Genomic DNA, 72,089 nt, shown 5'->3' with positions numbered 1-72,089 from the left:
AATAGTGTCTGGCAGGAACCTTAGGCTCTGTATGGGTGAGCAGCATAGTTGAAGCAGTAAGTTTTATAGAATCAGTTTGGCATGTTGTCCTGGTTTCGGCTGGGACAGAGTTAACTCTCTTCTTAGTAGCTGGTACAGTGCTGTGTTTTGGATTTAGTGTGAGAATGATGTTGATGACACACTGATGTTTTAGTTGTTGCTAAGTAGCACTTATCTTAAGCCAAGGACTTTTCAGTTTCCCATGCTCTGCCAGCAAGCAGGTGTGCAAGAAGCTGGGAGGGAGCATAGCCAGGACAGCTGACCTGAACTAGCCAAAGGGGTATTCCATACCATGGAACGTCATGCCCAGTATATAAACAGGGGGAGTTGGCCGGGAGGGGCAGATCGCGGCTCTGGCATCGGTCAGCGGGTGGTGAGCAATTGCATTGTGCATCACTGGTTTTTTTCCTTCCCCCCCCTCCTTTTTTTTTGTTGTATTCCTTTTCATTACTATTATTATTATATTTCATTATTATTATTGTTAGTATTATATTTTACTTTAGTTATTAAACTGTTCTTATTTCAACCCACGAGTTTTACTTTTTTTTTTCCTTTCCTCCTCCTCACCCCACTGGGAGGGGGAGGGGGAAACGGCTGCGTGGTGCTTAGTTGCTGACTGGGGTTAAACAATGACAGCCTTTTTGGCGCCCAACGTGGGGCAGGAAGGGTTGAGATAACGACAGATCTGATCAGAGTGTGTTAAAACAAACTTGTTTATCACCCAGAGATCAGCTCCCATGACTGCAGCTACTCAAACTCTGGCGACAGGCACTGCAGCTACTCTAATCCCTATGACACATGTTTACTCTGAAAGGCAGTGGACGAGTCTTAGTCCTGTCTTGCAAGGACATGGGGGGGTCTATTTTCAGTTATTCCTGAATGAAATTGGTGCAAAGTATTAGTTTCCTTATTTGTGGAAGAAATGTCAATTTCTTGTCTCTTGGACTTCTGTGAAAATTTTGTCAGTGAAATAGGAATAGTGAACTGCACAATGATTTTAACATTGCCCAGTAGGAGAGATGAAACCAGAATTCCTGAGTTGCAAAGCAAGCGGCAACTGTGTTGTAAGTATATGGATTTGAGATGCAGGTACCTTGGTATTTTTACCATTGCAGCATTTTCCTTTAACTTGTTTATTTGGAAGGCAAAGAGGAAACTACTGTTTTTTTCATAGCTTGATTAAAACGATCCTGCTTAGATCTGCTAGACTGTCAGATCAGGCTTGTCTCTGACTCTTTTCCTGCTTTGTTTTTCCATCCATCATTCCTGAGAGCACAGAAGGAGGAATAGATATAGTGTTCTGTGCTTGCTTAGGCCTCTGCAAATAACAATTCATCAACATTCTAGCTTTAAAAATGACCATTCTTTGACTTGGTAGAGCATTACAATTTACCCAGTGTTCCCTGGTGTCAGGAAAATCACATGACTGGTCTCTGAAAAGAGAATTCCACAATATATTCTTGGAGTTATTAATAAAAATAACCACTGTGTTGAAGGGAAAGTGCATGAAAGTCTTTGTTGTGTGACCTTGATATTTCACGGATATTTCTTGGAGAAAAATGTTCAAAATAATAACCCCCCCAAAAGCAAGAGCAAAAAAAACCAACCCACAAAATGTTGTTAGAGGACTTTCTGTCTATAGAGGGTCTTTTATTATTGTTGTTTAAGAGCTGTTGTTACACTTGGGAAGAGTGATGCAATCAAAGCAACTGGCTGCTGGAGATCTTTTTTAATGCATTGCTTTGACATGGTACATATGCTCTGCAAATAAATACAGAATTAGTGTTCCTGTTGGAAGGATTTTGTGAGAATGAGTGATTTGTCTTCCTTATGAAAGGTCCATATATTTTCTTCTATTAGCTGTTTATCAGGCTGCTGTTTTTCTGCTTGTGGATTCTGAGATGGAATTCAGCTTGTAAGCAGATATTCTGTAGACAACTAAATTGATCACGAGGATGAACTGAACAGCAGCACCAGTGTTGGAGGGTAGCCTTTACAAACTGTCTCTCTGTCCTGTTCTGGCCCCTCCATCCTCTTGTTATTTTTCAGTCATAGTTGTTTGCCATTAACTGTCCTCCAGAAAGTTACAGGAGGAATGGAAAACCTATCCGCTCTGTGTGTGTGTGTGTATGAGTTTGCTTTTATTCGGAGAGAACCTCTCCGGTACAACAGAAAAAGAAGGCAAACACTGAGTCTGCACTGAATTGTTGCAAACCAATCTATAATGCCATCAGAGAATGCAACACTTAGTATTGCTTGTCTTTTTTTAAAAACAAAATGACAACCAAATCCCCAGCACACAAAATCCAGGATACTTGCTTAGGAAGTATTGCTTGCTGTTTTATCAAGCTGCTGCTATCATGATTTATTTTAATTGTTTGCATTGCATACATATAAATGTTTGAGAAGTTGATGGGAAGTGAGAGATAACATGTTACTTGACAAAACTGACTTTCAAAAGTTTGATTTGCTCTTAGCTAGTGTAGAAAAGAACTGCTGGAGCTGGGTTGGTTACACAGCTATTGAAGGCCTTTCATGCCAAAAAACCCCTTTTGTACTTCTGTGCTGTTGAAAATTGTGAACTGATGCCAGAGGACTGAAGAGCTAAACACGTGCTGCTGAAGGGGTATTTTGAAATGTCCTGGTCAGAATGGTGGAGAGGAGAGCACATTGTATTTGGTGCTCTACAAAGAAGATTGATATAAGAAACATGCTTAGAAATGGGAAAATCTATACATACTTGTGTATTTTATACAGGTTTTAATGTTTTCTACAGCATGGACTTTTTATTTCATCTTACAATAGCTACATTTTATTATATGATAATAAGCTATTTTATCCACAGGGCCTAATTCTTATCTAGTGCTCGGAATGTGCTAGACATAGAATCTGATTTATTTAGTGAAGTAAACTTTTTTTAAAGAGGTTCTGTGTGATTTTAGGTAAATTGCTTAACCTAGACTTTTCACAGATGGTTGCTAACTGCATGTTTCTCATTTTCTGGGTGACTGACTTGAAATTACAGGATCTGATTTGCAAAAGTGCTGAACTTTCACAGGTGCAATTATAGTCAATGGGAACTATGCTTTGATCATAGAAAGAGTGACATAGTGCTAAAAACCCTGAACCATCACAAATTGGGGACCCGAAATTGTTGGTTACTCTTTACATTAACCTTTTTCTGCCTCAATTTCACCTCTGTACAGTAAGGTTAATAATACCCTTCAGTATAATGAAAGGTTTGTCAATATTTGCAACCTAAGTAGATACTGGAGTAAGTGGCAACCAGAAGCTTCTGACATTTTATTTTGCAAGACTTTTTTAAATAGGAAAAAAACCCCAAACCCTCAGTTAATTCAAATGTTTTCTATTCAACAAAATTAACTGTTCCTTGTATAGGCACTCCTCAGTCTGTTGACTGAATGAGGCATGGGTCCCATAGGAGAAATATTATTGTGATCATGTAGTTAAAGACTCTATTGTAATAGATGCAAACTGGGACCAAGGTAAAATGTTAACTTGTCATGGTTTAACCCCAGCCGGCAACTAAGCACCACGCAGCCACTCGCTCATTCCCCCCACCCAGTGGGATGGGGGAGAGAATCGGAAAAAAGTAAAACTCGTGGGTTGAGATAAAGACAGTTTAATAGGACAGAAAGGAAGAAAATAATAATAATTATAATAATAATATGACAATGATAATACTAAAAGAATTAGAATATACAGAACAAGTGATGCACAATGCAATTGCTCACCACTCGCCGACCGATGCCCAGTTAGTTCCTGAGCAGCGATCCGCCCCTCCCAGCCAACTCCCCCCAGTTTATATACTGGGCATGATGTCATATGGTATGGAATATCCCTTTGGCCAGTTTGGATCAGCTGTCCTGGCTGTGTCCCCTCCCAACTTCTTGTGCCCCCTCCAGCCTTCTTGCTGGCTGGGCATGAGAAGCTGAAAAATCCTTGACTTAGTACAAACACTACTTAGCAACAACTAAAAACATCAGTGTGTTATCAGCATTATTTTCCTACTAAATCCAAAGCATAACACTATACCAGCTACTAGGAAGAAAACTAACTCTATCCCAGCCGAAACCAGGACATAACTTTGCAGGCATTTTCTAAGTTTGAAATGCTTGATTTTGCAACCTGACAAATGTTTTAACACTTTTCTGAGTGCGCAAGTGCCTCTTTTTTCATAACAAATCAAACTGTGGGGGATCATTGTGAATGCCAGAATTTGGAATTCACTCCATAGTTAGCTATTTGAGCTAAGTGAATAAACGGTAACAACAGCAGGTTGTCATCTTTTGTGGAGCAACACTGTGCAGGGAGAGATTTGCTGATGGGCTTTGATATTTGCTGATAGCAGAGTAGTGGTGGGAGTTGGGAATCTTCATGCCAGGCTCTGTAGGGAAGGAATTTCTAACGGGCACGGATTCTTATTCCTTCTGCCTTCTCATCTGTACTGTCCTATCTCAATCTTTTACCTGTTTAAAATGCCCTACAGAAATATTCCAATTGTGGGAAGTTTGGCAACATTAGAAGGAAATAAAAGTTGTGTTTTATAATGGGAAATATTGGATTATCTTAATAAGAGATGCTGCTACGAGTAAATGCCTTTGCTGAAAGATCTGATATATTTTTCAGTATTTTTCAGTTGCAATTAGTTCTATAATTCATTGTTCAGTCCTGATACCATGACTATAGTAATGATAATTAGGAACAAATGAATAAAGAAATTAATGGAAATCCCAGATGTCATGCTCCCATGTCCAGAATAGTATCTGACTTCCCGTTATGAAAGTGAATGTATCACCCATGATATTTAGCTGCTTGTTCTGGGGTTTGAATTACTCAGAAGAATATGCTCAAAAGTGTATGGTCCTAAATTTGAAGAAAACTAGGCATAGCCCTTAGCAATTAATATACCTGAAGACCGTGTACATTTTCCAAAGAACATCCTCTACATAGCTGTTAAAAATCTTATTCTTCCCCCTCCGCACACCTGTTTAGATGCAAAGATAAGGTGCAGTATAGCATGATAATATTTTTTAGTAGAAAGTGTTCAATATTGTCACTTAAATTCACATGACAGATTAAAATAAGAGTTGCTGATACTACTTGCTTCTTCCCCTCTTGGGCCTGGTAAAATGATGCGTACTTGAATTGGATCAAAAAAATCATTAATGACATGAAATTGAGAAATGGATCTGTTAGGTATTTTCTAAGATGCTGCACTGAGTTTCTGATTGTTGCTGCATTAATATGTCAAGTGTTTTTGATTCACACTGTCTGGTAACCATGAGAACACAGGCTTGGATTCTGTTTCTTTTTTTTCTTCTTTTCTTTGTAGAGAAGGCATGTCCTTTTGTATGTGCCCTGCATGGTGCCATTTGAGTTTAGCATTCCTGTCTTCACTGGACCAGGTCCTGAAATCTGCATCTTCCTTTTTCCTCTCTTCTGGACATGGAGACTCACAGACATCTGCACAAGTTCTTGATGTGCCTATAAGACTATGTCAAAAAGAATATTTTCTATTCTATTCTCTTCATCAGTATCAGGATACTACTCTGTTAGGGTATTTTTCTACTTATTTCCTGATGCCCTTTACCACTGATTTCATTGCTTCCCACAAGTCTTTTCAGGGCATAAACCAGAAACATAGATCAGACAAAACTGCTCTTGGGAAAAGGAAGTGATTAAGAAAATGGAAGAATTAAGGTATAAAATACACTTTTCTACTGTGTTTCTTCCTCCTTCCCTTTTCACTGAGGCTTTGTAGTCCAGGGCCTCAGACTAATACCTAGTTGAGGCCATATCCTGTGAAGATGCAGACAAAAGAGTAGAGGACAAGGAGGATTGTTAACAAAAGTGAAAAGTTTAACATGACTATGGTGAAGTAAAATTAGCTCATAGTCCTGATTACTGGACATCATTTACACTGCTCTTTGCATGCCTGATATTGTACTGTAATTTGTATAATGAATACCTAAAAGGGAATGGCACTTGGACTTAACCTCGAGCTGAGGGACATACGACTTTGTTTTCTTCAAACTTACAAAGGTAATAATTGCATTATTGCAATTATATTAAGAAAGAACCAGAAAGAAAAGAAAATGGAGTCAGAGACTCCATTCTACTTTTTAATTCTGGTATTGTCAGTCCATTTTTATATGGAGAGCTTTCAGGTTAAACAGAGATCAGTAGCACTACAAAATCATATATGGATAAATTTTAGGGTTTTTTTTACTGTTCAGGTCATATGAAATGGTGAGCTTTTCTAATGACATCTCAATTCTGAATATCTAACTGAATTTTGAGAAAAAATGTGAAAAACAAGGTGTTTTAAGCAACACCATGTTGCATGGTGCTGTTTTAGCCTTTCTTTGGTTACTGTTGAAATTTTATTTCTTAATGTCCATGATTCATTTAACCAGACTCTCCTTATTAAGACTAGTTCCTAACAGTCAATTATGGTTTTGCTTTATGGGATCCATTAGTTTGATTTGATCTCAACCCTCCCATTTTGCTTTCTTTCTGTGTTCCTGCCTTTTCCTGCCAAATTAAAAACATTTTATATGCATACTAAGAAATTCTTATTCATTGTTCCTTTTATGTGCAACATCTTCACTGTATTCCTTAGTTGTTGAGTGTGTAAAAATATCTCAAAAATTTAAAGCTTGCAGCTTCATCTGAGGGTTTTGGCAGTAACACTGGGAGATAAAATCATGAAGTAGATTAGTGTATGAACAATACCAGACAGAGATGCTAGTGGAATTGCATAAACTGAAAAGCAAAGAAGTCACTCAGATGTGAGGCAAAAGAAAAATATGTGCACTGCAGTTCTGTTGGAATATTCATGCTGATGACTGAAACTGTAAACATCATCCTAAATTTAAAACAAATCCCCCTGTGTTTTTGGTATCAGCATTTGCAATCGAGCAGTATTTATAAAAGTCATTAACGACTCCTGTGTTTAATCCTGAATATGCAGCATTTTCTTTCTTTCACTCACAAACACTGCCATTCCCTCAGCTATGCATATGCCTCCTTCAAACGTAGAAGAGTTAGGTCCTAGGCAGTGTTCTTAACATAGCAGAGAGAGCACAATACCTCTTCCCACTTATGCATGTTAAAATGCATTTATGGTGAAAGTCAGGGTCTTGATATGTTCACTGTTCCCCATTTTAATTTGTTTTATCTGCTGCTATCATAACAGCCTTATCTCTGCAGACAACTGCATGGATAATATTTGGAGATCAGAATTCAAGCCCAGCCATGCAGTGTCATCCATCAATTAAATGTTATTTGATAGTTCTGTCTGTGGCTCAGGTGCCAAGGAGCTCCTGTCTCTGGTTGACAGTCTTTATAGCATCATAAAACATTTCTCAGGGGAAATCTGGATATGGAAGACTTTCCAAATGGAAATGGCTAGAAAAGCCTGGACAAAGTGCAGTTCAGGTTCTAGTGGTGATTCAAAACATTGACTATTAGCTAATGCCTCTGCAGTTCAGAGCTGAAAGATATTTAATTATTTCTGTTATTGCCTTCAACGAAGGAATAAAAAAGCCTCTGTCTCCATCATATGGATGCTTATATGTACTGTGAAGGAGAATATTAAATGTTTCAGTATTGCTTTTCTCATGGATAATTTAATCTTTCATCTGAGAACCATGTAAAACATACTATGTGTATGGGGATACTGTCATCTAACTGCATAAATCTAATTAATTGCAGTTGGCTTTCTCCAAGTGATTCACTGGTTGATTAGTTAGTCTTTCTGTTGTTTTCTTGGGGTTTTGGCTTTTTTCCCTACTATATTTTGAGAGAAACAAAAACATTTCATAAAGAAACTGTGACAGGAATGTGACTCTTGACATAACTAGAGTTTGCAGTTACTGTAGGATCTTTTTGGCTCCTATATATATGGATACTAAGGCTGTCTCTCAATTCTCTCTGCCTGTCATAAGGAAAAATTGTGGTAGATGTGCTAAGGGTTCTGTGCATTAGGTGTTTCAATTGCACAGTTGTGCCTTATGGGTGGATTAATTATTGTAGCACTTGATTAATTTCCTTCTTTTTATCTAGTGCAGATGAGGACAAAGACAAAAGGATGACAAAGGGGATTGCTAAGTGGAGCACTGATCAATAGAGAGTGCTATCCATTTGGGTAATGGACATATACAAGTCCATGGGACTTGATGAGATGCATCCCAGGGTCATGAGGGAACTGGAAGATGTAGTCGCTAAGCCACTTTCCATCATATTTGAAAAGTCATGGCAGTCAGGTGAAGTCCCTGGTGACTGGAAAAAGGGAAACATCACGCCCATTTTTTAAAACGGTAAAAAGGAGGGCCCTTGGAACTACCGACCAGTCAGCCTCACCTCCGTGCCTGGTAAGATCATGGAACAGATCCTCCTGGAAGACATGTCAAGGCATATGGAAGACAGGGAGGTGATTAGAGACAACCAACATGGCTTCACCAAGGGCAAATCGTGCCTAACTAATCTAGTGGCCTTGTACGATGGAGGGACTGTATCAGTGGACAAGGGAAGAGCTACAGACGCCATCTATCTGGACTTCTGTAAGGCCTTTGATGCGTTCTCCCACAACATTCTTACTTCTAAATCGGAAAGATATGGGTTTGATGGAAGGACTATTCGATGGATAAGGAATTGGCTGGATGGCCGCATCCAAAGAGTTACAGCCAATGGCTCAATGTCCAAGTGGAAACCAGTAATGATTGGTGTCCCTCAAGGGTCCATACTGGGACCAATACTACTTAATATCCTCATCAATGACATAGACAGCAGGACTGAGTGCACCCTCAGTAAATTTGCAGATGACACCAAGCTGAGTGGTGCAGTTGATGCCCTAGAGGGAAGGGATGCCATCCAGAGGGACCTTGAGAGGCTTGAGGAGTGGGCCCATGCGAACCTCATGAGGTTCAACAAGGCCAAGTGCGAGGTCCTGCACCTGGGTCGGGGCAATCCCCAGTATCAGTACAGACTGGGGGATGAATGGATTGAGAGCAGCCCTGTGGAGAAGGACTTGGGGATATACTGGTGCATGAAAAATTAGATATGAACCGTCAATGTGCGCTTGCAGCCCAGAAAGCCAACTGTATCCTGGGCTGCATCAAAAGAAGCATGGCCAGCAGGTCGAGGGAGGTGATATCCCCCCTCTACTCCACTCTCGTGAGACCCCACCTGGGATCCAGCTCTGGGGTCCCCAGTACAAGAAAGACATGGACCTGTTGGAGTGGGTCCAGAGGAGGGCCACAAAAATGATCAGAGGGCTGGAACACCTCTCCCATGAGGAAAGGCTGAGAGAGTTGGGATTATTCAGCCTGGAGAAGAGAAGGCTCCGGGGAGACCTTATTGCAGCCTTTCAATATATAAAGGGGGCTTATAAGAAAGACGGAGAGAGACTTTTTACCAAGGCCTGTAGTGACAGGACAAGGGGCCATGGTTTTAAACTGAAAGAGGGTAGATTTAGATTGGACATAAGGAAGAAATTTTTTACGATGAGGGTGGTGAGACACTGGAGCAGGTTTCCCAGAGAACTGTGGATGCCCCATCCCTGGAAGTGTTCAAGGTCAGGCTGGATGGGGCTTTGAGCAACCTGATCTAGTGAAAGATGTCCCTGCCCATGGCAGGGGGGTTGGACTTAGATGATATTTGAAGGTCCCTTCCAACCCAAACCATTCTACGATTCTATGATCTCTGTCATATCACCTGTTAAAGAATTCAGTTGAGATGGGTCCCCTTAGATCTAGTAACCATAAACCACCCAGTACAAGAGCCATTACTCTGTAGCCCTAATATATAGAGGTAAATCTCAGGAGCTCAGTCTTTGAGATATTCGCATGGTTGTTATGAAGATCACTGTGCTTGTTTTATTTAATAGAAGTGATAGCTCTCTACTTCAAACCATTCCCCTGTAGCCACAGAAAAGTAATAGTTTCCTTTCTAGTCATTGTTCAGGAGTTCTATTCAGTCCAAATATGGCTACATTCCTACTAAGTCTTGCCAATTAGGCTATCATGGTCACTTTTATGAATTATGCAATCCAGTGACATTGAGATTGGCTCTAAATGAATCTTTTCTGATGATCATCACATAAATACTTCCTTATCCATACAGGCCCAGTTTTTCTGGAACTGCACTTGCCATGGACCCTTTGGACTCCACAAGGTCCAGGTAGAAGGCCTGTGTATTGGGTTTACGTGGCAAGGTTTTGGTAGTGGGGGGGCTGCAGGGGTGGCTTTTGTGAGAAGACACCAGGAGCTTCCCCCATGTCGGACAGAGCCAGTTTCAGCCAGCTCCAAAACAGACCCACCACTGGTCAAAGCTGAGCCAATAAGTGAAGCTGGTGGCACCTCTTTGATAACATATTTAGCAAAGGGTAAAAAACGCTGTGCTGCAGCTGTGAGAGAGAGGAGTGAGAATATGTGAGAGAAACAACCCTGCAGACACAAAGGTCAGTGAAGAAGGAGGGGGAGGAGATGCTCCAGGCACTGGAGATTCCCCTGCAGCCCATGGAGGAGACTATGGTAAAGTAGGTTGTCCCCCTGCAGCCCATGGAGACCCCATGTTGCAACAGTCTGTTCCTGATGGACTGTACCCTGTGGGAAGGACTCATGCTGGAACAGTTCATGAAGCACTGCAGCCCGTGGGCGGGACCCCACGCTGGAGCAGGGGAAAAGTGTGAGGAGGAAGGAGCGGCAGAGATAAACTGTTATGGACTGACCACAACCCCATTCCCCATCCCCCCTGTGCCGCTCGCAGGGGAAGGGGTGGAGGTAGAAGAGTCGGGAATGACGGAGTGAAGTTGAGCCTGGGAAGAAGGGGGTGTGGGGACAAGGTGTTTTTAGTTTTGTCTTTGCTTCTCACCATCCTACTCAATTTAATTTAATACCAATTAAAAATAAATCTTCCCCAAGCTGAGTCTTTTTTGTCTGTGACAGTAATTGTTGAGCAATCTGCCTGTCCTTATCTCAACCCACGAGCTTTTTTCATCTTATTTCCTCCCTCTGTCTTGCTGAGGAGGGAGAATGAGAGAGCATTGGATGGGCACCTGGCAGCCAGTCAAGTTTAACCCACCACAGCCTGATAACATAGTTCTGGCCTGATGCTCCCCATCTATGGGAGCTATTCTAAAAGCACATGCTCCAGCATGGTTAAATCAGCTTGTGAAGATCATGCAGGAGAAAGATTTCCCTGGCAGACAACTGAAAGTTTCTGAGGTGAGAAAAAATCTCTGTATCGCTCCATTCTGAGTCACTTTTTTAGACTTTTGTATGATGGGCTTTTCTCATTGTCTGCTCCTTTTTACAAGGTTTTTATCTTTCAATGTGCCTTTGCTTCTTCAAGCCAGTAGGGCCCTCCTGCTTAATAGGAGCTCTCCTGCTGTTCACTTTCCTTTACTCCCCTTCTCCTTCAGAGTACAATATTACCTTTGGCCCCTGATCCTTTCCCATATGTCCCATATGTTTCCATTCAACTCATTCCTGCTTCTCTCCTCTTTTGTCATTCAGTTCTCAGGTCAATATATTCCATCAACAGCTTTCCTATAATTGCTCTCCCACAATAGAGAAGGGAAGAACTAGGAATATTCTCCTTTCCAGATCTTATTAAGCATAACAAGTGGAAGAATTCCCTTCCGCTTCACCTCCCTTCAGAAAGTATGACATCTGGCTGTGGTTTTTTGTTTCTAAATTTGACAATCCAAAAGATCTGCCAAGAAAGGGTCCTGTAGTATGTAAGATAAGAACTAAAGTTCTCAGAAATTCTGAAAGTGGCTACAATGTATAGGTAATAGTTTAAATATACCTACATTTTAAAATGAAATAGTTTTAGCATTTAATTTCAGTGGGAGTGAACTTGGATTAATGTTACCAGACTCTATCATGCCATTTTGAAGAGGCTTCCTGTTGGACGTAGTAACTGTTTTCCGTACTGATTATTTTTTCAAGTTCAAATCTTTATATGAAATAAGCTCTGAGGCCAAAACCATAAGGTTTTTATTAGGAAGTTATTACTTAGCTATTGGGGAACTCCTTGTTTTTAGGATACTGTTGTTCTAAGGAGCTGTTGTTTAATTCTCAGATGATAAATGGAGAAGAAAGTCAAATAAAATGGGACATGTAACACTGAAGAACCAAAATTGTACTTTATTTAAAACCTTTGTTGTCCCTTCTTTTCCTCTCACTTCTCCATTTTTCCTATTTCTTTTCTTTCAGCCTTCACTATTACCATCCATCTTTATCTGACACAGTCACTGTTAGCCCCAGACTACTGTTTTCATATATAAAAAACTGTTTCAGAAATGACCCTAGAGGCAGAGGTGACACCTCACAATGTTGTAAAAATGATGTTGGCACAAATTAAGGAAAATGGGAGGGAAGAGGATCAAGGAAAAGGACTGAGCCATTCCTACTCCTTTTTGAAGCTAGGAGCTCAACCTTTGTGTTTCCCTAATTTAATTCAGTGGGATAAACTTTTAGTTTGAATCAGAGAAAATAGCTGAAAAATTAGATGTATTTTATTTTATTTTTACCAGGTTTTTTGCTACCAGTATCTACTTTTTTTCCTTTCTCTAGTTTATTTGCATCAACTGATTGTCCTGGTTTTGGCTGGGATAGAGTTAATTTTCTTCCTAGTAGCTGGTATAGTGCTGTGTTTTGGATTTAGTATGAGAATAATGTTGATAACGCACTGATGTTTTCAGTTGTTGCTAAGTAGTGTTTATACTAAGTCAAGGATTTTTTCAGCTTCTCATGGCCAGCCAGCAAGAAGGCTGGAGGGGGCACAAGAAGCTGGGAGGGGACACAGCCAGGACAGCTGACCTAAACTGGCCAAAGGGATATTCCATACCATATGACATCATGCCCAGTATATAAACTGGGGGGAGTTGGCTGGGAGGGGCAGATCGCGGCTCGGGAACTAACTGGGCATCAGTCAGCAAGTGGTAAGCAATTGCCTTGTGCATCACTTGTTCTGTATAGTCTAATTCTTTTAGTATTAATATTGTCATATTATTATTATTATTATTATTATTTTCTTCCTTTCTGTCCTATTAAACTGTCTTTATCTCAACCCACGAGTTTTACTTTTCTTCAATTCTCTCCCCCATCCCACTGGGTGGGGGGAGTGAGCGAGTGGCTGTGTGGTGCTTAGTTGCCGGCTGGGGTTAAACCATGACTCTGATGCAAATAGAAACTTTGGTGACATTTCTGCTGCTATTCATTAGCTTGAAAACTCAGGTTAGAGGGATCAACTGAAGCAAAGGCAGGTTAGTAGTCTGAGTACACAGGTTATGGTTAGTGAAAAATAATTTACTGTGATTGTATATTTATCTGAATGAATTACTTTAAGATTAAATAAAATATGCTTAGCTGTAGGTTGATAATTATGTGGCACCCTTGAACCTTAAGCAGCTTAAATAATTCAGTGTCAGCATAATAAGAAAAAAAAGTGTTCTGTATTTTTGTTTTTAATGTAATATATTGGTCTCATTTCACTCATGCTTTCTGATACATTGTGATGGAAAGAATCCAGTTTGCTGTGTACTTTAGCACTGATATCCTGCAAAGACCTCTGGATTGCTGTTTAAAGTTTAGCTAGTGTGTGTGCGGTGTATGAGGCACTGAACATTATATGTGGTTTTCTGTGTTCTGCACTGAGGAATTTAGTCTAAGAAATCTTTCATGGGCTTTACTCTTTCATCTTGTCCTGGTTTCGGCTAGGACAGAGTTAATTTTCTTCCTAGTAGCTGGTATAGTGCTGTGTTTTGGGTTTAGTAGGAAAATAATGTTGATAACACACTGATGTTTTTAGTTGTTGCTAAGTAGTGTTTATACTAAGTCAAGGATTTCTCAGCTTCTTGTGCCCAGCCAGCAAGAAGGCTGGAGGGGCACAAGAAGCTGGGAGGGGACACCATCAAGACAGCTGACCCAAACTGGCCAAAGAGCTATTCCATACCATATGACATCATGCCCAGTATATAAACTGGGGAGAGTTAACTGGGAGGGCGGATCGTGGCTCGGGAGCTAACTGGGCATCGGTCAGCGGGTGGTGAGCAATTGCATTGCGCATTGTGCATCACTGGTGGTTTTTTTTTCTTTTGTTGTTGTTTGGTTTTTTTCCCTTCCTCCCCCTCCTTTTTGTTATATTCCTTTTCATTACTATTATTATTATTATATTTCATTATTACTATTGTTAGTATTATATTTTACTTTAGTTATTAAACTGTTCTTATCTCAACCCACGAGTTTTACTTTTTTTTCCCTCTTTCCTCCTCCTCACCCCACTGGGAGGGGGAAGGGGGAAGCGGCTGCGTGGTGCTTAGTTGCTGGCTGGGGTTAAACCACGACAGCTTTTTTGGCGCCCAACGTGGGGCGTAAAGGGTTGAGATAACAACAGATCTGACCAGAGCGTGTTAAAACGACTTTGTTATTTGTTGTATTGTATTAGTTTAGTGGTCGCCGGTCACAATGTTGGGTTATTGGCTCTTAGAGTTGTGGCGTTCGTTCTTAGAGTTTTGTTATGTATCACCTCACTTGCCGTATATAGTCCCTGTGCTGCTGCTTATCACCCATAAGGTGAGGTGGATTAAGGTTTTCGCTTTGCTTTACTATGTAACACTGATTTATGGTACGATAAAATTATCAGTTGTGGGACTAATCCGGTATTTGTACTCAGCATTGCCGTTATCTCCGTACTTCGGGAGCTATCTAGCGGAAACTGTTAATAATTACACCCTTTACCTTTTCTCCTCGGAGAGCCAATCTATGGGGGAGACACCTTCCTTCACCTTCCCCTCCTCCTCCTCCAGGCTAATTACAGTAGTGTTTGAGAATTTTGAAAATTTTGAATATCCTTGGAATGTTGAAACTAACATGGTTCTATTGCTAGGAACTAGCTTGTTCCTGAATGTGGTTCAGGTCTTGTTCAGGGTTAAACACCTATTTAAGAGGATCACCCAGAGATCTGCCCCAAGGCTGGAGAGTTATGAGTGGCAGGGTGTGTGGGGTAGCATGAGTAAATGCCTAGGACGGTGGGCACCTCCAGTGTTTTGGAACTTCACCCTTGAACAAGTGCAGAATCCTGAAAAACTAGTAGAACATTTGGAAAAAGTATGCTGTCACCCCGACAATTCCAGGGAGACACAAATCACTGCAATGTGCTGGGGCCTGGCTCATGCCTACCGAGCTCTGTTTAACATTATTCAAGGGGAAGCGAAGGTCTCTGGATCTGACAACAAGATGACAGCCACTGCAGCCCCTCCAGCCCCGGCGACAGGCACTGCAGCCACTCCGACCCCAGCAACAGACGCTGCAGCCACTTCGACCCCCATGACAGACACTGCAGCCTCTCCGGCCCCCGTGACAGACACTGCAGCCACTTCGACCCCATGACAGACACTGCAGTCTCTCCGGCCCCGGCAACAGGTACTACGGTTACTGCAACGCCTGTGACGGGCACTGCAGCTGAACCGGAGAACCAACCTGTGCCAGTATCAGTCGCTCCTATACAGAAGAAGAAATATACAAAAAAATCAGCTCGTTTAGCGAAGGATGAAGATGAACCAGGGCCATCACGAGAACAGGAGGAAGAGGCAGAACCAGAAGTAATCACCTGATCTCTATCCCTGAGTGAGCTGCGGGATATGCAAAAAGATTTCAGCCTTCGTCCAGGTGAGCACATTATCACCTGGCTGCTCCGATGCTGGGACAATGGGGCTAGTAGCCTGGAATTAGAGGGTAAGGAAGCCAAGCAGCTGGGATCACTTGCTAGGGAAGGTGGCATTGACAAGGCGATTGGAAAAGGGACACAAGCCCTCAGCCTCTGGAGGCAACTCCTGTCAAGTGTGAAGGAAAGGTATCCCTTCAAGGAAGATGTTATATGTCAACCAAGCAAGTGGACTACCATGGAAAGAGGTATTCAGTACCTGAGGGAATTAGCTGTGCTAGAGATGATTTTTTATGACCCGGACAGTTTACAATTACCCAGAAATCCAGATGAAGTTCAATGCACACGACCCATGTGGCGGAAGTTTGTACGGAGCGCACCATCATCGTATGCCAACCCATTGGCAGTACTAACTTGGAAAGACGAAGAGGCACCGACAGTGGATGAAATGGCTCGCCAACTCCGGCAATATGAAGAAAATCTCTCTTCATCCCTACGAGCCTGCATCTTGGCTGTGGAAAAACTGTCCGAAAAGTCCGAAAAACTGATCGAACTGATCAAAAAGTCCTACTCCCCACCTGTACAGACCAATATCTCAGCTATTAGGAGTGAGCATTCCTCTGATCAAGAGAGAGAATGTAGAAGGTATACACCATGGGGTACCCTGTGGTTTTACCTGCGTGACCACGGAGAGGACATGAGGAAGTGGGATGGAAAACCTACCTCGGTCCTAGATGCACGGGTACGTGAATTGAAAGGAAAAACAACCAGAAAAGGGGATTCTTCCAGGAAAGATGCCGCTCCAGTTTCCAGACAAAGTAGAAGGGCTTCTGACCCTCTTGAAGGGACCTCTAAGTCATTTTTACAAGAAGTGAGTAACAAATACTCTGACCAGGATTAGAGGGGCCCTGCCTCCAGCCAGGTGGAGGAAAGGGACAACCGGGTTTATTGGACTGTGTGGATTCGATGGCCTGGCACATCACACCCACAGGAGTATAAGGCTCTAGTGGACACCGGTGCACAGTGTACTCTAATGCCATCAAGTTATAAAGGGGCAGAACCCATCTGTATCTCTGGGGTGACAGGGGGATCCCAACAGCTAACTGTATTGGAGGCTGAAATAAGCCTAACTGGGAATGAGTGGCAGAAACACCCCATTGTGACTGGCCCAGAGTCCCCATGCATCCTTGGCATAGACTATCTCAGGAGAGGGTATTTTAAAGACCCAAAGGGGTACCGGTGGGCTTTTGGTATAGCTGCCTTGGAGACAGAGGGAATTGAACAATTGTCCACCTTGCCTGGTCTCTCTGAGGACCCTTCGGTTGTGGGTTGCTGAGGGTTGAAGAACAACAGGTGCCAATTGCTACCACAATGGTGCACCGGCGGCAATATCGCACCAACCGAGACTCCCTGATTCCCATCCATATGCTGATTCATCGACTGGAGAGCCAAGGAGTGATCAGCAGGACTCGCTCACCCTTTAACAGCCCCATATGGACAGTGCGAAAGTCTAATGGAGAATGGAGACTAACAGTGGACTATCGTGGCCTGAATGAAGTCACGCCACCACTGAGTGCTGCTGTGCCAGACATGCTAGAAATTCAACATGAACTGGAGTCAAAGGCAGCCAAGTGGTATGCCACAAGTGATATCGCTAATGCATTTTTCTCAATCCCTTTGGCAGCAGAGTGCCAGCCACAGTTTGCTTTCACTTGGAGGGGCGTCCAGTACACCTGGAATCGACTGCCCCAGGGGTGGAAACACAGCCCCACCATTTGCCATGGACTAATCCAGAATGCACTGGAAAAAGGTGGAGCTCCAGAACACCTGCAGTACATTGATGACATCATCATATGGGGCAGCACAGCAGAAGAAGTTTTTGCGAAAGGGGAGAAAATAATCCAAATCCTTCTGAAGGCCGGTTTTGCCATAAAACAGAGTAAGGTGAAGGGACCTGCACAGGAGATTCAGTTTTTAGGAATTAAATGGCAAGATGGACGTCGTCACATCCCAATGGATGTGATCAACAAAATAGCAGCTATGTCCCCACCGACTAGTAAACAGGAAACACAAGCTTTCTTAGGTGTTGTAGGTTTTTGGAGAATGCATATTCCAAATTATAGTCTGATTGTAAGCCCTCTCTACCAAGTGACCCGGAAGAGGAACGATTTCAAATGGGGCCCTGAGCAACAACAAGCCTTTGAACAGATTAAATGGGAGATAGTTCATGCAGTAGCCCTTGGGCCAGTCCAGGCAGGACCAGATGTTAAAAATGTGCTCTACACCGCAGCCGGGGAGAATAGCCCTACCTGGAGCTTCTGGCAGAAAGCACCTGGGGAGACCCGAGGTCGACCTCTAGGGTTTTGGAGTCGGGGATATCGAGGATCTGAGGCCCGCTATACTCCAACTGAAAGGGAGATATTAGCAGCATATGAAGGAGTTCGAGCTGCTTCAGAAGTGGTTGGTACTGAAACACAGCTCCTGTTGGCACCCCGACTGCCAGTGCTAGGCTGGATGTTCAAAGGGAAGGTCCCTTCTACACATCATGCAACTGATGCTACATGGAGTAAGTGGGTTGAACTGATCACACAATGAAGTCTAATAGGAAACCCCAGTCGCCCAGGAATTCTGGAAGTGATCACAGACTGGCCAGAAGGCAAAGATGTTGGAATATCACCAGAGGAGGAGGTAACGCGTGCTGAAGAGGCCCCACTGTATAATAAACTGCCAGAAAAGGAGAGGCAATATGCCCTGTTCACTGATGGGTCCTGTCGCATTGTAGGAAAGCATCGGAGGTGGAAGGCGGCTGTATGGAGTCCTATACGACAAGTTGCAGAAACTGCAGAGGGAGAAGGTGAATCGAGTCAGTTTGCAGAGGTGAAAGCCATCCAGCTGGCTTTAGACATTGCTGAATGAGGAAAATGGCCAATACTTTATCCCTATACTGACTCATGGATGGTGGCAAATGCTCTGTGGGGGTGGTTGCAGCAATGGAAGCAGAGTAACAGGCAACACAGCGGTAAACCCATCTGGGCTGCTGCATTGTGGCAAGATATTGCTGCCCGGCTAGAGAACCTGGTTGTGAAAGTACGTCATGTAGATGCCCATGTACCCAAGAGTCGGGCCACTGAGGAACATCAAAACAATCAACAGGTAGACAAGGCTGCTAGGATTGAAGTAGCTCAGGTGGATCTGGATTGGCAACATAAGGGTGAATTATTTTTGGCTAGGTGGGCCCATGACACCTCAGGTCATCAGGGAAGAGATGCAACATATAGATGGGCTCGTGATCGAGGGGTGGATTTGACCATGGACACTATCGCACAGGTTATCCATGAATGTGAAACATGCGCTGCAATTAAGCAAGCCAAGCGGTTAAAGCCTCTTTGGTATGGAGGACGATGGCTGAAATATAAATATGGGGAGGCCTGGCAGATTGACTACATCACACTCCCACAAACCCGCCAAGGCAAGCGCCATGTGCTTACAATGGTGGAAGCAACCACCGGCTGGCTGGAAACATATCCCGTGCCCCATGCCACCGCCCGGAACACTATCCTGGGCCTTGAGAAGCAAATCTTATGGCGACACGGTACCCCAGAAAGAATTGAGTCAGACAATGGGACTCATTTCCGGAACAATCTCATAGACACCTGGGCCAAAGAGCACGGCATTGAGTGGGTGTATCACATCCCCTATCATGCACCAGCCTCCGGGAAAATCGAGCGATACAATGGACTGTTAAAGACTACATTGAGAGCAATGGGTGGTGGGACCTTTAAACATTGGGATACACATCTAGCAAAGGCCACCTGGTTAGTCAACACTAGAGGATCTGTCAATCGAGCTGGCCCTGCCCAATCAGAACTTTTATGTACTGTAGAAGGGGATAAAGTCCCTGTAGTGCACATAAAAAATATGCTAGGGAAGACAGTCTGGGTTACTCCTGCCTCAGGCAAAGGCAAACCCATTCATGGGATTGCTTTTGCTCAAGGGCCTGGGTGCACTTGGTGGGTGATGCAGAAGGATGGGGAAGTCCGATGTGTGCCTCAAGGGGATTTGATTTTAGGTGAGAACAGCCAATAGATTAAATTGTATGATATTAATTGCTATATAATCCTGCCACTGTATGTCATCATTATTATAATTGTTTTATGCTATATTAATGGTATTACAGTAAGAATTACTTAGATTAATGAAGAATGAACTTTGACAAAACTGAGTGAAGTGCAGTAGTGATGGATCCAGGACTGACTTCAGCATGCAACCATCCGACACCACACACCATCCCTCCTGCTGCGCCCAATGTCACCTGCCTGCCACATCACACCGAAGCCCAATCCTGTTCTGCTGCCTGAGCAGACTTTGCATCATCCCTCCTGCCCAGACAGACTGTTATGACAGATGGAGCCCAAAGTCATGGACTGAATGAACTCAACAGACATTTGGTAGAGACGGCCCATAGACCGTGGGAATGATATCTATATGTATATATTAAAAGACTGGAAAGGTGATGGTGATTAATTGGAAATGTATCGGAAAGTGTGGGATCTGGGCATGATGTAGATGGTATAGAATAAGGGGTGGATATTGTCCTGGTTTCGGCTGGGACAGAGTTAACTTTCTTTTTAGTAGCTGGTACAGTGCTGTGTTTTGGATTTAGTGTGAGAATGATGTTGATGACACACTGATGTTTTAGTTGTTGCTAAGTAGCGCTTATCTTAAGCCAAGGACTTTTCAGTGTCCCATGCTCTGCCAGCAAGCAGGTGTGCAAGAAGCTGGGAGGGAGCATAGCCAGGGCAGCTGACCTGAACTAGCCAAAGGGATATTCCATACCATGGAACGTCATGCCCAGTATATAAACAGGGGGGAGTTGGCTGGGAGGCGCGGATCGCGGTCGGGAACTAACTGGGCATTGGTCAGCGGGTGGTGAGCAATTGCATTGTGCATCACTGTTTTTTTTCCTTCCCCCCCCCTCCTTTTTTTGTTGTATTCCTTTTCATTACTCTTATTATTATATTTCATTATTACTATTGTTAGTATTATATTTTAATTTAGTTATTAAACTGTTCTTATCTCAACCCACGAGTTTTACTTTTTTTTCCTTTCCTTTCCTCCTCCTCACCCCACTGGGAGGGGAGGGGGAAACGGCTGCGTGGTGCTGAGTTGCTGACTGGGGTTAAACCACGACAATTTGGCTCCTTTATTACACTCTCTTCATATTTCCTGCAAGCACCTATTTCATACAAGTTGCTACTGACAGCCATTTGTTAACTCATTGTCATGGTTTAACCCCAGCCAGCAACTAAGCACCACGCAGCCGCTTCCCTCTCCCCGCTCCCAGTGCGGTGGGGAGGAGGAAAAAAAAAGGTAAAACTCATGGGTTGAGATAAGAACAGTTTAATAACTAAAGTAAAATAAAATACACTACTAACTAATAATAATAATAACAATAATGAAAAGGAATATAACAAAAAAAAGAAATAACACCCAAGAAAAGACAAGTGATGCACAATGCAATTGCTCACTACCCACTGACTGATGCCCGAGCAGGGATCCACCCCTCCTGGCCAACTCCCCCCTGTTTAGATACTGGGCATGACGTTCCATGGTATGGAATATCCCTTTGGCTAGTTCAGGTCAGCTGCCCCGGCTATGCTCCCTCCCAGCTTCTTGCACACCTGCTTGCTGGCAGAGCATGGGAAACTGAAAAGTCCTTGGCTTAGGATAAGTGCTACTTAGCAACAACTAAAACATCAGTGTGTCATCAACATCATTCTCACACTAAATCCAAAACACAGCACTGTACCAGCTACTAAGAAGAGAGTTAACTCTGTCCCAGCTGAAACCAGAACACTCGTTTACATCCGTGGCCAAAAATTTTGCTGCTTCCTGTTTAAAGATGACCTGTCCAGGCAGGAAGGTTAGGTTGCTTTAGAGGAGCAGGGCAGTTTTTAGGAATGCAGTGGGCAGATTTGCATTGAAATTGTCCAAGAATGATTAGATAACATCTCAGTGAAAGTCCTCTATGTGCTACAATACTGAAGTTTTCCTATCCAAATGGAAAGGGTAAACCCAATGTTTATGTTTGCTGGATTGTCTTCCCCAGTATTCCTCTTTCTACCAGACAGTACTGGAAGCAGCATTATTTCACCTGCTTTTATTCCAGGAAACAGCCGTAAGGCAGGCAAGTTAAAAATCAGAAAGCATCTGTGCCAATGAACAGTATCAAGCCAAATACATATATACCATAATTAGGTTCTATGTGAGTGGATGAGCTACAAACTCAGTGTGTCAAACATGCTAAAGAAATGTCTTCATGCTTTTAGGTGACAACACATGGAAGTTCTTCTGAGTGGAGGATAGAGCAGGATTTTATGCTCCCCTGAGGGATTGAACAAATCCAACAGACTTATCAATCTTTCATTTAAACTCTTTTAATGTACTTCAGATTTCACTGAGGGCCTCGTCACAGATGTTACAGAAAAGAGATTTTCATTTAGGCATCAAATAAGTGTCCTGGCTTCCCCCTCTTATTGAGCTGTGATATAGATGTGTATAGATTACAGCTGTGATTGAGCTGTGCTGGCTCTATATCATTAGAAAAATATGTAATCTCTAATGAGTTCCCGGATGATACTCTCAACTTCATCAAAACACATCTGCTGATGGATGAGGCAGTACTTTCCATCATCAATCGACCTTGGTTCCTGAGAACAATGGTCAGGTAAATACCTCCAAATGGACTCTTTTCCTCAACTTAGCATTCTGTCAAGTTGTGCTAATAACCATGCTTAGAATACTTTTAAATTCTGTAAACATCCCTGGTGTGCTGGGCATGAATCCAACTAGGAATGATGACAGTGCTGAGTAGATGCCACAGAACAGCAGCTTTCAAGATTGGAAAAAAACTCAGTCCTTTCTGACCATGCTGTGCTGAAACTGGATCTTGGAGGAAATGAAGAGTAGGTTGCCCTGTCTGTTGGCTTATGGATTACTGTTTGAGACAGCTCTGTAGAAAATTTTGGGCAAAGATCAACAGATAGCCCAGGGATATGTACACAGGATACAAACATGTCTGCCAGGATATGTTTACAGGATATAAAGATGTCTGTTGGGATATGTACTGGTATGTTTCACTGTTTACACAAGCATAAAGAAGAAATAATCACATAATTCATATCCATTGTATGACAACAAGAGAAAAATAATAATGAAGAGATATGAACAAAGACTCATAAATCAACAACCCTTGAATACACCATCCCCTTCCTCTGAAAATACATTCTCACTCTCTTGTATAATATTATGGTCACTATACTATTTGTCTACCCTCCAGTTGTGAATGAAATAATGTGACTAACTTCTGTCATTTTTTCCCTCTCTCCCTCTGTACAAGGATAGAGTTTTGTGCCAGGCAGTGTTTAGCTTTGGGAGGGTTTGACTTAGTTTTAATAATGTACATTCTGTTAGGTGATTATGTCAGGTCAAAGAAACTCACTGTGGACTTGGGGCAAAAAATGGTGTCATCTGATGGTCCCTTGCTCTTATGGAAATTGATTCTAGGATCATAGGCTGGTCCTGGAAAAGCTGCTTCCCACGTGGGTCATCTTTAACTTCCAGTTACATTATGTCAAAGACCTCACTTGGGAGCAGATGGCCCAGAACTGAGGTGCCTTGAGATTAAAGCAGAGACTCTAAACTTAATTCTGTGCTCTATGGACAGCTGGTACAAAGAGAAGTGAGTTGTCGTTAGGTCACAGTAAACCATGCTGCTGAGGAGATGTGCTCGAAGACTGTAATAAGTGGAGTTTCCAAAAGGCGATGTTTTAAAGCCCAGGAATATTGTCTTGCTGTATTCTAGTTATGTACCTCCAACCAAAGGAGAGAGCAGCAAGCTTTGCAGAGCGCTTTCCTTTGATCGCCAGTACCAGATAACTAGTAACACACAACCAGTACTCATTTTCAATTAGTTGTGAGATCCCAAGATTCAATATCATCTCAGTACTGAACTCAGTGGCTGTTGTGCAATTATTATTAGTCAGATAAAATGGCATTTAGTTCCTCAGTACTGCACTGGTACAGCTTTTCCTGCCAAAAAGTTGACTATGGATCTGTTATCACTATTGCTGCTTTTAAGGTGATAGAGCTTGAAATTAAAAAAAATTTTCACTGTGCTGATTTTCTTTCCCTGCCTATATGTACTGGTTTTCACTGGGATAGAGTTAATTTTCTTCATAGTAGCTAGTATGGGGCTGTGTTTTGGATTTGTGCTGAAAACAGCGTTGATAACACACTGATGTTTTAGCTCTTGCTGAACAGTGCTTACACAGAGTCAAGGCCTTTTCTGCTTCTCACACTGCCCTGCCAGCGAGTAGGCTGGGGGTGCACAAGAAGTTGGGAGGGGACACAGCTGGGATAGCTGACCTCAACTGACCAAAGGGATATTCCAGACCATATGACATCATGCTCAGCAATAAAATCTTGGGAAAGAAGGAGGAAGGGGGGTGTTCAGAGTTATGGCGTTTGTCTTCCCAAGTAACTATTATACGTGATGAAGCTCTGCTTTCCTGGAGATGGCCAAACATCTGCCTGCCGATGGGAAGTAGTGAATGAATTCTTTTGCTTTGCTTGTGTGCGCAGCTTTTGCTTTACCTATTAAACTGTCTTTATCTCAACCCACGAGTTTTCTCACTTTTAACCTTCTGATTCTCTTCCCCATCCCACTGCGTGGGGGAGCGAGTGAGCAGCTTTGTGGGGCTTAGTTGCCTACTGGGGTTAAACCACAACACTATAGAAGCCATCAGGCTAGTACTTTGCTTTTGATTGGAAGGATAATTTCTAAGTGGATTCAGACTTAGCACCCCTTCAGCATTCTGCTTGAGGTTTACTGCTGCAAACACTTCTGCTAGCTATTTGACATATGGACATGCACACAAACACATGGAAATTTCCTTCCATTTGGGGAGCCCAACTGGTACAGTCTGTGTTGACTTGCAGGGTTATTCAGCTAGAAAAAGTGCTTAAATATTTTATAAGGTTGCTAGAAAGCTACCACTCAGTTTTTTGAAGTGAAAAAAAGTGGTAAAATAAATTACAACCTGACCAAAGTAATTAAAAATTGCTGTATTGGTATTCTAGATACCACTTGACCAAAATTACTGTAGACTCTGCCGCTGGGCCATATCAGAACTACACTGTGGTTTTCTTGGGATCAGAGAAGGGGATCATCTTGAGGTTCTTGGCCTGAACAGGAAACAGTGATTTCCTAAATGATAGACTTTTCTTGGAGGAGATGAATGTTTACAATCTTGAAAAGTTTGTATCTGTTTCTTTGTACTCATGTATGGGCAGCTTTGACACTTCCAATTTCCCAGAGAGCACGTTGTCACATTAAAAGGGAAATGGCTACAGCAGCCAATCTTTTTTGAGTAATTTTATATTATTTGGGGGTATGTCTGGTTATGAGTCTCTACATAGAAATAAAATATTTTTCATTCAATATATGTAGAAAATAGCCCATCCTATGCAGCAGTTGACAGATAATTAAAAGTGAAATTCAGCAAAGAAAAGTTTAATTTCCTAATCCTATACAAAAACTGATTCCTCTTCAACTAACTCACCAACCAGCAAGTCACTCTCCAAGAGAAATATCCTACGTTTCAGCCTTCCTCAAATATGCCTAAGGAAGCTTTGAAGTGTATCATAAACATGCAGAAATTTCAGCTACTTTGATTGCTTTGATTGCATAAACACAAAAACTGAATGGCCATCAGAGCACACATCTGGTGTGCAATTCCCTCTACGCTTCTCATTCCCCTGTCCCATGCATTTTTAATACCTGCTTATATATCTTTCCATCAGTGTTGTAATGGCTATTGCGTATTCTTTTTCCTTGACTTGATCAGTTCTCCTTTTCTCAGTTATTTTTCAGATTAAGGAATCTTAACGTAGTCATCTGGTTTCCCACTGGAACTCTTTTATAACATTATCTCACTTTGTCAAATCAGGTGCAGTTATGACAGAATGGAAAACAAGAGGATTATGGGTATGCAGCTTGAAAAAGTAGTGCCCTTTATGTTGCCTTCTCTACCTGTGTCATAAAGGTTCCCCTGGGACATTGTAAGCATCATGGCAAATGTAAAAAGTATGTATTTTGTGGTAGCACTTGCCCTGTTGTCAGAAGCCCTTGTGCCAGGCATACAGAATGCTAGAGAACTCAAGAATACCTCCTTGTACTCTTCTTTCTTAAGGGCCTGCATAGCATCCAGAGACCCATACTGTAGCTGGGGGAAGGAGAGCAGGGCGTACACACAGCTGGTGCTTGATGCTAAGTAATGGCTCTCACTGGATGGACTGTGAGGCTCCACCAGTGGCGCCAGGCAAATTTGGACAGAGTTGTTTGAAACATGGGGCTCTGAGGGAAGAAAAAACTGTGAAGTGTTTGTTTCTACCTTATTTGCATTCTCTGAAATTTCTCAGTTGTTTTTTTTATATGTGAACTCTCAGCTGATTGGTAAATGTTGAAAGAGGAGGAAGAAGAAAATGAAAGAACTGTACTAAGGTCCGCACGTTGTTGAAAGGAGAGAACTGGATGAGTATGTCTAGACGAGCTCACACTGGAATTATCACAGCTGACTAAAGAGGTGTGGTGGGTTGACCTTGCCTGGATGCCAGGTACACACCAAGCCGCTCTATCACTCCCCCTCCTCAGCTGGACAGGGAGAAAAATACAATGAAAGGCTTGTGGTTCGAGATAAGGACAGGGAGATCACTCACCAATTACCGTCACAGGCAAAACAGACTCGACTCAGGGAAATTAATTTAATTTATTGCCAATCAAAAGTCCGAGTAGGATAATGAGAAATAAGAATAAATAAGAATAAATCTAAAAACACCTTCCCCCCACCCCTCCCTTCTTCCCAGGCTCAACTTCACTCCCAAGTTCTCTACCTCCTCCCACTGAGCGGCACAGGGGGACAGGGAATGGGGTGGCAGTCAGTTCATAATGCTTTGTCTCTGTCGCTCCTTCCTCCTCATGCTCTTCCCCTGCTCCAGCATGGGGTCCCTCCTATGGGAGACAGTCCTCCACGAACTTCTCCAACGTGGGTCCTTCCCATGGACTGTAGTTCTTCAAGAACTGCTCCAGCATGGGTCCTTTCTACAGGATGCAGTCTTTCAGGAATAGACTGCTCCAGCGTGGGTCCTCCTCAGGGCCACAGGTTCTGCCAGAAAACCTGCTCCAGCATGGGCTCTCCATGGGGTCACAGCCTCCTTCGGGCACATCCACCTGCTCCGGCGTGAAGTCCTTCATGGGCTGCAGGTGGATATCTGCTCCACCGTTCACCTCCATGGGCTGCAGGGGGACAACCTGCTTCACCATGGTCTTTACCACAGGCTGCAGGGGAATCTCTGCTCCGGTGCCTGGAGCACCTCCTCCCCCTCCTTCTTCACTGACCTTGGTGTCTGCAGAGTTGTTTCTCTCACATATTCTCACTCCTCTCTTCCGGCTGCTTTTGTGCAGCAGTTTTTCCCCCTTCTTAAATATGTTATCACAGAGGCGCTACCACTGTTACTGATTGGCTTGGCCATGGCCAGCGGTGGGTCCTTCTTGGAGCTGGCTGGAACTGGCTCCATCGGACATGGGGGCAGCTTCTGGCATCTTCTCACAGAAGCCCCCCCTGCTACCAAAACCTTGCCACATAAACCCAATACAAGAGGCAATAGAATCCAAATTAAATTACTGAAGCAGTTTGTCCATTGAAAATAAAACCAGTCCTTCTAATTTTCTGTGCATTGCTGTCCTGGTTTCAGCTGGGATGGATAGAGTTAATTTTCTTCCTAGTAGCTGGTATAGTGCAGTGTTTTGGATTTAGTAGGAGAATAATGTTGATAGCACACTGATGTTTTAGTTGTTGCTAAGCAGTGTTTACGCTAAGTCAAGGATTTTTCAGCTTCTCATGGCCAGCCAGCAAGAAGGCTGGAGGGGCACAAGAAGCTGGGAGGGGACACAGCCAGGACAGCTGACCCAAACTGGCCAAAGGAATATTCCATACCATATGACATCATGCCCAGTATATAAACTGGGGGGAGTTGGCTGGGAGGGGCGGATCGCAGCTCGGGAACTAACTGGGCATCGGTCAACGAGTGGTGAGCAATTGCCTTGTGCATCACTTGTTTTGTATATTCTAATTCTTTTAGTATTATTATTGTCATTTTATTATTATTATTATCATTATTTTTCTTCCTTTCTGTCCTATTAAACTGTCTTTATCTCAACCCACGATTTTTTTTTTTTTTTTCCAATTCTCTCCCCCATCCCACTGGGTGGGGGGAGTGAGCGAGCGGCTGCATGGTGCTTAGTTGCCAGCTGGGGTTAAACCACCACAACTGCTAAGAGGAAATAGAAAGCACAATAAGAGCTTAAAGTAGATTCAAAGAAGTGCTGGATCTCCCCTTGCTTAACAGTAGAATTTGATTATTTTATAATAAAAGTGTCTGAAAACTTCTTTAAATACAGTTGCTAAAGCCTCCTTAGAGGGAACAGATCCACTTCAGAGCTTTCTTTTCTTGGCCACGTATGACACAGCTCACACTTGCCCACTTTAAGGTATGACTATACTTCCTCAAGATAGTAGTACAAGTGTAGTGCAAACATCAGATAACCTCAATAGCCCCACAGCCTGCTCAGCTTAACCCTACTTCTATACAGGTCTTCAGTATATCAGATGGAAGAGTTATCATCCCTATGCTTGTATCATGTTCTTAATTTGCTATTTTAATTTAGATTTTTTTGTTAAAGATCTACTGTGGATACTATAGTTATATCTACATATGCTTTATTACAAGAGTGTGGACTGTTCCTGACTGGTCATTTGGTAGAATAATTTTAAGAACCTAGAGTTGGGTTCGGTGCAATTCCTTTTGCGATCTGGGCCTTAGGCTTTGCAACCTTGTTCAGTACAGTACCTAAATAACTTTTAAAATGCAGGTTGTGTTCCCCCAGCACAGTAACCCAATGGCTTAGCTTCCTTCTCATGTCAAAGTATCAGTGGACCTTGTCTACTATATGGACAAGTTAAGTTAGGATCATAATTGCTCCTGATAATGTCATTTTTTTTAGAGTTAACACTTTATTCACTGTAATCAGTTTTTCAAAAAGATATGAATCTGTTTGCTTCTCTTGACAATGAGGCACATAGTGGATCTTTTAAAAAGGGGAAAAAAAGACAAAGCATCATCAGAAGCCAAGGAATCATTAAGCAATGACAAATAACTCGAATGCAATTTTTCAAGCTGTTGTTATTCATACCATTATGTTTCTTTCTGTTATTTAGGCTGTCATTTGAACAGGACATAGAACACGGTAATACAGATGGCCTAGGTGACTGCCAAAGTAAGCAAAGCTTTTACCCTCTATTTACCATGTTCACAGAATCTTTCTGAAGGCCTCAAATCACCATTACCTGTTGGCAGTTCTGTTGTAGCAATGTAAGCCACAACAGGGACAGCAACTGTGGCTAAAGAAGCAGGTTCAGAAGAGGAACATTTGTTTAAATGTATTTAAAGAAAGTAGCCCAATTGGTGTGATATATACAAACACTGGACTTCATAGCAGTTATGTGGTGAGAAAACCCCAGCTCTAGAGGATAATGATTATAGCAATGACATAATGAATTGAGTGTTAATTGTCTTTATCAGCCATGGTGGCTGGTTTGTTTATGTAGATGTGCGGAAGGGGCTTGGTTTCTTGGTGTAGACAGTGACTTGGACTCCATTCCCATGCAGGACAGGGAGACAGCGAGAATCTCTCTTTGGCTTTAGAACCAGGATCAAGAAGTGGGAGCTGTTTAGTTTGTGAATCTTAATGGATTTTACACACAAGCTGGACAAGCTAGCAGTGTTAAGGGTGAGACACTACTGATCCTGCCTAAGAAATTTTAATGATAAACCTTAAGTACTCACAGAGTGAGCAAGAAGTTTAAACAGGGTCTTTACACATTTACATTTTGCGCTGAGGTAACTTAAAAGTGCCCAGGTTGCACTACATGCAAAGAAAGCTTGCATGCCGATTTCTGAGCCTTCAGGAATACCAACAACTGTTGGTACAAGAAAGCTCTTGTTCCAAATGTCTTTGCCAAGATTGGTTTCATTCTGAGCCCTGAATATTATTTATAAACCTGTCACGGATGAGTGATTTAGTATCCTTAAAGAATCTGTAAAAGTGCGACTTAACAGAGTTCGATGGCAGGGTTCACTCTATTACTTACTACACGGGAGAAACATACAAAGGAAAACATACAAAGGAAAATTGAGTTAGAATCGATTTAGAATGATTTACACAGAGATCGGAGATGCAAAAAGGTAAGGGAGACCCTCCTGTTGAGTCACGAGGTTCAGAATGGATCCCCTTGCTTTCTAAACTCCTTCTCAGAGAGGAGTCTAGGTGCGGCTGGATCCAATCTTAGTCCCAGACTTGGTCAATGGTTTATGGCTAAGGGAATTATATGTGCACAATCAATCCTTTATATCACTTAGTTAGGATTTCAAAGTTTAGCATGCTATTAATCACTTACCGATCCATCCAGGCATCCGGTGATAGTTCGCTCCGAAGTTTGAGCCCTCAGTTTCCTGAAACAGACTCTCAGGCATCGAGTCTTATAAAAATAAATAATTTAATAGAGTGGTACAGCAGCAGGGTCGGCTTGAGCTGGGTGCCTCCAGGGAGGGATCGACGGAAGGAGAGGGGAAAGGAGAAGAAGAAGAAGGAAGAAAGGAAAAGGGAGGAAGGAAGGACCCGAACAAAGAAATCCCTGGGCAATTATACCCTTATAGACTATTCACCTGCCCCTCACGCACTCCTCACACTCTCTTCACACGTCTTCCACGCGCCCTTTGGTCCAATAGTGATTCTGGCCTGACACCTTCTGACTCCTTATTGGATTCCTTCACTGTCTCCAGACAGGCCATTTGTTATCTTGTCGAGTTGCAGGTGCTGTTGACGGTTGTAGCCTTGAAGCCTCCTTATCTTCTGATTTATGCTGGCTCTGGAGGCCCCTGTTTTGACTAAGGAGGTACATGTTCAGTAAATCTAAGTGAAAGTTTACAGCTTGCGGCCTAAGGCTTCAGCAAATCTAGCTACTCATGCTAAGTAAGTAAAGCTAAGCAAACAGCATACTAAATCACACAACATTATAACTCTAAAAGTGATTCATTCTATTTAAAACTTACTTATTTAAGCTAAACGACTAATATCTCTTAACATTGAGAGGCGCCCCTGCTCAAGGGGAGAGTTGCCTGGCGTGCAGTCCAGTTGCCGCCCAGGGAGAACTCAAATTGGGCTCATCCAGCGATCTGTCGTTGGTAAAAGATCTCGTTGCTGGAGATCACCACCATGCAACCACGCTGCCTAGCAGGGAGAGCTCAAAGAAGGCTCACTTAGGCTGTCATATTTATGGGATAAAGTGGTTGGCTCGTAGTCAAATTGCATACAATGGGAGAGGTATGCACGAGACTCCTTGTACCCACAACTTTCACTGCGTCGCTCTGCTCCTTTGTGGGTTTCCTAGAGGAGTTCTTGGCCTGGCTACAGCTCAGGCCTTTACCTCCTTTGGAGCCTGTACCAAACTGCTGCTGGTTTGGTTAAGGGGGGTTGAGTGCATCCGTCACAAAACCTTATGAAACCAAGAATCACATTCTTTTTGGTGTAATTTGCACTGATGCCTGTAGATGCAATAAAACTGTTGAAGCTGAGGAGGTAATGTACAGTGAGTCATTACTTTTGGAATATAGAGCAAAATAACGGAGGACTAGAGCATGCCCTGGGATACAGTGCAGGTCAGCTGCTATGGAGAAAGCCAGAGCCTTCTCATGCCTTGTGCACCCTTGTTCAAGGATCATTTATTATTGTGATCATTGTGCTTGAGGGAGTACAAAGATTTCAGCCTCTGCATGCTCCCATCTCAGCTACATCTCCCTCTGTCTCTGCCCTAAGATAGGGTCACTTAGGCAGGCTCTAAGTTTTTTGAAGGTGTACACACAGTCCCTCCTGTGCTCCCTATAAAATGGGATAGCACCAAAATCAGGTCAGTACCCAGTTGGTACAACTTTACCCTTTTTATATATCAGCTTAGTTCTGCTCTCCTTGGACAAATAAGTTAGGAGTGAAGTGAACCTGATATCAGTTATATATAAAAGAAGGTTAGGAAATGATTCAGAAACAGCAAGTTGTGCTCATGGAAAGAGATCCACTCTTGTACAGAGAACAACAAAGCCAATACTCTGCTTAAATCCTTCTTAAGCCCTGAATGATGCCTTGAACCTTGGCACTGCACAGGATTAGATTTCACTCTCTGCTAACCTGGCTGATCTTATTACTTCATGTGATCTTGTATCATGTGAGTTTTGTCCTCGTTGACTCATGTTGCTGTCTGCATCGCTTGTACCTTGCATTAAATTAGGACTTGATCTTGCAAAGAAAGCCATGGCAAGGAAAAAAACTGGTCTTCTCACCTTGCACAGGGCTGCTCATGAACACTTTAAGGTCAGACATTGTTTTCAGGTATGTCTGAATGATTTTTGCCTGGGTCCTTAGCATACTAATCACATACATATAAATATCAGCTGAAGCATAAAAGGTTGCTAGCAACAAACTATCAAAAAGAAAAAACATGAGAGAAATAATGATTTTCCCCCTATTATTTGTTTTTCAGATTCTTTCGTAGCCCTGAATGATAAGGAAGCTTTTAGTTTCATTATTTACTGTCAGCAAATAATTTTGGAGGAATAATTTTTTAGTACACTCTTAAATATTTTCACATTTTTGTTTTATTTAATGTTTCTTCCCAATTTAGTTTTTCCATAGACATTTCACCTGATCATGAAATGTCTTATGACACAGTGTACAGTCAGTTTATGGATGTTTTAAAAAATTCTCCCCAGATCTTTGTGTTAGCTAGTAGTTCCTGTCCTCAAATAGCCATTACCCTTTTTTTGGTCTTGTTTTTGAGGGCCTGCTTCACTAATCACAAATAGGATTAAATTATATCTCATTATTTCAATCCCTCTTTTCTTAGTCCTCCCTCAAAAATTGTCTCCATTGAATTAAAGTCATATATGGCCTATTTTAATGGCACTTCAGCAAACGTAATAAAGAGCATGCATTATCTGAACACTCAGACAAAAGAACAGTGATGCATCTTATCTATTCACTGGGAAAAAGAAGATAGCATCTCACATCCCACTCACGATTTGTCTAGGCTGGTAACATGACTGCTGCAGCAGCCAGTCACAGATACCTTAGGTAAAAGAATAGAACTGTCCTTGGATTATAGAAAGATCTTTCATAAGGAAAATTACCCTGTTACCCATGTCAGTTGAGGTTGGGTTATGCCTTGAATCCTGAAAATTTCTGTCACTTCTACAATGAGTCAATTATGTTGTCCATGTGTGCTAGTTTTGGCTGGGATAGAGATAATTTTCTTCATAGTAGCTAGTATGGGGCTATGTTTTGGATTTGTGGCTAAAACAGTGCTGACAACACACCAGTGTTTTGGCTATTGCTCAGCAGTACTTGCACAGTGTTGAGGCCTTCTCTGTTTCTCATGCTGCCCCCCCTCCCCCACTCCTCACACACACACACACACCCCCACACCCCACACCCTGCCAGCAAGTAGGCTGGGAGTGAGCAAGAAGTTGGGAGGGAACAGTACAGCTGACCCAAACTGACCAGAGACATTCCATACCATATAAGGTCATGCTCAACAGTAAAAACTGAGGCGAGGGGGGTTTCGGGAGGTAGCCATTGCTTGGAGACTGACTGGGCATCAGTCTGCTGGTGAGAGGTGGTGAGTGATTGCCTTTGCATCGCTTGTTTTGTTTTTTCTTCCTCTTTCCTTCACTTATTAAACTGTCTTTATCTTGACTCATGAACCTTTTTTTGCCTTTGCTCTTCCAATTCTTTCCCCCATCCTGCTGATGGAGAGGGGGAATGAGTGAGCAGCTGTGTGGTGCTTGGCTGCTGGCTGGAGTCAACCCACCACAAGCCCAAACACAGATTCTATTTACTGAATTCAGTTCTTAAAATAGGATCCTACTATCAGATGCAATGGAGAAATGCTGACCCAACGTTAGCTTTGTTTCCCATTCATGCCTTGTCTTTCACAGATGATTTCACTGACATTCCTCAGGTAGATCCTGATATGTGGTCACTAAGACACTGTCAGAAATAGTGTGGCCAGCAGGACTCGGGAAGTGATTGTCCCCCTGTACTCGGCACTGGTGAGGCCGCCCCTCGAATGCCGTGTTCAGTTTTGGGCCCCTCACTACAAGAAAGATATTGAGGTGCTGGAGTGCGTCCAAAGAAGGGCAACAAAGCTGGTGAAGGGTCTAGAGAACAAGTCCTATGAGGAGCGGCTGAGGGAACTGGGGTTGTTTAGTCTGGAGAAAAGGAGGCTGAGGGGAGACCTTATCGCTCTCTACAACTACCTGAAAGGAGGTTGTAGCAAGGTGGGTGTCAGTCTCTTTTCCCAAGTAACAAGTGATAGGACAAGAGGAAATGGCCTCAAGTTGCGCCAGGGGAGGTTTAGATTGGATATTAGGAAAAATTTCTTCACCGAAAGGGTTGTCAAGCATTGGAACAGGCTGCCCAGGGAAGTGGTGGAGTCACCATCCCTGGAGGTATTTAAAAGATGTGTGGATGTGGTGCTTAGGGACATGGTTTAGTGGTGGACTTGGCAGTGTTAGGCTTACAGTTGGTCTCGATGATCTTAAGGGTCTTTTCCAACCTAAATGATTCTATGATTCTATGATTCTATATTCACTGCCTAAGGAAACCACACAAAACAAATAGTAGTGTATGCCTTTGCAGTGTGTTGTGCATGTGGATAGGAAGGAGGGAGACAGTGGGGATTTAACTCTTTAAACTTGATCTTCCCCATTGTCTGACAATGGAAGATTTGTGGCTTTCCATTGTTCTTAAGGACGTACTTTTATATTACCTTTTTGTCTAAATTCCCAGGGCAGTACAACAGATCTTAGCTAATTTCACATTATTTCTGTCTCTCACTGACAGACAGAGGTACTGAAGCACAAAGGTCTGCACAAGTTTAACTCAGTGGAGTTAAACTAACGCAAGTCCTAGTAACTGAACCTAAGTCCCACTGTCTTCAATGACATTCGAGCATCAAATACCTTTGAGAATGGGGGCTGAGGAGATCATTAGCATATTTCAAAAGATACTTAGGTGACTGCTTGTGTTGGGTTTGTGTGGCGGGGGAGGGGCTACAGGGGTGGCTCCTGTGAGAAGCTGCTAGAAGCTTCCCCGGCTCCAAACTCGGACCTGCCTCTGGCCAAGGCCAAGCCAATCAGCAATGGGAAGAAGCTACTAGAAGCTTCCCTGGCTCCAACTTGGACCTGCCTCTGGCCAAGGCCGAGCCAATCAGCAACTGTGGTAGCGCCTCTGTGGTAGCGCCTCTGTGATAGCATAGTTAAGAAGGGGAAAAAAGACTGCTGAGGAAGAGAGTAAAAAGGGAGAGAGTAAAAAGGTGGAGGAAGATGGAGGAGGAGGAGGAGGAGGAAGAAGAAGAAGAAGAAGAAGAGCTACAGTAAAAAGAGAAGGAGAGGAAGAAGAAGATGGGAGAAGCAGAAGAGGAGTGGGATGTGAGAGAAACAACCATGCAGACACCGAGGTCAGTGAAAAAGGAAAGGGAGGAGGTAGAGGAATTGGGAGCAAAGCTGAGCCCAGGAAGAAGGGAGGGGTGGGGGGAAGGTGTGTTTCTAAGATATGGTTCTATTTCTCATCATTCTACTCTGATTTGGTTGTTAACAAATTAAATTGGTTTATTTTTCCCCAAAATCGAGTCTGTTTTGCCTGTGACCATAAGTGGTGAGTGATCCCTCCCTGTCCTTGTCTTGACCCACGAGCTTTTTTGCTGTATTTTCTCTTCCCCATCCCACCGGGGGGAAAGGAGTGAGCGAGCGGCTGCATGGTGCTTTGTTGCTGGCTGGGCTTAAACCACGACACTGCTGGTGGAGAGAGATTCTGTGTTGCGTTTTTAAAGCACCAAAAGGTTAGGGTTGTGGTGATGTTTCAGTGTTCAGCCCTGTGCTGAAGCACACTTCTGTCTAATACACAACAACCCTGTGTCATTTGGCCTCCAGTCTTCCTTTGCTATACATGAGGAGAATTAGGTGGAGAATTGCCTAAACATGCCACTTGAACGTGCTTAGAAAAGGAGTTTTCCCCTAAACAAGGATGGTGGTGTTCCACTATTCCATCATGGCCCTCCATCATTCTTTCAGCTCCTTTTACTCAGTATCTCAAAGAGGTTAAAATGGTTCCTTTGTAAGTAGGGGAGTTAGGTTCAAATAGCTCCTCTGCATAGAGAGATTTGACTCTTTGTTCTTCTTCAGGGTGTTCTTAGGTCTGTTCTTTCAGTCTCTTCTCTGTTGAAGATGTTCTCTGTATGGACTAATTAAATACTCAGTGGTCCAGAAGGAGGATGAGTATGAGCAAAACTCACTTGCTGAGTGGTTAGGGCACTCACCAGGGATGAGAACACACATGAGCTTCATTCCTTGCTACTATGAATACTTTATATAAAACACTTAAAATATTAATTGAAATGTGGATTCCAATCTTTATTGTTCATGCATTTTACATGAAAAAATCATTAGATAAAAGCGTCAGCTGTTCTTGGAAAAGCTACTACCATGCCAGACCTCCTGCTATGAGTTTTTTGCCCAAACTACTAGGTTACTAAATAATATTCCTTCCCCTCTGTCTGACCCACCAAATCTTGAATTCTCTACATTTACTGTGGAGACTTTCAGCAGGGGGTAATGAGCACCTTAACGCTGCAGAACAGCTTTTAGCAGAGCTGCACAAACAGCTGATGGCAGTCTGAATGCAGACTATGAATTCACAGAGCCTAGAATTCACAACTGCCCCAGGCACACAGTGTCTCCCACAGTCCTGGGAATATCCTGAATTTCTTCCTGTACTCTCCAGGATTGACTGCAAAGAGCCCTCACAGCTGGGAACCGTGAAGGCAATGTGTATCACCTGGCTGTCCCAGCAGAGCTGAAGCCTGAAGCACTTTTCTAGCTGAGGAGACTGGTCAAATTGGGCAGGAGATCCAGTAAACTTTCCTGAGATGCTATGGTAACAATTAATCTAGTAGCCCTGACTTTTAGACTTGGTGGCAGGAAATGGGATACAAAGGTTTGAATTCCCTCAGGCAGAAGATGTGAACTTGTGTCTCCCACCTTCTAGCTATTAGCTCTTCCTGTAAAAAAAGGGATAAACTGCCATTTCCTCTTCTTCCCTCAGCTAAGTTTTAGAAGTGGCTACAGTTCCAATTTTTTTTTTCCAGAGCTTGATCCCATAGACTTTCTGGGAGAATAACTGCAAATATAAGGCAACAAATTGAATTTATAGAACCTGATCAGGCTTAGATGTGAGTTAAGCATAGAGGTCCTCAGCACCCTGCAGACCTGTGGGCTGTTGAGCCTGTGCAGAAGCAGAATTTCAGGTGGTTGCAATACCCAAGCTCAAAATCATAACTTAGGGGGCAAAGGACTGAGGGTGTTGAAGAGAAAAGCTCAGATTCCTAATTCCTACTTAAGCTCAATTTGAGATACCAGCCTCATCTTTTGAATCTGAACCCTATTCCTCTGCCCTTGCTCTTCAGCTTCAGAAGGGCAATTCAGAAAAAGCAATTTCTGGGTACTATGGTATATAGAGGAGGGAAGGCAAAGAAACTTGCATGCTCTTATAAAGATGGCTTGTGATTTACCTATCACTCCTCTTTCCTTTGAGCAATAAATCAGCGAGTGACTATGCTGATAGACAAAAAGTAATGTTGTTTTTCTGTCCCATCTCTTGGTAATACCTGGTATTCAAAATGCTTGAAATGAGAGGACATTTTTTAGAAAAATGCAATGTTCCCTCTTCTGAAAGAAAGTGAAGTCTTTCTCTCCTCCACCCTTAGAGAAGGTCGTGTCATTAAGCAGAGGAAGGAAGGAAGCAAGCAAGCTAGCTTACTTTGAGCCCAGCTCTTCTGCTATAATCAGTCAGGGAGCTGTGTCAGGAATCACCAGTAATGAAAGATCTGGCCCTTAATATACCCAGAGGAATGCAGAGATGTATATGCATTTTAATGGCACTATGTTATGTGTGGTTCAGTATTTCACAAATCTTTTGCAAAGCAGTGATTAATAGATGGAAGGCTAGCTTTTAAAAGCATCTTGTATGCCAGTAGCAGCTTTTAGAGGAACATGCAGTAAAAATATTAATAAATGTATAGTTGTTGGATTCTGATCATTTTCATTTCAATTCACTGACAGAAAGTGATGGCTACCAGAGATCCTTAATAGCACTTGACAGGGTCACTTAAATATCAAGCGTTCTTGGTGCCTAATTATGAATATTGACAAAGCTGGTAGCAGTCTACACACAATCAAAACAATGGCCACAGAGGTGACTGCACAGTTGTTTGCCATTACCATCTGCTTGTGTGCTGTTACTCCTTGCCTTGCCCAGAGCCTATTGGCTCCAAAATTACTACCGATTTGTTGTTTTAAAAGGGCAAAGGAAAGAGTTCCTATGCAAAATTAAATCAGAAAATGTTAAGCTTACTATCCTTTTATAAGGATTTTGTTTTCACATTTGCTGTGATTTCTTTTACTTTCACGCATTCACAAAGAAAAAAGAATCTTTTTTTTAATATTTTCTCTTTGTTTTGCAAAGTGCTTTGTGGTGTTCTTCATTGACTGTCTTTAATCCTTTGGACAGTGTTTTCTTTCTTTTTTTGCACTCAAAAATGACTTCTCACTGACTGCTCTAACTGTACAGAATCCACTTGCTGCTTTCTTTTCTATTACACGGGTGCTTTGATGATGTCACATCCACCTATATGCTTCATTTTTAATTCAGTGCAGGCATCCTGGAGAATACCTGTGGGGATGTGAAGAGGGGGTTCTTTAAAAGGATTGACTCATAGGAATATGGCATTTGTGTGCTACAGCTTTAGTAGCTAAATATACTCTGGGATTTTTGTTTCTAAGCTGCATCACATTTCTTGCCAAGATGAAAATGTGTTGTGCAACCCATAGAGTGGGAACTATGTGTTGCCATCCCAGTGGCACTTTCATTTTGGACATTAAGGAATCTGCCCTTGGTATTACAGAATGAAAAAATCAGCTTTGATTGGGCAAACTGCACCCTCATTTTCCTTTTCCTCTCCATCTCCTCCACAAAAAAGAACACGTTCCAGAGTATGTTTATGTTTTGTTTTCTTTCTTACTGTGTTTTTAGTGTGATTTAATTGTGTTTCTCACCTTTGTCAAAACAATTTTCCTAACCTTGTAGTCTGCTGCCATTGTATTTAGTCTTCCTCCCTCAGTAATAATAAAATTCCTTGTGTGGAATGTAATGTTCCAAGGCTTTACCTTGTACACTTTGAATAGCACTGTAGTAATGTGTCTCTCTATAGTAGTCCTATTAACAAAGTAGGGAGTAGATACATACAGCTTCTAGAGAGGCCTATATGAAGAAAATTAAGTGATTTTCTTCAGGAGTAACTGACCTTGCCCCTCATTCCTGCTGGCCCTTCTCTACTGTCTCCTATCCTTGCTCGTTGTGTATTATTTGGATGTCAAGAATGCTGCTGTAGATACTGTACCTGGTAGAATATATTGTTTTACACTTAACTATTAACAGCTGCAGCCCTTCCTCTGATATAGAATTCCTAGACATCATTAGCAATAATCAACTGATCTATATGGAGAGGACTGTGTTACTGGGGAGCCCAAGGGCTGTTCATTTCAAAATCTGACTCTAGAAGATATTTCTTATCGTACACAAGTGGCAGCATTAGTAATTTTTACTGTGATTATCACTACTTGAAAGGTTTGCCAAGTACTGACAATGCTTGTCTCTGGAGAGTTTGCAAGTGTTAGGGCAGATTCTGCTCTGGTGGGACAGAATTATGTGAAATTTCAGGTACAGTTATGATAAAGAATGTAAAGTGCTGATTTAACAAGATACTTTACAAGGAGACATGAAATGAGAGAAAAAAATCCATGGTAAAGCAAAGTTTCAGACTTTTTGCATAAATTCAACAACGGGCATTCATCACAGGAAGGGTGAATTTTGCACCAGGAAGTACATTTGCAGAGTATATTTTTACAAAAAATGTTGTTATATGCTGATATATGCAAGGATCCAAAAGATTCCAAGCATGTTTTATCAGACGAAACAGGGAGAAGTCATTATTATCTTGCTGGCATTTTGTAATAATTCAGAAGAGGATTTAAAGTGGCACAAAATTTGTCAAGACTATCTTTAGAGTCAGTGTTTGCAGGTCTGAAGGGGAGGGTTTGGATTTTCAAGGTGAAGCAAATACTCTGTATTTGATTCCTATCATAGTTCTAGCAATCTTAGAAGGAACTGACTGATCCTAAAAATGTGTTAGGCTAATCAAAGAAGCAGCTGCATTGTAGTCAGTTCAGCCTAGATGGTATCATGGTATACCAGGCTCCTCTGCTGTGGACCACCTCTTTAGCTCCGTATCAGATAAGTACCAGAAAACCATTGTTAACAGTTAACTGGGAGAGAAATTCTCGGTAGAGTTTATAATGGTCAGTTATCTGTATCACAAGACCAGGCTAATAACTCGCAAACGTGCCAGAAGGTTGATTACCTCACCATGTTGGAATCGCGGGTATCCTGTGACATGTATACAAGAGGGCTGTGCATTCAGGACTAAGGGAACATGACAGACTTGTCCAGAGAAATGATACTGATCCTTCCTCTGTTCTGTCTGTCTTGCATGTACAAGCTGTCTGTTCCCAGGGCTAGAGACAGCTAATCATCTCGGATTGCATCCCCAAGTTTAAGCAGTGGCAGTAGAAAATTAGATGCTAATTAATAAAATTGAAATTGTATATAAAATTGATGAAAGAAGAATGCTGGAAGGATGTTTCTGACAACAGACTTTCTTCAAACTTGTTTTCATTATGTTTTTGTAAGTTTGTATGGGAACAAGAATGAAGAGACAGAGAGGGTGCTAATCCTAGGCATGCAGAAAAGATAACAGAAACCAAGTTCATGGGCAGGGCCATATCATTAAATCAATTTTAATAAAAAAAAGGGATTGTAATAAAATACAAGGCAGTGGTTGAGTGTGTCTTCTCTGTGGCTAGTCTTTATTTCAAACCTCACATTAAAAAAATCCCCCATTTCATTTACTCAGGTTTTTTTATAAGATCTTTTTGAAATTATAAGGAGAGGAGCACTTTTCACTGTGAAAGATGGGCAAGGATCAGGAAATCAATACAATGGAGGGGGTATTCCAGCACATGCCAACTGCCTGTGCCACACACATAAAGAAATGCCTACACTTCATTACTGGAGCTAACAAATTGTCCAGAAATCGAAATGTTTCTACACTTCACTAACAGTAAACTGTAAGAAGCAATGGATTTGAGATTTAACTAGCAGAAGTGGAAACATGAGTAGCAAGGTTTGAACCAAGAGCCAAGAGATCTATCATTTATTTAGTAGCAAAAAAAGACAGTATTGATAATAGAAGACATTGTCTCAGTGTACAACTCCTGGTTATGACAACTATCAACAGAACTTTTCTTTCTAAATACATTTCCAAATGTAGAAGTAAAAGAAGGGTAAAGTGTAAAATAGAGCTCATCAAATGTAAAATGTGGCTGCAGGAAACAGTAGGTATCTTTGACCTGTAATTGTCCAACTGCATAGATTTAAGGTCAGGCTATCCATTTACAGGCTGCAGTGAGCAATAGAGGCCTGCCTTACTCAAACAGGGAAAAACTGTCATTGCCCCAGGACCTTGATCTACTTTTTCAATAAAAGAGGCCACATCTAATTTTTCAAGGCAGCTTCTCAGAGTTCAGAGCACTAGAGCTATTGTGTGATGGACTAGATTCTCAGCTGCATTCATCCAGACACCCAGTGGGGACAGATCAGTGGAGGAACACAGACTGCCTCATGCTCTAGTTTAACCCTTGTAGTGCTGACATTTATCAAGAGCTGGGAATTCTCTGTAGGGTATTCTGGCCCCACAGGGCCACTACTCCATCTGGAAATAGCAAAGAATAATTGGTGGACAGGATGTTAAGTATCATCACCAAGTTCCATTTTTATGGCATTTATATTGAGTATAAGGAGACTTTGTGCAATACAAAGATGCTGAATTGGCAGGAAAAAACCTAGCCCTTTAAACAAAAGATATCTGAAACAGCTAGGACATTTGAAGAGATTTAAGAGCCGAAAACCTTATAGCTGAAAGAATCTTAAAGAACCTTTTGGTGTTAAATTAACACCAATATATAATTAAAATGTCAATATGCTGTTAAATTAAAGATATTTGAATAATTATTTTTTTATATATAGGATGTGCCTAGATTCAATAGTTATATTAATTAATGGTGAAGATAACCTGTAGTAATTTTATTATAACCTAAACAATGACAATCCTGATTCAGAGCCCTTGTAATATGATCTGTGGACTGTTTATTGATTACATGCCTCTGCACAAAATACCACTTACATTCTTTTCATATAGATAACCTTTGAGTGAACAGTATCAATATCTCTTTATCTACATAGAATCCTGACTCTCTTACTTTTTAACTCTAGTTTTCTTTAAGACTGTAAAAAAGCCAAGCTTAATTCTTTCATGTCAGGATGGAGCTTATTGATTAACAGCATGTAGTTAATTAAAAAATGTTGAGGGGGCATAATTTAGATTTTATGTTAATTTTATTTAATATTAAATACAGATAACAAATGTCATTGCATTTGGAAAGTAGTCTTTCCTATGATGTCGTGGTTTAACCCCCGCCGACAACTAAGCACCATATAGCTGCTCACTCACTCCCCCTCCCTGTTGGGACGGGGGAGAGAATCGGAAGGGTAAAAGTGAGAAAACTCATGGGTTGAGATAAAGAGAGTTTAATAATAATAACAATAATAATATAATAAATTGTAAGGAAAAGGAAAAAAATAACAAAGAGAGAGAAAAATAAAACCCAAGAAAGACAAGTGATGCAAATGAAAAACAATTGCTCGCCACCAACCAACCGATGCCCAGCCAGTCCCTGAGCAGCGGACCCCCTGCCAACCTCCCCCCTAGTTTTATTGCTGAGCATGACATCATATGGTATGGAATATCCCTTTGGTCAGTTGGGGTCAGCTGTCCTGGCTGTGTCCCCTCCCATCTTTTTGTGCACCTCCAGCCTACTTGCTGGCAGGACAGTCTGAGAAGCAGAAAAGGCCTTGACTCTGTGTAAGCACTGCTCAGCAGTAACTAAAACATCCCTGTGTTATCAACACTGTTTCCAGCACAAATCCAAAACATAGCCCCATACTAGCTACTATGAAGAAAATTAACTCTATCCTATCCAAAACCAGCACATTCTCCACCCCTTATTCTGTACCATTTATGTCATGCTCAGGTCCCACACTATCCAATACATCATCATTAACCATCCTTTCCCCTGTAAAATGTTTGTGAAATGTCCATAAATATCCATAAAATGTCCATTGAGTTCATTTAGTCCATGACTTTGGGCTCCATCTGTTATGGTGGTCACTCAGGACAGGAGAGGTGGTGTGTTGCATGGAGTTATTGGGCACCAAAGCCAGCTCAAGTCGTATCACTGCTGTGCTTGCACTGCTTCTTGGGCGGCTCGTCCTCCATTGGTTCAGGTGGTTTCTGCTGTAGTACCTCCTATATCATGGGTTACAACAATTTAAAGGTGGATCCATTACAATCTCCACCCCTGCTCCCTTTGGACCAGGCCTTAAGTTTTAACACTGCAATGAATTCCTCCTCTTGCCTCTAGCCTAGCTAGCAGCAAGAGGTTCCTGCTATAATACCTTTGATATATGGCAGCCACAGCAGTGGTGACGTACAGCATCGTGTAACAAACACTGCCATCATACAACTCAAATCATGGATTATTTTCACCCAGGATTAAATCCCCTTGAGGTACACATGGGACTTCCCCATCCTTCCGTATTACCCACCAAGTGCACCCAGGTCCTTGAGCAAAAGCAATCCCACAAATGCATTTGCCCTTTCCTGAGGAAGAAATAACCCAGATTGTTTTTCCCAGCCAATTCTTTATATGTACTATGGGGACCTTATCTCCTTCTACAATGCGCAGGGATTTTGATTGGGCAGGGCCAGGTCGACTGGCAGATCCTCTAGTGTTAACTAGCCAAGTTGCTTTCACCGTTGTAAGAACATGGTGCTTGCTGTGGCAGGTTCAGGGTAGTGTGATATAATCAATCTGCCAGGCTTCCCTATATTGATATTTCAGACATCGTCCTTGATACTAGAGAGGCTTTAGCCACATGGCTTGTTGGATTATGGCACACGTTTTGCATCCATGGATAACCTGTGCAATGGTGTCAATGGTCAAGTCCACCCCTTGATCACGAGCCCATTTGTATGTTGCATTCCTTCCTAGATGTCCTGATGTGTCATGGGCCCGTTGAGCTATAAATAGCTCACCCTTATGCTCCCAGTCCAGATCCACCTGAGCTACTTCAATCCTAGCAGCCTTGTCTACCTGTTGATTGTTTTGATGTTCTTCAGTGGCCTTACTCTTGGGTACATGGGCATCTACATGATGTACTTTCACAACCAGGTTCTCTAGCCGGGCAGCAATATCTTGCCACAATGGGGCAGCCCAGGTGGGTTTACCTCTGCGTTGCCAGTTACTCTGCTTCCATTGCTGCAATCACCCCCACAGAGCATTTGCCACCATCCATGAGTCAGTATAGAGATAGAGTATTGGCCATTTTTCTCGTTCAGCAATGTCTAAAGCCAGCTGGATGGCTTTCACCTCTGCAAACTGACTCGATTCACCTTCTCCTTCTGCAGTTTCTGCAACTTGCTGTGTAGGACTCCACACAGCAGCTTTTCACCTCTGATGTTTTCCCACAATATGACAGGATCCATCTGTAAACAGGGCATATTGCTTTTTGTTTTCTGGCAGTTTATTATACAGTGGGGCCTCTTCAGCATGAGTCACCTCCTCTGGTGACTCCCAGGTTTCAGCCCTCTGGCCAGTCCATGATCACTTCCAGGATTCCTGGAAGGTTGGGGTTTCCCATTCGAGCCTGTTGCATTATCAGTGCAACCCACTTACTCCATGTAGCATCAGTTGCATGATGTGTGGAGGGGACCTTCCCTTTGAACATCCAGCCCAGCACAGGCAACTGAGGTGCTAATAGGAGCTGTGTTTCAGTACCAACCACTTCTGAAGCAGCTCGAACTCCTTCATATACTGCTAATATTTCTTTTTCAGTTGGAGTATAGCGGGCCTCAGATCCTCTGTATCCCCGACTCCAAAACCCTAGGGGTCAACCAGAGATTTCTCCAGGTGCTTTCTGCCAGAGGCTCCAGGTGGGGCCATGGTCCCTGGCTGCAGTGTAAAGCACTTTTTTCACATCTTGTCCTGCCCAGACTGGCCCAAGGGCTACTGCACAAACTATCTCCCGTTTAATTTGTTCAAAGGCTTGTTGTTGCTCAGGGCCCCATTCAAAATCGTTTTTCTTCTGGGTCACTCAATAGAGAGGGCTTACGATCAGACTATAACCTGGAATATGCATTCTCCAAAAACCCACAATGCCTAAGAAAGCTTGTGTTTCTTTTTTGTTAGTTGGTGGAGACATAGCTGCTATTTTGTTGATCACATCCATTGGGATCTGATGATGTCCATCTTGCCATTTTATTCCTAAAAACTGAATCTCCTGTGCAGGTCCTTTGACCTTACTTTGTTTTATGGCAAAACCAGTTTTCAGAAGAATTTGGATTATTTTCTCCCCTTTCGCAAAAACTTCTTCTGCTGTGTTGCCCCATATGATGATGTCATCAATGTACTGCAGGTGTTCTGGAGCTTCACCCTGTTCCAGTGCATTCTGGATTAGTCCATGGCAAATGGTGGGGCTGTGTTTCCACCCCTGGGGCAGTCGATTCCAGGTGTACTGGACGCCCCTCCAAGTGAAAGCAAACTGTGGCCAGCACTCTGCTGCCAAAGGGATTGAGAAAAATGCATTAGCGATATCACTTGTGGCATACCATTTGGCTGCCTTTGACTCCAGTTCATATTGAAGTTCTAGCATGTCTGGCACGGCAGCACTCAGCGGCGGCGTGACTTCATTCAGGCCACGATAGTCTACTGTTAGTCTCCATTCTCCATTAGACTTTCACACTGGCCATATGGGGCTGTTAAAGGGTGAATGAGTTCTTACTGATCACTCCTTGACTCTCCAATCACCGAATCAGCTTATGGATGGGAATCAGGGAGTCTCAGTTGGTGCAATATTGTCGCCAGTGCACTGTCATGGTAGCAATTGGCACCTGCTGTTCTTTAACCTGCAGCAACCCCACCACAGAAGGATCCTCTGAGACAGCTGTATAATCTTCTCTGTACTTAAGGCAGCTATACCAAAAGCCCACCGGTACCCCTTTGGGTCCTTGAAATACCCTCTCCTGAGGTAGTCTATGCCAAGGATCCATGGAGCCTCCGGACCAGTCACAATGGAGTGTTTTTGCCACTCATTCCCAGTTAGGCTTACCTCAGCCTCCAACACAGACAGTTCTTGGGATCCCCCTGTCACTCCAGAAATACAGATGGATTCTGCCCCTTTGTAATCTGATGGCACCAGCATACACTGTGCACCAGTGTCCACTAGAGCTTTATACTCCTGTGGGGCTGATGTGCCAGGCCATCAAACCCACACAGTCCAATAAACCCGGTTGTCCCTTTCCTCCACCTGGCCAAAGGCAGGGCCCCTCTATTCCTGGTTGGAGCCTTCATTACTCAATTTTTGTAACTGCAAACCAGAAGTCCCTTCATCAGGGTCAAAAGTATGATCAGCCCTTCTTCTCTGCCCAACAGACACTGGAGCAGTAATTTTCCTGGATGGATGCCTTTTGGCTGTTGTTTTTTCTTGTAATTCCTGTACTCGAGCTTCTAGTCTCCAGGTAGGTTCACCATCTCACTTCCTCATGTCCTCCCACTGGTCACGCAGGAAGAACCACAGGTTTGCACGTGGTGGTGAGGAAGACTCATCCTTCTTTGATTGCTGGGACAATTGTTGGGACAGTTTCTCCACAGCCGTGATGCAGGTCCGTAGGGAGGAAGCGGGATTATCTTCCTATTCTTGGAGTTGTCTGGCCAGTCCAGACACCACCAGTTGGTGCTTCCGTATCTGTCCAGCTCATTATCGCCAGGGTGTTGGCATATGACGTCGGTGCATTTTGTATAAACTTTCACCACACAGACCACGTGCACCGGATTTCATCTGGGTCTTTGGATACCTGGTTGTCATCCAGGTTGTTATAGATCACCTCCACCACAGCTAATTCCCTCAGATACTGGATACCTCCCTCAATGGTGGTCCATTTGCTTCAGGAATTTGCAAGTTCTTCCTTGAGGGGATACCTTTCCTTCACACTTGACAGGAGTCACCTCCAGAGGCTGAGGGCTTGTGTCCCTTTTCCAATCCCTTTGTCAATGGCCTTATCCCTAGAAAGGGATCCCAGCTGCCGGGCCTCCTTACCCTCTAATTCCTGACTACTGGCCCCAATATCCCAGCATCAGAGTAACCAGCTGAGAATTAGCTCGCCTGGTTGACGGCTGAAATCTTTTCGCATATCTTGCAGCTCACTTAAGGATAGGGATCGGGTGGTTTCTGTCTCATTTATGATTTCAGTCTCTTCCTCCTCCTGTTCTTGTGACTGCTCTGCTGCAGAACAGGCTGCCTCTTCTGATTCTCCCTCCTGCTCCCTCTTAGGAGAAGCTTCTTCCTCCCTTACTAAACGAGTTGACTTCTGCTTCCATTGTTTCTTTTTAGTTATAGAGGTGACTGATATAGTTGAAGGCTGGGTCTCTGGTTTAGCCACAGTGTCTGTTGGTATGTTTTCAGATCCAGAGACCCTCTCTTCTCCTTGAGGGTGCTGAATAGTACTGAGCCGTGTTCGGTAGATACAGGCCAGGCCCCAGCACAGTGCAATAAGTTGCACCTCTTTGGAATAGCTAGGGTATTTTTTTTTTTTTTTTTTTTTTTCCAAACATTCTATCGCTTCATCAGGATCCTGCACTTGTTTGGGGGTGAAGTCCCAGACCATCAGAGGTGAAAACCTTTCTAGATACCTGCCCATATTCTCCCACATGTCTTGCCACCCATAACCACACTGCCGCAGGGCCTGGGTCATATTCCTAAATAGCTTGTTAGCCTTAGAAAAAGCCGAAACAATATTCCTAAGAAATACCAATAGAAGTATTTTGGTTACCCAAGGATGTTCAAGATACTGAAAAGTTATTGTAACGAGGGAGAAAACATCATGGAAGAAGGTGGTGAAGGTGCCATTCTGTATATCCTCCACAAAAAACCTCTCGGAGGAAGAAGTATAATTGTTAATTGTCTCCATGCGATGATACCTGAAGTACAGTAATAGCTTCAGTACAGAGCCCAAATACCAGATTAAGCTCAAGGTCAGTGTTTTAATAATAAATCTCCCGGGCAAAACATCACTAAGTGCTAGAGAGCACAGCAAACTGCAAAAGCCAACACCAGTCTTTAACATGTACAGCAAAAAAGGGAGCATGGCACAGATCAGATGATAAACTAATATCAAGAACATATAAATCAATATCATGACCCACAACTATTAACAGATATAATAATTATAAATCCCTTCTAATACGCTCTGATCAAATCTGTTATTATCTCAAACCCTTCGAGCTCCACATTGGGTGCCAAAAAGGACTGTCGTGGTTTAACCCCAGCCGGCAACTAAGCACCACACAGCCGCTTGCTCACTTCCCCCCAGTGGGATGGGAGGAGAATCGGAAGGGTAAAAGTGAAAAACTCGTGGGTTAAGATAAAAACAGTTTAATAATTAAAAGAAGAAATTAAAAAAAAAAATTAAGGAAAAAAATCAACAAAGAGAGAGGAAAATAAAACGCAAGAAAAACAAGCAATGCAAATGAAAACAATTGCTCGCCACCAATTGCTCAGCCAGTCCCTGAGCAGCGCCCCCCCCCCCCCCGCCAGCCTCCACCCCCAGTTTTATTGCTGAGTATGACATCATATGGTCTGGAATATCCCTTTGGTCAGTTGGGGTCAGCTATCTCAGCTGTGTCCCCTCCCAACTTTTTGTGCACCTCCAACCTACTTGCTGGCAGGGGCAGTGTGAGGAGCAGAAAAGGCCTTGACGCTGTGGAAGCAGTAACTAAAACATCAGTGTGTTATCAACACTGTTTTCAGCACAAATCCAAAACAGCCCCATACAAGCTACTATGAAGAAATTTAACTCTATCCCAGCCAAAACCAGTACATATCTATATGTTTCCATGTCACTGTGCTATCATTCCAACAAATGGGGATGGATGCTGTGTCTTTACTGCCCCCCCGCAACCATTCCCAAAGAGAATAACTCACATTTCCATTTGCCCGAGCCCCTTTTAATCATTGTGTCACCATTGGATTTTGGGAAATTGCTCCCAGATGCGTCATTTCTTGGGGGCTCAGTTGTACACTATCCCCTCCTTGGTCCCACGCTCGCGGTAACCACTGTCCTATTCTCTCCCTGGGCTTCTGCCGATAGGAGTCTGCCACATTCTGCAGCTCCATCTGATTGTAATCTCACACTGATATTGTATGCTGCGGTGCCCTCGGGGTTCCTTTTGCTTTGTTGATAAGCAAAGGGCGCACAGGGATTGTTCTATCTTTTTTGTCCTTGGACCCTTCAATTCATTCTTTGGCAGAGGAATCCCCACTGTCACCGTCCCAATAATCACAGGAGTAACTAACTACTCAACCCCTATGCACTCATTGCCCAGTGAAGGCACTCTGCCACTTCCTCACTGTGTGTACTTGGGTTTCTGGCATGTCCCCCTATACCTGGGCTTCCAGCTAATCCAAACACAACCTTGTCTCCAAACTTTTCAGTTGTGTCTGCAATTCCCTTGTTTTCTTTCGCTCATTTTTCCAGGGCCTCCCTTGTACCTGGGCTTCTAGTTTATCTGAGCACAATCAGGTATCCAGATTTTCCAGTTATGCTTGCAGTTCCAGTTTATGTGAGCACAACTGGGTCTCCAGATTTTCCAGTTGTGCTTCCAATTCCCTGGTTTTCTTTCGTTCATTTTCTAGGGTCTCCCCCTGTGACTGGGTTTCCAGTTTATCAAAACGCAACTGAGTCTCCAAACTTTCCAGCTGTCCTTGTAATTCCCTTGTTTTCTTCCATTCACTTTTGTATTGGGCTTGTGTGGCAAGGTTTTGGTAGTGGGGGAGCTGCAGGGGTGGCCTCTGTGAGAAGAGAGCAGGGGCTGCCCTGTGCCCGACACAGCCAGTTCCAGCCGGCTCCGCAGCGAACCCACTACAGGCCAAAGCTGAGCCAATCAGTGAAGCTGGTAGTACCTCTGAGAAAACATATTTAAGAAAGGGCAAAATGCTGCACAAGTGGTGAGGAGTGAGGAAAAAAAAAGTGTGAGAAACAACTGTGTGAACACTAAGATCAGAGAAGGAGGGGGAAGAGGTGCTCCAGGCACCAGAGCTGGTATTTCCTTGCAGCCTGTGGAAGAGACCACGCTGGAGCAGTTGGATATTTCCTGAAGGAACTGCAGCCCATGGAGAGCCCATGCTGGAGCAGGTTCCTGGCAGGAACTGTGGCCTGTGGAGAATTCACGCTAGAGCAGATTTTTCCTGTTGGACTGTAGCCTGTGGAGACGATCTACGCTGGAGCATGAGAAAAGTGTGAGGAGGAAGGAGTGGCAGAGAGGAACTGTTATGGACTGACCTAAACCCCCATTCCTCATCCCTCCTGTGCCACTCGGGATGGGAGGAAGGAGGTAGAGGAGTTGGGAATGAAGGAGTGAAGTTGAGCCTGGGGAAAAGGGGTAGGGGTTTGGGGAAGGTGGTGTTTTAATTTTTATCTTTGTTTCTCACTATCTAAATCTATTTTAATTGTCAATACATTAAATTTGTTTTCCCCAAGTCAAGCCTGTTTTGCCCATGACGGTAATCAGTAAGTGATCTCCCTGTCTTTATCTCGACCCACAAGCTTTTTCATCTTATTTCCCCCCGCCTTGTCCTGCTGAGGAGGAAGAGTGAGAGAGTGGCTGGGTGGGTGTCTGGCAGTCAGCCAAGGTCAATCCACCACAACTTTCTAGGGTCTCCCACTGTGCCTGGGCTTCCAGTTTATCCAAGCACAACCAGGTCTCCAAACTTTCCAGCTGTGCCTGCAATGCCCTTGTTTTCTTTTGTTCACTTTCTAGGGTCTCTCAGTCACCAAAGACAAGTGAACAATAACCAGATACTACTTAGAACTCGTTGTCCTCTGCCCCATCCTACATCTTGCTTCTCTAAACATTTCTTAATATCCTCAGGGGTGGGACATGGGGTAATTCCTTCTCAGTTTCCCAACTCACCAGGGGAGTCACCTGGACTAAACACTGTGTGACTGGCCCCCATGCCTGTTTGCTGGGCCAGCCTGGCACATACTCAAGCTTTTCCTGATACCTGTTATCCCTCTTCCAAACCGGCATTTCTTATTGAGATCCTGTCCATGAGGCCAAATGTTCTGTACCGGGGAAGGTGGGGGCGAGAGAGAGAGAGATACTGTAGGGTTCTTTCTGGATCTCAGTAAGAAAGGCCTGACAACAAATGGCTTAATAACTGCTTTAATAAGACAGAATAAGGAGAGGAATATAGATAGTGAGTAAATCTGACATTCCTTCAGATGCTGGACACCTTGCTTTCATGCAGCATCGGTTGGAGCCTAGATGGTTTTTTCCACGGCGCACTGCAGAGATCCTGTCCATGGAGAGAGCAGCTCTCCCTTTTGGTCATTCGAGCTAATATATAATTTCCTTACAAGGAAACAACTCTGTTCCTAAAGGATGTTCACATGAGAACTTCTTGTTGCACTTTTAGATAGAGGCAAAGACATGCAAGTGGCGTAATCACCAGTACCAAGTGGGAGCTGCCTGCAGGCTCCTTTGTTACAATGAGCTGGCTGAGTTTATCCTACGGCCAAGGGATTTGTGCAGCACAACACAGGCCTGAAGGCCAAGCTGTACATGCAGCACAGCACAGCACAAGCCTGGGCCTACTCAGGTTAACTGTTATGTGGCTCACTAACTCCTCAACGGTCTCCTGATCAGGATCACTACACCCAGCAATTCTTATTTAAAATGAGCTTTCCATCACCTGATTTCCATCCCCTCTTGTCCTAATCAAATGTCTGCCTGGCAGTGTTCACTGTACTTTATCCTTATTCATATTTAGAGCTGCATAACCAATGCATTGTTTTCCCTCAAAGCATATAGAGTTTCCACCAATAAACCAGATTTCATTTGCACTATTGTTTTACATTAGCCCATTAAAATCTTCAATCTTATGTGTAGGGCATTCCACATAAATGATCGGGCACTTGTATTCTGCTCCATCATTAATAAGGACATGAGTTAAGGGATCAAGTTTTTTTAAACTTTCAGAAGCTATTCCACAGTTTATCATTACTGGCCCTCTACTAGACTTTGTTCCACTGATCACCACCCTCTGGGCTCAACCATTCATCCAGTTTTCAACCCACCCCACTGTCTACTCATCCAGCCCATACTTCATCAGCTTGTCTATGAGGATCTTATGGGAGACAGTGTCAAAAGACTTAATGAAGTCAAGGTAGACAATATCCACTGCTCTCCCCTTGTCTACCAGGCCAGTCACTTCATCATAGAAGATTATCAGGTTGGTCAAGCATGACTTCCCCTTGGTGAAGCCATGCTGACTACTCCTGATGATTTTCTTGTCCTTCATGGGACTGGAAATGGTTCCCAGGACTAGTTGCTCCATGACCTTCCCAGGGATCGAGGTGAGACTGACCAGTCTGTAGTTCCCTGGGTCCTCCTTCTTGCCATTCTTGAAGATAGGAGGGACATTAGCTTTCCTCTAGTCATCAGCCCACAACCTCTTGTGACCAATGTTCGACCACCCTCACAATAAAAGATTTTTTTCTTATGTTTAAATGGAATTTCTTGTATTTCGGTTTGTTCCCATTGTCTCTCATCCTGAGACGAGACAATGAGAAGTTTAGCTCTGTCTCCTTTATTCCCCCCATCAGGTATTTATACACATTGATATGATCTCCCCAAGCTGTGCCTTCTCGAGGCTAAACAGTCCCAGCTCTCTCAGCCCATTCTTGTAGGACAGATGCTCCAAACCCTTAAACATGTTTTTGGCCCAGCACTGGACTTGCTCCACTATGTCCATGTTTTCTTGTGAAAGAACTGGACGCAGTACTCTAGATGTGGCCTCACCAATGCTGAGTAGAGAGGAAGGATCACCTCCCTTGACCTCCTGGCAACGCTCTTCCTAATGCAGCCCAGGATGCTGTTGGACACTTTTGCCAAGAGTATGCATTGCTTGCTCTCTAGAGGTGCTGTCCCACCTCAGCTATGCTATGATGCTATGGTATTTCCTACTCTTCCTTCTCGCCCATGCTTTCCTGTAAAATTCTCACATCCAGGTTTGAAGTTACTGTCAGATAAAGTATGGAAAGGGTGGAAACAACTGGCCCATTGAACAGATCCAGCCCTTAATGTGACTGGAAGCGGTCAATGATCACAGAATCATTCAGGTTGGAAGGGACCTCAGAGGGTGTCTAGTCCAACCTCCTGTTCAAAGCAATCAGCTATGAGGTCAGACCAGGTTACTCAGGGTTTTTAGTCAAGTATTGAAAATCTTCAGGGACAGACTATATAACCTCTCTGGGCAACCTGTTCCAATGCTTGACAGTCCTCATGATGAAAAAGTTTTTCCTTGTATCCAGTCTGAACCTTTCTTGTTTCAATGTATGCCTGTTAGCTCTCATACTCCCACCATGCACCACTGTGAGGAGCCTGGCTCCATCTTCTTGATGATCTCCTCATGGATATTGGAAGGCTGCTGTTAGGGCCTCCTGAAGCCTTCTCCAGGCTGAAACAAGCCCTGTTCCCTCAGCCTCTCCTCATAGGGCAAGTGCTCCAGCCCCCTGACCATCTTGATGGCCTTCTGCTGAACTCACTCCAGCTTGTCAATGCCTTTCTTGTATTGGGGGGGGCAAAACTGGACATGGTATTCTAGAGGTGGTCTAATGAGTGTTGAGTAGAGAGGAAGAATCATTTCCTGCAATTTACTGCTTATGCTCCTCTTAATCCAACCCAGGATGCTGTTGGCCGCCTTTGCTGCCAGGGCATACTGCTGGCTCATGTTCAGCATTGCTGTGTGCCAAGACCCCCAGGGCCTTTTCAGCAGAGCTGCTCTCCAGCTAGTCAGTCCCCAGCCTGTTTTGTTGCCAGGGTTTCTTCCTCCCTAGGTGCAGGACTTGTCATTGGTCCTTCTTGAATTTCATGAATGAAGTTCAGTGGGCTTCCAGCCCACTCCGCCTAGTCTATATGGCTCTCTCCTATGCCTATAGCTTGCTCTTGGCTGCTCTGCTCCTAAAGCTACTGGATGTTCCATAGCTTTTCACTCACTGCTGCATTACTCCTGTGAGCTGTTCTAGTGACTGCAGGAAAGGGAATATTGCAACCATTTTTAAAAAAGGTAATAAGGAGGACCCTGGGAACTACCGACCAGTCAGCCTCACCTCAGTGCCCAGTAAGATCATGGAACAGATCTTCCTGGAAGACATGTCAAGGCATATGGAAGGTAGGGAGATAATTAGAGACAGCCAACATGGCTTCACCAAGGGCAAATCATGCCTGACTAACCTAGTGGCCTTCTATGATGGAGGGACTGCATCAGTGGACAAGGGAAGAGCTACGGATGTCATCTACCTGGACTTCTGTAAGGTCTTTGATACGGTCCCCCACAACATTCTTGCTGCTAAATTGGAGAGATATGGGTTTGACGGATGGACTGTTAGATGGATAAGGAATTGGCTGGATGGCCGTGTCCAAAGAGTTATAGTCAATGGCTCTATGTCCAAGTGGAAACCAGTAACGAGTGGTGTCCCTCAAGGGTCCATACTGGGACCGATACTACTTAATATCCTCATCAATGACATAGATAGTGGGATTGAGTGTACCCTCAGCAAGTTTGCAGATGACACCAAGCTGAGTGGTGCAGTTGATGATAAACTAGAGGGAAGGGATGCCATCCAGAGGGACCTTGACAGGCTTGAGGAGTGGACCCATGTGAACCTCATGAAGTTCAACAAGGCCAAATGCAAGGTCCTGCACCTGGGTTGGGGCAATCCCCAGTATCAATACAGGCTGGGGGATGAAGGGATTGAGAGCAGCCCTGCAGAGAAGGACTTGGGGATATACTGGTGGATGAAAAACTGGACATGAGCTGGCAATGTGCACTTGCAGCCCAGAAAGCCAATCGTATCCTGGGCTGCATCAAAAGAAGCATGGCCAGCAGGTTGAGGGAGGTGATTCTGCCCCTCTACTCTGCTCTGGTGAGACCCCACCTGGAGTACTGCATCCAGCTCTGGAGTCCTCAGCACAGGAAAGACATGGACCTGTTGGAGCGGGTCCAGAGGAGGGCCACAAAAGTGATCAGAGGGCTGGAACACCTCTCCTATGAAGAAAGGCTGAGAGAGTAGGGATTATTCAGCCTGGAGAAGAGAAGGCTCTGGGGAGACCTTATTGTGGCCTTTCAAAACTTAAAGGGGGCTTATAAGAAAGATGGAGAAAGAGTTTTTACCAGGGCCTGTAGTGACAGGACAAGGGGCAAGGGTTTTAAACTGAGAGAGGGTAGGTTTAGATTGGATATAAGGAAGAAATTTTTTACAATGAGGGTGGTGAGACACTGGAACAGGTTGCCCAGAGAAGTTGTGGATGCCCCATCATTGGAAGCGTTCAAGGTCAGGTTGGAGGGGGCTTTGAGCAACCTGATCTAGCGAAAGATGTCCCTGCCCATGGCAGGGAGATTGGAACTAGATGATCTTTAAAGGTCCCTTTCCGACCCAAATCATTCTATGATTCTATGATTATTCAGTCTCCAGGGCTAAATTTTGCTCTGAGCAGTTGAGGGTACAATTCCCAGAGATAAGCTGAGTTTATCTCTGAATTCCCTCAGTTCTATGATTTTCGGACAGTTCCTTCATGCTATCCTCACACAGTTGTTTGCATTTAATTAGAAACAATTGAATTTCCTGTTAACTTGTAAGCAAACGCAGCGCCCTGTCCACAAGCACTGCCATCCCTGCTTGGCTGACTTTAAATAGATGAGAGTGACCAGATACTGACCATCCCACAACATCCTTCTGAAATTATAATTTTAAAAATTGGTGACTTTTGTTTAGTTTTCCATCCCATTTACATAATTGTATTTTTTCACTTCAGTGTTCCTAAGGAGTTTCTGAAGATTTTGTTTGTCCCATCTCATTTGACTGATGAGAGAAAGTAATTATATTATTTCTATCACTTCTCCCCTTTTGTTCCTTCTTTCCTTCTTCCCCAGAGGGAAAGCTGTATTCTGCCACAGTGACTGACTTCCTTGCAATAGATGCCATCATATACTGAAGCCTTGGAGACACCCCAGCTCTGCAGACAGTTAAACATGACTCAAAATGGTTGAAAGGTAGGTAAACAAACAAAACAAAAAGTGGCATCTCTGATGAGAATCTTGTTTTCCTGACAGATCCCTCTGCCATTTCATTTCAGCAAAGCTTTCTGGCAAAAAGAAGGAACTAAATTACATCTTTTACTTACACTGATTTATTTCTCTCTTTTCCTCTTCTCCTGACTTGACAGAAACTGTGAGCATATTAGAGCAGAATATAATCCAGACAGCTTTCCAAGCTGAAAACCGTCAATTTACAGCTCTTGGGTGAAAAGGTGGGAATTTGCAGAGTTTAGTGTACTTAGTGGGCTGTGCTTGAAACAATTCCTTTTCTAGGACCGTATTAGGTAACAGTTAAGGCTTTATAAAGTATGGAGAATTTGTCCTGCGATGTTAAGATTCATCAATAAGAATAAAATTATGGAAATATTGCACAAAGCCTTCATTTCATAGTTCTTAGGTACTGTACAGCTGCCATTGAATTAGGCAATTCATGTGCTCTAAATACCCTCATTCTTAAGAACAGTGCTGTTTACTTTCACATAGGTTTTATGAATAATTAACATTTGGAGCAATTCTAAACAGTGAGCAAAGCCGTAGTTTGAAGGCTTTTTCTGCTTGCAGAAATGTTTTGTAAGGTGTCAACTTTAGCTGTCCTACTTTGCTTGTTGCTACAGACATATACGGGCAGATAAAATTATATGGTTTGTTATTCCCTCCACACACAGCCTTCAGGCCATAAAGAGCCTTATTGGGACCCCTCAAAAATACCATTATATATTGCCTCTTTACCTTTCCTTGTCCACTGTGCAGGGCAGACATTTTAGTGGCAAGTACTTAATTACTTGCATGGATTCTCCACAGATTCAGCCCCAGCTATCCTGAACATCCTAGACACTGATTTTTTCTGTGGTGGCTATGTTACCTGTTCTGAAAACTGAGCAAGTTTGGCTAATGTGGAAGTTTAACCTTTGGATGTTTAGTGTGAATCTATTTGGCTTCTCTTTACAGCCTTAGTGTGCTTGCATGCTGTATGCTGTACATGGTGCCTAGATAGGATGTCTTGTCTTTTTTCTAGAACCATATTTTGTCCAGGCAGTGGACTATGGCAACTATATTTACTTCTGGGAAATAGCAGTGGAGTACAAGAGCATGGAAAAGGTAAGGGGGGAAATATTGCCTTGTGACATTCATGAGGAAAAACCACATGCTGTTCTTGGACCAATGCTGTTTAGGAATGACCTTGAAACGAGAACCATAAATCATGATGACAAGGTCATAATTTTGAGAAGATTCCTATTGCTTGAGCCAAAAAGGTTGATTGGAATTAAACATTGCACTGTCTTGAAAGGAAACAAGATGGCTTGTTATGGTGATGATGTATGCTGGAAACTCTTTTCTCAACCATAAAAAGCACAAGACAAATGTACTTAATTTAGTCTATCATAATCTTTAAAAATGGATTCTAAAGCTAAGAAGTTAGGAAATCTTAATTGGAGTGCTGAGTAAACAGAGGCAGGAATTTTGTTCACTGGCATTTTGCAAAGAATAATTAAACATTTTCTGCATTTTTTGTTAATTTCACAATAGTTTTCTGACTAAGCAGTCAGAAAACCTGACCAAGGTCACAAAGATGGAGGGCAGGAATAAAAGCCCAGCAAGATTTGCATAATTTTAATTGCTGAAAATATAAGACTCAGAGCAGGCTGAGAGAGGGTAGGTTTAGATTGGATATAAGGAAGAAATTTTTTTACGATGAGGGTGGTGAGACACTGGAACAGGTTGCCCAGAGAAGTTGTGGATGCCCCATCATTGGAAGCATTCAAGGTCAGGTTGGAGGGGGCTTTGAGCAACCTGATCTAGCGAAAGATGTCCCTGCCCATGGCAGGGGGATTGGAATAGATGATCTCTATAGGTCCCTTCCAACCCAAATCATTCTAAGATCCTAATATAAATAAATATATATTTTATTTATGCATAGATGCACTATTTTATAGATATATTTATATATATGTGTGTGTATATATACATTTATAAAGATATAGAAATTAAATATATATCTGTAATGCATAGGTATAAAATGGATAAAACATTCTTTAATAAGAGCTAATGGCATGAATGATTAAAGTTTAAATGTGAATAGAACGTAATTCAGCAAAAGTAAAAGGCAGGTTTGGGGCCTCCCACTTTACAAGGCTGCAGAACAAGCTCTGACATGTCTGGGGTGGTAGTGGTGAAGACCTTCAAGAGGGCGGGGGGGTGGTGGGGTGGGTGGGCACAGACAGGTTGCAACATGCCCAAGGGCTATGAACCCCTCTTAGGAGGCCCACCAAGGGACCCCTGCACAAACCCTGTCATGCAAAAAAGAGACTAATCCTCTGAGCTGGACTGAGAGGCCCCCGCATCCGGGCCCAGTCCAACAGGATGACCATGCAGTATTACTGGGGAAGACTCTGGGCTTTGCATGGTACTGCAAGACAGGCAATGCTGTCTGCGAAAATGGAAAACCAGAACAAAATGCCAACTTCAGAAGAACCAGTGCATGGGGACAATAAGGAAAAGATCCGAAGGCATTCTCCAACAAGACCACGCGAACCAGAAGAAATGGACAACGGGCCCGTGAATCACAAACAGGATTTTGAAGTAAGTATCACACAGAGAAGACAGGTGGTTGCAGGGGAGTTCCCTTTGCCCATGGTTGTGGGAGATCTTACAGCTACCTGTAAGACCATTGTTTCCTTGTCCTTAGGTCGGTGACTTTAAAAGAACATTTCAAAAAGCTCTGGCTGGCTGACTAACTGAGGAGGGAGAAGTCCTGTGTGCCATGTTCTATTTGTGTTCCTGTCCAGGGCTGCAACAGCCAAAAAAAAGAACAGGCTTAGAAGTGAAATAGCACTGCAGGGCAAGACATGGCAGTATACTTTGCAGAAAGGCTATTATCTGTCCCTCTCCATGTTGATGGAACGTATGAACCCTCTTATTAACCCCACAAGAAAGTTTCAGCTGTTGATTCTCCAGCAGCGGGCCTAGTCTATGACCCTGTCATAAGTGTCGTGGTTTAACCCCAGCCAGCAACTAAGCACCACGCAGCTGCTTCCCCCTCCCCCAGTGGGGTGGGGAGGAGGGAAAAAAAGTAAAACTCGTGGGTTGAGATAAGAACAGTTTAATAACTAAAGTAAAATAAAATACACTACTAACTAAGAATAATAATAATAATATAATAATAATTGTAATGAAAAGGAATACAACAACAACAACAACAAAAAACACCCAAGAAAAGACAAGTGATGCACAATGCAATTGCTCACCACCCGCTGACCGATGCCCCAGCAGCGATCCGCGCCTCCCGGCCAACTCCCCCCTGTTTATATACTGGGCATAACGTTCTATGGTATGGAATATCCCTTTGGCTAGTTCAGGTCAGCTGTCCTGGCTATGCTCCCTCCCAGCTTCTTGCACACCTGCTTGCTGGCAGAGCATGGGAAACTGAAAAATCCTTGGCTTAAGATAAGCACTAGTTAGCAACAACTAAAACATCAGAGTGTTATCAACATCATTCTCACACTAAATCCAAAACACAGCACTGTAGCAGCTACTAAGAAGAAAATTAACTCTGTCCCAGCCGAAACCAGGACAATAAGGAAAACAAAGCTCAAAATGGATGAAAAGCCTTACGCTTTCTCTACAACTGGGGATCTGGCACATGTTTTGGGGGCTTCTCCGAGGGTTGCTGCTATGAAATTTCCCTTTATGGCAGACATCTCCAGAGGGTTTAACTCACTCTGCCTCTACATGGATCTTGTAGAGCACCAGCTTGTCAGGGACTTTGTGGTTCCATTATTGTGCTGTATTCCGACTGGCAGTAATAACAAGAAGATCATTACAGTGATGTATGAGTTTACAAGGCTCCAATATAAACAATGCTATAAACAAATTTTGATTTTTCCTTATTATTGAACATCTGACTCCAGACTATCCAAACCCTGCTCTCAAAACAACAGTTCCCCCTCTCCTTTTATTTAATGTTTTCAATGGCGTTTACCCCTGCTATAATATCTTTTAAGTTACCAGCTCTCCTTCACCTTACCATGTTTCTCCTGCTCATATTCCCTGTAACCAACTGGTTCCAAGTCTTAATCTCTCAAGTATTCAGTTAGTGAAGAAGTGGATTCTTCATCCAGGATTGGCTGTCTCCTAGGGGGTTACTGGTGTTAGTTTCCTTTGATTTCACATATTTGTCAGCAAGTATGAAGTCATATTACTCTTTAGCAATCCTCATCTAGCACATATGCCAGGGAAAGTGACAGTTTTCAGACTGCTGAGTTCAATACCCAAAACAACTCCCCCCCCCATTTTTAATCTTTGAATTTAAGAAAGGAAAAGGCACACAGCAAAAAGTACCAGTGCATTTCAAAAGGGTGGAAATGGAAGAAGTGACATGAATTTGGTACAGCAAGTCTGGTGCTAAGAATTAACAGCTTCACAAGACTTTTCCCTATTTTAAGTTATGGACTTTTTCATCTTTACATGTATTTTAAATGATGAGCAGCTAGCTTGAAAGCAAACAGAAAGAGACTATATGACAAACATTAGAAACAGAAATCAAGTTTCCAAAACCCTAATATTTAGGTATTCACTTTGTGCAAAAGTTAAAGTACTGTGCTCTGACTCTGAGAAATTTGTCAGGACAGAGTGGCAGGTAAAATGGAGTGAAAATATTCACTAGTCAATGAGCATGTACATGGAAAAGAGATAGTTGATTGCCTCTTTTATGTAGCAGAAAAATATATAGCAAGATCCAATGGTGGGAAGATGAAGTTGGACAAACTTTAATTAGAAACAAGGCACAAATTTTTATTAACCACAGCTCAAAATCACAACTAGATTCCCATTTCAAAAGCTATTTTGCATATTAAAAAAAATTATGGTTTGTATTACACAGGAAGTTAAATGAGATAAGCATAATACTCTTTTCTAACCTTAACTTCTGCTATTTTCCCTGTAGTAACAAAACAAATGTTTCAGATATTTTTAAACAGTCTCAAAACATAACTTCTTTTAACCTTTATCATTTACACTTTCGTGGTGGAGGATGGAAGGGGGTAAGAAGGATAGGAAAAAGCAAAATAACACTTCGGGAGTACTGAAGTAATACATAAAAATTGTAAATAAGAAAAACACCTACTAACAAAGTTGGATGAGTAGAAGATTAAACAAATTTGGTTGTGCTGTAACTGGCTATTAGAATAAATCTCAGTATATATAAAATTGCATCTTTATTACATCGTTCATCATTTATATTCTCTCTGCCACTGTCTGTGAGGGCGTCAGATAACACAAGTTTCCTCACAATTCAATGTAACAAGGCTTATAAGGATGACACTGCCTTTGTGGCCTCTATTAGTTACTATAAGAATGACTAGGGAGCAAAGATAAACAAAAAACTGAAAGATGCTTTCTTTCTGTGCGAGCCATATTCCTTCTTATTCTGCATTTCTTCTGATATCAGAAAAAAATTTTCCAAATATTTTATACACACACACATACTACCTTTAGAATCTTTCCCATATAGGTTCTCCTGCATGGGTTCTCCACGGACTGCAGCTTCCTTCAGGGCATATCCACCTCCTTCGGCATGGAGACCTCCACTGGTTGCAGTGGGGATATCTGCTCCATGGTGGTCCTCCATGGGCTGCAAGGGACAACCTGCGTTGCCATGGGCTGCAGGGGAATCTCTGCTCTGGGACCTGGAGCACCACCTCCCCCTCCTTCTTCTCTGACCTTGGTATCTGTGGAGTTGTTTCTCTCATATTTTCTCACTCCTCTCTCCCAGCTGCTGTTGCACAGCAGTTTTTACCCTTTCTTAAATATGGTATCACAGAGGCGCCACCAGCATTGCTGACTGGCTCAGCTTTGGCCAGCGGCTGGTTCATTTTGGAGCCGGATGAAACTGGCTCTGTCTGACATGGGGTCAGATTCTGGTGTCTTCTCACAGAAGCCACTCCTGCAGCCCCCAGCCACTGCCACTGCCCAAAACCTTGCCACCTAAACCCAATACACAGTGCAAGTGGAACTTGTGGCTGCCTGCAAGGGGGGCAGGACTTCTGCTGGAAGCTGGGGATGGGGCACCTGTCACTTCTTATCTTGTATATCAGTGGTCCCTATACTACTGCTCCTCCTGTGCCTGTCCATCAACTTCAGTATAGATGTAACTAGGTACAAAGTTTACTATATTGAAGGAGAGAAAACATACAATTTTAACAAACGGTGTATTAAAATAAAGAATATTGTTGGGTTTCACTTATGAACAGGAGGGAGAAAGCTACACAGAATTCAAACAAAACACAATATCCCATAGCATTTTCACTGCTTTTTCTACAGAGCATTAGCTCTATATTAGAATTAGTCTCTAAAGAAAACACTGCAGAATTACAAGTCATTTCAGTTAACAGATTAAAGTATTCATCTGAGGAAATATGAAAATTCTAGAATGAAATCAAGAACTGAATTATTAATAGTTTGGAGTAATATTTTGCAGTTGTAGCAAGAAAGTGCTATTCGTCAGTACAGCAAAAATGGATTCTGGCTACAAGGAATTTATAATTGTTTGCCTCATTCAGAGACAAATCAAGAAGTTAAAAAAAACACCTTCTAATTTCAAACCTTCTTAGGGGAATTATATGTAGAAGTTACCTATTATGATAATGTACTTTCTGAATGCAGAGCACTGCAGTTTTAGAAAGAAATTTGCAGTGACTAGTAGCAAATTAAGTTCGGCATGTAAAATGTGGAATCTTTTCAGAGAAATACACTATTAATTAATTAGGAACCTTCTTGCCCCACTGATCAAATCCTACACTGTAAAATGTGGGGATGGATTATGGAATGATAGAAGAAATAGAAAAAGGTTTCCTTGAAATGCTACTCTGCTTATTGGTCTCAAACAAGCTTAAATCACTACCATTATTCTCAAAATAAACGAAGTCAATAATTGTAAAAAGTGACTGTTACACACAAAAAGCAGGTGTGGATCCCTCAGGGGTGAGGCATAACACTCAGCAAGTGAAAGCTTTGGCTTTATCGAAAGCGTAGCGTTATCACAGTGGGAGCCCCGGGACACTGACACAGTGAAGCCCTACTTGGGAGTGACGCTCAAAGGAAAGCGCCACGGGGGTGGATAATAAAACTTGTGCTGATTAATATATCATACATATGCAATGTCCCGTTTTGCTCGTTAGCAAGCTCACTGATGTAATGTAGGTGCTATTGTTCGAATTCCGAGATTCGTAGCTGGCTGTCATATTGGCGCCTGTGCAAAGGTGGGTGCAAATGAGGGGGGAAGCGAACTATCCTGGGTTACCATGACAACAAAATAAGACGTGCTTGGGACTCTTCATACTCGGATGGGGGAGGCAAACTATCCTGGGTTACCATAATAAAGTCTTCTCGCGCCCTACTGTGACAATAGATCAGAATTCAGGCCCCACACTGTGTGTTTCCTGTTCTATAAGTTCTGCCCAGAGTAACTGCATCCTCAAATTTATGCCCATGTGCTATTTTAATACAGTGTTAAATATCGAATGCCACAAAATTTGCACTTGAGGCAGAGAGCAACTATTGCCTCTGGTCCCTTATTCCATTTATTTGTTTCACCTGATTTTAGCACTTTTATATCTCATCAAATAGTTCCTTATTATGCAGATTTCACATAATTAATATAATGTCAGGTTACACTAAATACAGTAATACCAGTTAATGGTTGACACGGGTCCCAAGTCTGCCAGGTGATGAACTCATTACTTTCCATTATCTAGTAGAGAGTGAGTGATTTTAATGAAAATCTATTTCATTGAAGGATCAATCTTGCAATGTTCTAGTACATATTTCTTCTCCAGAAACGTCCACTTCTGACATCTTACTAGAGGATAGCTCTGAGTGAAAACTTAGATCTTTTTTGAACTTTCCAGCTATAGAACCATGTAAACTGTTCCTTTCAAATCTCATTTTGCCTTTTTAGCAATGTTCTTGGCTTTCTCCCCTGCAACTTGCCAATTTTATTTAAAATACTAATTCAGTACATTGAAAGCCTTTTCACTGTTGCCTTAGCCAAGAATCTTTGGGTCTCATTTGTGGTTGCCCTAATTGGTTTATTCCTTTTTATCTTTTCTTCAAAACTTTCTCATTTTTTCCTTTTTATATCACTCCACGTTACAAGCAACAGCCTTTGTTCTTATGATTTCCTTAGCTAGCTACACATAAATATTAGTTGAGAAAACAAAGTGGTAGGCTAATTCCTACAGCTCAAACTGGGTTTTGCCCCTCAGTCTTTCATTTCCTCTGTCGGTCAATTCCATACATTTCATGTCACTATTGATCCTTTAACCAAATTTTATCTTATCTGTTACTCGTGCACAATATTTTCTCTAAATGTGTTCCATACTGAAATTTCCATATTTTCTATTCTTCTCCCCATCCTATTTTCTCTCTCATAATATATATTGATTACTGATGCCTGTAAATGTGGAATTTTCCACTTACTAGAATTGTTGTGGCTGGACCAAATTGGATTTTTACTGTTTTGGGGAAGTCAGGAAGGCTCTAAGACAAGAGGCTCCTAAATAATGTCACTAGGACAGTTCGACCTTAGAGAAAACAGTTGCGCGAAACCATAACGATAAAGAAATTTTAAAACAAGCGCCTCAACCAAAACAGACTACCCTTGAAGGACATGATATACATGATCTCAGAACTGAGTATGCGCAAAAGCAGAGGTCAGCCAGCGGACACAGTGAGGAAGAGTATCTCCTTCATCCAGAGACCCCTGATGACCACCCGGAGACATAAACAGACATGCGCAAGAGACATTTGCATATCATAATGAGTTCCCGGAAATCTGGTGAATATGTATAATGAGTTCCCGGAAATCTGATGAATATGTATGTATAAGCTTGTATATAAACTATGCAATTAACCTGACCGGACACACACAATAGGAGGAGATATCCCCTGTGTGTCCAGCGCTGCAATAAAGAATACCTACTTAATAGTCCCTAGACTATTGAGTCTTTGATTTGAGCCTTTCACGGCAACAGTTCTGGCACCCCAGATGGGACCTGCTCTGCTCGGCTGCAGGACCCGCTGAGAACAGGACTCCCTAGGGTACCCCCGGGATTTCCCGGAGGGACTCCTTGCCTCAATCGGATCACTGCGGGAGCAGACAAGGACCATCTAACATCTAAAGGAGTAAAGGTATTCTTTAAATCTTTTGGTTTTCTGTTTTGGAATTTGGGACCGGTCATTTGGAAGGTTCTCATAAGTCGTAGGAGACGTCCTACGCTGAGCGCCGTATACCAGGCTACTAGTGCCTGAGGGTATACATTTGGTATTTTGGTACGTTGGTACAGGCACGGGTTAAGCTTTGTACTTCTGCAATAACGTACTTTCGGTATTGGTACACTTATGTAACCCGCATAAGTTTTGTACTTTTGGCAATACGGATTTATTGGTACTGAACTCGGATATTGGCTTATTGATATTGAATTTGAACATACCCGTCAGGCATTGTAAAATTGGCAATTGAGTATGAATGAGCTGAGCTGAGTTAACTCTGATGCGACTGGTGAGTGAATGAGTGACTGAGGTACGGTACGGTTGCAAAGTGAGTGTGAAAAACCTGGAGAACTGTGCATTTCACCATGAAAATGAATGTGATTTTTTTTCTTGTGAATTGTTTTATTTGTGATCAGAATTTGTGGGTAAAATTTGGATGGGATATTAATTGTGACATTTGCGGAACGTGGTCGGAGTGGGACGAAAAGGAGCGACAGGCTGAGGTTATTAAAATAATCTGTGGGAGAATAACGGAAGTACAGAATCAGTAAGGTAGAATGGGGGGACAGCAAAGCAGTGGTATTGTAAGGAAAAGCCCCCTAGGATGCATCCTAGCACATTGGAAAGATATAGGGGGACCACCAAGTGGGAGTGTGAATAAGAAAACATTGATCAAATATTGTAACCAGTAGTGTCCCTGTATAAACTAGAAGATGATGAAAAATGGCCCTTCAACGGATCTTTGAATTACAATACTATATTATAGTTAATGTTGTTTTTACGGAGAGAAGGAAAATGGGATGAGGTTAGAAGATCGGAAAGGAATAGAAGGACCAATTAATAACTTTTTACAGCATGGACTATTAGTGGAATGTGAATCAGAATATAATACCCCCATATTACCGGTGAAAAGCCAGACAGAACTTATCGGGTAGTACAGGATTTAGGAGAAGTCAATAAAATTGTTAAGGACCTACACCCTGTGGTAGCCAATCCTTATACTTAACTTACTAAATTACGAGATAATCAAGTATTGTTTACGGTATTAGATTTGAAAGATGCATTCTTCTGTTTGCCTTTAGCCAAAGAAAGTCAAAATTTATTTGCATTTGAATGGGAAAGTCCTACCACTGGTAGGAAAACCCAGCTTACCTGGACAGTGTTACCCCAAGGTTTTAAGAATAGTCCAACAATCTTTGGAAATCAATTAGCACGAGAACCTGAAACATGGGATCCTCCCTCCGGAGATGGAATCCTTTTACAGTATGTGGATGACTTATTAATAGCAACTGAAACAAAACCTGACTGTATACAGTGGACTATCAGCTTGTTGAACTTTTTGGGACTAAATGGGTATCGAGTCTCTCAACAGGAAGCTCAGATGGTGCGGCAACGGGTAACCTACCTTGGATTCGAACTATCTGGAGGACAAAGAGAATTAGGAACAGAGCGAAAAGAGGCCATCTGCAGGACTCCCCTCCCTCAGACGGTAAAAGAACTCAGGACTTTTTTGGGAATGACAGGTTGGTGCCGGTTATGGATTTATAATTACGGAATAATAGTAAAACCTTTGTATGAGCTTTTGAAAAACAACCCCACTCGATTGATTTGGTCCAAAGAAGCTCAAAATGCATTTGAGACACTTAAGAAAGAACTAATGAAGGCCCCGGCCCTGGGTCTACCTGATGTTACTAAACCCTTCTGGCTGTTCTCCCATGAAAGACAAGGTATAGCTCTGGGAGTCCTGGCTCAACGACTAGGACCCTACAAAAGAGCTGTGGCCTATTTTTCTAAACAGCTCGACGAAGTAAGCAAAGGATGGCCAGGATGTCTGCGAGCTGTGGCGGCTGTGGTCTTGAATATTCAGGCAGCCTGAAAATTTACCTTGGGCCAAAAGATCACAGTGCTGGTTTCACACACAGTATCAGCTGTACTGGAACAGAAAGGGAATCACTGGCTTTCCCCTTCCCGATTTCTATTCTGATTGAACCAGATGAGGTTAATATTGAAATAACTAATGTTATGAATCCAGCTTCTTTTCTCAGTGGGGTGACTTCTGAACCATTGACACATGATTGCTTAGAAACCATAGAGACTGTGTACTCCAGCAGACCAGATTTGAAAGAAGAACCCCTGGAAGATGCACAGGACTCCTGGTTCACGGATGGAAGCAGCTTCGTCCGACAAGGTATTCGAAAGGCCGGATACGTGGTGACAACAGTAAACAAAGTAATTGAGTCTCAATCACTACCTGCTGGAACATCAGCTCAAAAGGCCGAAATTATTGCCCTGACTAGGGCCCTGGAGTTAGCAAAAGGGAAAAAGATAAATATATGGACAGATTCCAAATATACCTTTGGAGTTGTCCACGCTCATGGAATAATTTGGAAGGAATGAGGACTATTAACTGCACAAAAGAAACAGATTAAGTATGCTGAGGAAATCCTTCGCCTATTAGAAGCAGTCCGACTACCAGCCAAAGTTGCCATCATGCACTGCCGAGGACACCTGAAGGGTAACACTGACCAGGAAAAAGGTAATAGGTTGGCCGACTCTGAGGCTAACCAGGCAGCGGAGAGAATGCAAAAGATTTTAACCTTAATTCCAGATAATAGAAGTAGGAACCTAGATGACCAAGAAAATATTGAATATTCTAAGGCTGATAAAGAACTGATAGAGGAAATAGGAGGGCAGGTTCCCTCCAGAGGATGGGTCCACTCAAGTGATGGCAGAATAATAATTCCTGCCAAACAAATATGGGGAGTAGTTAAAGAAGAACACAATAGGACACACTGGGGAGTGGACTCCCTGTATAAATTTTAAATCAGAAGTTAATAGGGAAAAATTTGTATACTACAGTCCGGCAGGTGACCCAGCAATGTGAAATATGTTTAAAAAATAACCCCAATACAGGTAACTGGGTACAATTAGGAAGTATTGGGAAAGGAAGTGTACCGGGAGACCATTGGCAAATTGATTTCTCTGAACTTCCAAGAAAAGGAGGGTACAGGTATTTATTGGTATTTACAGACACCTTTTCAGGATGGCCAGAAGCGTTTTCTTGTAGAACTAACAAAGCAAGAGAGGTAACTAAGGTATTATTAAATGAAATAATACCTCGATTTGGGGTACCAACAATCATTTCATCAGACAGGGGTACACATTTTTGTGCAGAAGTAGTGCAACAGGTCAGCAAACTATTAGGAATCGATTGGCAATTACATACACCCTACAGACCACAAGCCAGTGGGCAAGTAGAAAAAATGAACCACATGGTAAAACAACAGATAGCGAAAATATGTCAAGAAGCAATAATACTTGGCCCGAGTTTTGGAAAAGACCAGATGGGGGATACTGTGACTACGACAATTCAAGTTATGAGACTGGATCGAGATTTGACCTACAAATACTAGATAATCAGATAGAAGCAGATTTGAATACACTCTGGGAGAAAACACCAGTATTCCATGAAATATCTTTGGATGATACTTCTTTGGGGTTTCGAGATTTATGGGATAAATTAACCTCTTGGCTTCCCAATTTAGGATGGTTGAAACAATTATTTGTTGGATTGATTGCTCTGATGGTCTTAGGAATATTTGTTTGTATATCTCAAATGTTTTCTTTGGTGTTGCTGGAATTCAGCTGAGACTTACAGCGATTGGAAAAGAAACAAGGTTAGACATCAAGTGGAAACAGGAAAATATTTCACTCAGACCCTTGAAAAGGATGAGCTATTATAAATCTAGTAAACATGAAATAATTAAGGATACCTTTGCTAGGTCTGAAGAAATTTGAGAGTAATACATGACAATTCAATACTATAACTAACTAATTATTGTAACCTGTTGCAAGATACAATATATACCACTTTACAGGCATTTTACCGTGGTTTTGCATGTAAGTGTAATGATCATCATTAATACTTTGCTTAAGACATAACAAGAAGATACTGTAGGGAGGATTCATAGCTTCCTAGCTACGAATCCTCAAAAGAAAAGGAGGGATTGATGCCTGTAAATGTGGAATTTTCCACTTACTAGAATTGTTGTGGCTGGACCAAATTGGATTTTTACTGTTTTGGGGAAGTCAGGAAGGCTCTAAGACAAGAGGCTCCTAAATAATGTCACTAGGACAGTTCGACCTTAGAGAAAACAGTTACGCAGCACCATAACGATAAAGAAATTTTAAAACAAGCGCCTCAACCAAAACAGACTACCCTTGAAGGACATGATATACATGATCTCAGAACTGAGTATGCGCAAAAGCAGAGGTCAGCCAGCGGACACAGTGAGGAAGAGTATCTCCTTCATCCAGAGACCCCTGATGACCACCCGGAGACATAAACAGACATGCGCAAGAGACATTTGCATATCATAATGAGTTCCCGGAAATCTGGTGAATATGTATAATGAGTTCCCGGAAATCTGATGAATATGTATGTATAAGCTTGTATATAAACTATGCAATTAACCTGACCGGACACACACAATAGGAGGAGATATCCCCTGTGTGTCCAGCGCTGCAATAAAGAATACCTACTTAATAGTCCCTAGACTATTGAGTCTTTGATTTGAGCCTTTCACGGCAACATTACAATCAGGTAACTTTCTTATTGCTATTTCATACCTGGTATCTCCTAGTTATATGTATTTTACTTACAAATCTCATTCTTATTCTATTCTTTCATTTATATTTGGACACAACATAATTCTAAAACAACTACAATATCATGAGATAAGCTTGCCATATATGAAGTTTTATATGCAAACTTTATACATAAAACTCTTTCAGGCTGTGCATTCCTTGGGGTAGGGATTATGTTATTTCTTTACGTTTGTTTAAGGCTGAGCATATGAATGACAAGTAATAACAGAAATGGAACCTAATCAAGTATGCTTCAGATTAATGTGTAATAAAATAACAAAACAAAAAAGCTCATCAATTTCCTGTTTTGTTTTTTTTTTTTATTTCTACACTTTTATGTATGTCCATAAACCAAAATGCTAGTGATAAACCGCAAAAGAAAAAAAGTTACCCAGAAAGAGATGTTCATAGCTTCAATCCAGTCCCGAGTCCTAAAAGAGAAAATTGATGGGAAACCTACCTCCTGTTTATGGAAAAAATATAAGGAATTGAAAGGGAAAAAGAGATCAGAAAAGGAAATTAGGATGATGGATAGAACGATCACACGTTCTGCTTACCCCTCTAGTGGAGAAAGCGAGAGCACACCCACCGGACCAAATAATTACCCTGTAACAGTACAAGCTCCCCGGAGGCTATGCAGAGAACACACAGACCGTTAAACAACTATTGGAGAAAGCTCACTCTCCCTTCGATAGCCCCATTTGGCCAGAAATACATTGCTGATGTATTAGGAACCAACAGGGAAACACCTGTGAAATGCCTCAAAGGAATTAGGGCATGTTCCTCCAAAAAGGTGACACAGTTGACAGCCCAGCTGAAGTGCCTCTATACCAGTGCACGCAGCATGGGTAACAAGCAGGAGGAGCTGGAAGCCACTGTGCAGCTAGAAAGCTACAATAAGAAAGCTATAAGTTACCTGATTATAATCAACATATATTATGAGTGAGCCACCGAGGTGAGATCAGGGTAATTACTTGGTCCCTAAGTCCTCGATGTATGATGGTCTTTCAGTAAGGATCACTACAATAACTTCAACAGTAGTGGGCAAGTGTGAATTAGCTGTGATTAAATGAATGTATTCTTAAATAAAATCTGTTGGAATTCTGACATACTGGTTTTTAACAGAAGTTAGATTTTTATTTTTTAAATTGTTAAATTTACAACAAAAGAATCATAGAATCATAGAATATCTCAAGTTGGAAGGGACCCATAAGGATCATCAAGTCCAACTCGCTGCTCCTCACAGGACTACCTAAAACTAAATCATATGACTAAGAGCGTTGTCCAGACGCTCCTTGAACTCTGACAGGCTTGGTGCCATGACCACTTCCCTGGGGAGCCTGTTCCAGTGACTGACCACCCTCTCAGTGAAGAACCTTTTCCTAATGTCCAATCTGAACTTCCCCTGATGCAGCTTCATGCCATTTCCTCGTGTCCTATCACTGGTCACCAGAGGGAGGAGATCAGCACCTCCCCCTCCGCTGCCCCCCTTGAGGAAGTTGTAGACTGCCATGAGGTCACCCCTCAGCCTTCTCTTCTCCAAGCTGAACAAACCAAGTGACCTCAGCCGCTCCTCATAAGTCTTGCCCTCGAGACCTTTCACCATCTTGGTTGCCCTCCTCTGGACACACTCTAATAGTTTGATGTCCTTCTTATATTGAGGCGCCCAGAACTGCACACAGTACTCAAGGTGGGGCCGCACCAGTGCAGTGTAGAGTGGGACAGTCACCTCCCTCGACCGGCTAGCTATGCTGTGCTTGAT

General features: G+C 42.6%; 1 long non-coding RNA gene across 1 annotated transcript; it reads left to right on the top strand.

Annotated features, from left to right (window-relative positions):
• The first annotated feature begins 35,357 nt into the window (after nucleotides 1-35,357).
• Nucleotides 35,358-57,486, top strand: LOC127027974 (uncharacterized). Its single transcript, XR_007767907.1, has 3 exons — nucleotides 35,358-35,426; nucleotides 56,249-56,368; nucleotides 57,429-57,486. It is a non-coding gene; the product is annotated as an uncharacterized LOC127027974 (long non-coding RNA).
• Nucleotides 57,487-72,089: the final 14,603 nt, after the last annotated feature.

The sequence above is a fragment of the Gymnogyps californianus genome, unplaced genomic scaffold (genome assembly GCF_018139145.2).
Source record: "Gymnogyps californianus isolate 813 unplaced genomic scaffold, ASM1813914v2 HiC_scaffold_114, whole genome shotgun sequence".
Classification (NCBI taxonomy): Eukaryota; Metazoa; Chordata; class Aves; order Accipitriformes; family Cathartidae; genus Gymnogyps; species Gymnogyps californianus.
Note: the sequence above shows the minus strand (reverse complement) of the source record. Positions and strands in the feature narration are given on the sequence as shown.